This window comes from Plecotus auritus (genome assembly GCF_963455305.1).
Source record: "Plecotus auritus genome assembly, chromosome: 7".
NCBI lineage: Eukaryota > Metazoa > Chordata > Mammalia > Chiroptera > Vespertilionidae > Plecotus > Plecotus auritus.
The window spans coordinates 8,361,965-8,425,253 of NC_137774.1; the positions used below are offsets into that span (position 1 = coordinate 8,361,965).

At 43.9% G+C, this 63,289-nt stretch overlaps 5 protein-coding genes across 7 annotated transcripts; 4 read left to right on the plus strand and 1 right to left on the minus strand.

The window, feature by feature from the left end:
- Positions 1 to 8,183: 8,183 nt before the first annotated feature.
- Positions 8,184 to 8,525, plus strand: KRTAP17-1 (keratin associated protein 17-1; the record flags this gene model as incomplete). The annotated part of the gene is made up of 1 exon (XM_080680272.1): positions 8,184 to 8,525. One exon carries the CDS (start codon positions 8,184 to 8,186, stop codon positions 8,523 to 8,525), a length of 342 nt encoding a protein of 113 aa, XP_080536398.1.
- Positions 8,526 to 14,506: 5,981 nt separating this feature from the next.
- KRTAP16-1 (keratin associated protein 16-1) lies at positions 14,507 to 16,012 on the plus strand (the record flags this gene model as incomplete). The annotated part of the gene is made up of 1 exon (XM_080680237.1): positions 14,507 to 16,012. The coding sequence occupies one exon, from the start codon at positions 14,507 to 14,509 to the stop codon at positions 16,010 to 16,012; it is 1,506 nt and encodes a 501-aa protein (XP_080536363.1).
- A 10,869-nt stretch (positions 16,013 to 26,881) lies between these two features.
- Positions 26,882 to 27,961, plus strand: KRTAP29-1 (keratin associated like protein 29-1; the record flags this gene model as incomplete). The annotated part of the gene is made up of 1 exon (XM_080681143.1): positions 26,882 to 27,961. One exon carries the CDS (start codon positions 26,882 to 26,884, stop codon positions 27,959 to 27,961), a length of 1,080 nt encoding a protein of 359 aa, XP_080537269.1.
- A 5,973-nt stretch (positions 27,962 to 33,934) lies between these two features.
- Positions 33,935 to 40,166, minus strand: LOC308254305 (uncharacterized protein; the record flags this gene model as incomplete). Of its 3 annotated transcripts, none has more annotated exons than XM_080680265.1 (2): positions 33,935 to 34,051; positions 39,588 to 40,166. In XM_080680265.1, 2 exons carry the CDS (start codon positions 40,164 to 40,166, stop codon positions 33,935 to 33,937), a joined length of 696 nt encoding a protein of 231 aa, XP_080536391.1. The 3 variants fall into 3 exon arrangements, with proteins under 3 accessions (XP_080536391.1, XP_080536390.1, XP_080536392.1); XM_080680264.1 differs by having other exon boundaries at positions 33,935 to 34,285; XM_080680266.1 differs by lacking the exon at positions 33,935 to 34,051 and having other exon boundaries at positions 39,561 to 40,166.
- A 3,149-nt stretch (positions 40,167 to 43,315) lies between these two features.
- On the plus strand, positions 43,316 to 44,350 carry LOC308254754 (uncharacterized protein; the record flags this gene model as incomplete). The annotated part of the gene is made up of 1 exon (XM_080681147.1): positions 43,316 to 44,350. One exon carries the CDS (start codon positions 43,316 to 43,318, stop codon positions 44,348 to 44,350), a length of 1,035 nt encoding a protein of 344 aa, XP_080537273.1.
- Between the last annotated feature and the right edge of the window lie 18,939 nt (positions 44,351 to 63,289).

Below are 63,289 nucleotides of genomic sequence, written 5' to 3' on the forward strand. Positions count from 1 at the left end.
CACCCCTGCAGATATACTCCAGTTTGTCATTTATTACTTTAAAGCAGCGGTCGCCAACCTTTCGGACCTCACGGACCACCAGTGGTCCAAGATAGAAACATATTATAATATGTGTTTGATAATTCCAGTATCTGAAGTCTCTGTGGTTTGTTTATGCTCTGTTATTTCTACTGGCTCTCACTCACGGTGCCTTGTTTCCTTGTGTGCTTAGTCATGAGTGACTGTGAGTTGTTCATTGCATCAGTCAGGACAGGCAAAGTTACAGTTACCACAGTAACAACTCCCAGGTTTCCCAAATCTTATCACAGCAAGAGTTTATGTCTTGTGCATGCTCCAATTCCACCACTGGCCATGAGGAGGCGCCAATCGTCATACTTACTCAAGAAGCCAGGTTGACAGTACCTCCGATTCTAGCTACACTTTCACAGATCTGCTTGGGAGGGCGGTCCATTCTGCAATGACTCATAAGCTTTGGTTTTCAGTGAATAACATTCACATGTTATTAACCAAAGGAAGTCACTTAGTCATGCCAACTTCAAAGGAGGTAGGAAGAGCATTCCTGCCATATTTGTGAAAGGCAGAGAGAGAAACATTTGGTGAACAACACTGGTGAGTACCACCTTCATTTTCCTTGGAATATTTGTGAGACTTCATTGAGGTAGGATGATGGTGTGTCCCTCCAGAAAGGACTGGCATTTGTTCCTGCCACTGCACTCCGGCACTACCAGTAAGAGGCCTCTTTAAATTCATGGCCTGAATATTTTGGAATCATGCAGGTGATGTGCAAGACCAGTGCCCTGTGGTAGGTGTGAGTGGGCTGAGATTATATATGGTTCACCATTACCCCAAGGGTGTGGCCCTTTGGGGTCCCAGCTTTACGGAGGGGTGGATCTCCTAGGGGGTCTCTACAGTGGGTGGGACCTGGACTTTATTTTCTGTTTCTGTAATTCAAGTTTGTCAAATTCAGCAAATGCCTTTGAGGGAGAAGCAATTACAGTGCTCAGTCCATCTCTCTGAGCACCTACCAATTACTTAGTTCTTTGATAATTTCTTGGCAATTTGTACTATCTTCTCAGTTCTTTGATGCCTTAAAGGGGCTCAAATTTTAAAAAAGAAAGGAAAAACAGGATATTTAGTTATTTTCATGATGCAGGTTAATTCCAACAACTGAGCCTGCCACGTCATCTGAAACAGAATCTCGAGCTGTACTGTCCAACTCAGAAGCCACTGGCTACATGTGGCTATTCAATGAAAATATGTAAACATTAAATACAGTTAAAAACACGGCTTCTCCATCACATCGGCCACATTGCCAGTGCTCAGTGGTCCTGTGTGTCAGTGGACCCCATGTTGGTGGAGCAGATGTGGACATTTCCATTATGGCAGCAGGTCCTACAGAACAGTGCTGATTCCAGACCTGACTGAGCAAAGCAGAGACTGAGAGCCATGAGGGGTGAGTGAGGAACAGCAGCAAGGACTCCATTCTCTTCCAGTTGACACTTTTGGACTGCAGTGCTGACGAGGGGTCCTCTCACATTCCGTTACGATTTTATTTAGCCGTTCATTTGGTAACTATGTATGAGTGCCTACCATCCGGTAACCATGGATGCAAACTGGTGAATAAATTAGCTATGGCCTCTGTGGTTTGAAACTCGCAATCACTTGACTATATTCTTACTCTAACAGGAGTCCTCAAACTACAGCCCGCGGGATCACATGCGGCCCGCCGAGGACATTTATCCGGCCCGCCGGGTGCCGCTGCCTGTCCTGATTAGCAGCCGACTCGTCCGGGCCTGCAGTGCGCATAGGAATTTGTTCATAGTTTTTTTTTTTAAACTATAGTCCGGCCCTCCAGCAGTCTGAGGGACAGTGAACTGGCCCCCTGTTTAAAAAGTTTGAGGACCCCTGCAAGACTTACCTTAAGACAAGAGGCAGTTTCCTCTGGTTCCCTCAAGAAACACAGGCAGAGAGGAAGGGCTGGGTTTCAGAAGCAGACATAGCTGGGTTCAGATCCAAGCCCTGCATCTCCTAGTTAAATAGTTGACCTCCATGAGCCTTGGTTTCCTCAAGATGAGGATAATACTTATTGTATATAGTTGTCCTGGATATTAACCAAGAAAACACATAGAAAATGCTTAGTGCATAGCTGGCACCATTGGCGGTGCCGATAATGTGCCCCCTTTGCCAACAGATGGTTGATTGGACACATGATTTCAATCAGTGCCATCTGTAATAATAAAAGCGTAAAATGCAAATCGACCAAATGGCCGAACAGCAGTACGACTGTCCGGATGTCCTTCCAGACGACCTCCCAGGCAAAGCCGGGGCTGCGAGGGCCATAGTGGCTGGGGCTGCGAAGACCTACCCTTGCACAAATTTTGTGCATCGGGCCTCTAGAATAAGCTTCTCACATCCAACCAAGTTTTTGTTACGTTGCTTCTGGTGAAGCCAGAATCAGGGCTTATTTTGTGACTGCCTCTAAAAGAACCACAGGAAACTGCATGTGAAATGTCACAGGTGGACACTAGAGGCCGCCAGAACAGATGCCAGGCCGAGGTTTCTAATGACTCCTGCGGTACCTCCCCATCTTGTTCTTTATTACATACCAGTCATTAATTTAATAGGCACTTGAGTCCCCCAATTAGGAATACCAGGACATTTTTGTAAGGGAGTATCTGCCACACCTCAAAATAAATTCCTCATGGAGAACAGCATTACTAATATGTATAAAAAAATGCAACTATAAAAACTAAAAGTTCATCATTGTCTCATTTGAAGATAATGAAGTTTCAAAGTATAAAAGCAGCAGGAAAAAAATACAGTAGATTTTCCTATATAAAAAGCCCTAGCCGGGTTGGCTCAGTGGATAGAGTGTTGGCCTGCAGACTGAAGGGTCCCGGGTTCGATTCCAGTCAAGGGCACATGTCTGGGTTGTGGGGGGTGTGCAGGAGGCAGCCAATCAATGATTCTCTGTCATCATTGATGTTTCTATCTCTCTCCCTCTCCCTTCCTCCCTGAAATCAATAAAAAATATGTTAAAAAAGAAGAAAATTCTATGCATAAAAATATCATAGACACAATTAGAAAGAAATGCTACCCTGGCACAAACTTTGCAACATGTGTAAGTGTCACAAAGGAAAGTTAGTATGTGTAGCATGAAATAAGCACTTATAAATAAATCAGGAAAGATGAATAATCTAAGAGAAAAATTGGCATGAATAGATAATTCCCAAAAGAAGAAATAAAAATGGACTATGAAATAAATGCACTAATAATGAAATAAGTACAAATAAATACTACAAAGAGATTTCATGATTGGACTATGAATCTTGACAAATCTCTTGAGAAAGAAACAAGTCAGACAGAAAAAGTTAAGAACCACCTGATTTTACTCCTATGTGGGATATAAAGCTGAAAGGTAATGAATGAATAAGCAAGAAAAGCAAACAGAAACTCATAGACACAGATAACGTATGGTGGCTACTGGAGGGAAGGAGGTGGGTATTAAAGGGCAAAGAGGGTCAAATATGGTGATGGAAGATGAAAGAAGAGTCTACTTTGGGTGACAGGTACACTATGCATACACAGATCCCGTAACATAGAAATGTACACTTGAAACCTATATAGGGTGTCCCAAAAAACTGTATACACACACTTTGAATAATTATAAAGGCAGTTTATTAAAATACATTTCATTTTCAAAATTGAGCTATTAAAAAAAAGAAAATCGAGCTATCACCTGTTAACGTGTGTATACATTTTTGGTGGACACCTGACATAATCTTATTAACCAATATCACTCCAATAAAATTAATTAAAGAGAAAAACACTGGTATTGGTGAAGGCACTGGGAAATGGGTGCAAATGGGGAGAATTTTTCTGGAGGATAATTTTAAAATATTTATTCATAGATTTAAAATTATTAACACACTGAAGATTCAGTAATCACATTTCTAGGAATTTATTTTAGGGAGATAAGAAAGATGCATAAAAGTTTGCATTTAAGGAAGTTCACCTCAGTGTATTGCTTTTAATATTGGGAAACTGGAAACAACTTAGATATCCAACAAGGGGGCAGGTTTATATCAACATAAAAATATAAATGCCCAAATGTTTATAATATTTAATAATCAACACATTTATGAGCGTTTTCTCAGGGTAAGTACAATATTCAGTGCATAAATCAATTTACACAGCATGATTCCAATTTTGTAAAACTATGTGTCAGAATGAGACCTTAAAATAGTCACTGCTCTTACCTTTCTTTTGCCAGTTCTTTCACTGCTGCTCGTTCCTCATGACTTGGGCATCAGTGGGGTCTTTGTAATAGTCACCGCCGCCAGGGTAGGGTAATTCCTGTGGAAATGCAGAGAGAATGATTCAAGTCAATGCTTAGCTTATGCAATTCCAATTAGGCTTTTGTGGTGGAGGAAACTGACAGAGGAGACCTTGGGCCTCCTAGATGGGGTGGCGGAAGGATGCAGCATCTGTGGAGAGCAGGGAGAACTCAGATATCCCAGCTGGTGCCATCAGAGGGAGGATGGTGGTCGGGAATGAGACAGGACCATGCACATTTTAGTGGATGCCCACCATGAACCAGTGGCCACTCTCTTTTATGCTATGATACTATCCAAGCCCCCCAAACTCAGATACCATGCATATTCATATCAATATTTTATGCAAATATTTTGGAAAAACACTAAAAAGGAAACAAGAAAATTAGGAGTAAACATCATTTTTGTGGGGTTATAGATGATTTTTATTTTCTCATATTTAATCATTTTGTTTTTTTCAGAAATTCCACAGTAAACAGATAATGAAATTTATAATGTAAATATTATAATAATAATTAGCATTAAAATACAGCATCAAAGGCTAATGTCATCCTGAAAACTATATATTTTTATTGATTTCAGAGATGAAGGGAGAGGGAGAGAGAGAAACATCAATGATGAGAGAGAATCATTGATCGGCTGCCTCCTGCACACCCCACAACCTGGGCATGTGCCCTGACTGGGAATCAAACCGTGACACCCTGGTTCATAGGTCGACGCTCAACCACTGAGCCACGTCAACTGGGCCTGAAAACAATATTTTTAACTCATAATACAGGCAAATACTTTTCCTTCTATTTCATAAAGGATTCCTATCCATCAAAGAAAAAGATCAACAACCCAATAGAAAAATGGACAATAGAAAAGATGATCCACAGAAAAGGGAGCATAAATAGCATTTAAGCATATGAAATATTGTTTAATTTTATTCGAAATAACAGAAATGCAAATTAAAACTATTGCAAGATCCTATCTTTTTCCTATCAGATTGTCAAGGTCCAACTCTGATAACACTGCAGGTAAAGCATGAAGAGACAGTACTCTCGCACTTGCCGAGGGGTCCGTAAACTGGTACAACCTTTATGAAGGGTGACCTGGCAACGTCCATAAAAATTACAAATACAAAAACTCATTGACTCAGCAATTTCTATCCCAAGAGTTGATGGGAGGGATATATAAAGACACGCTAAGTTATATAATAGTAAATATTTAAAATAACAAAGTTTATAATAGCACAATATTGGAAATTAGAAACAAATGTCTTTCAATAGAGAATTGGTTAAATAAATGATTGGCACAATAGAATACTATAAAAAACTTTATGTATGCATATGGAATGATTAAGATAATCTTGTTAAGAGGGAAAAAAGAGTTAAGAACAGGGTGTATATTATGCTACCATTTGTGTAATGAACTATGTATAAAAATATGTCTTATATGTACAACTATCTCTTTTTGTATATAAATAATAGCTAATATTTATCAAGCAATATGTGGCCAATCACTGTTCTAAGGTTCGAAGTGCTGTATTTGCATATACAATAACCCATCTCACCTTCACAGCAGCTCTATGAGATTGGTGCTATTATTATCACAATTTCCACATTCTAGATGAGTGAGTTGAGGTGCAGGAGTTAGTGAGGGAGGGTGGGTGAGAGGCAGGCCTGGCAGGACACAGGAAGAGAAGGACGACCGTTCAATGCATTCCTTTTGCACGTTGACCATGTGACTGCATCGCCTATTATTAAAAAAGAATGAAAAGAATGCATCTGCTGTGACTGTCGCTGTGTTACTTACCCAGAGGTGTGCATCTGTGGGAGTGGAGTGGGGGAGGAACACTGGACAGAGAAACAGCCTTCGTGGTCAAGTCTATCACAAATGTGTCCTGCCTGGGCCCTGCTATCATCTTTTGTATAGAAAAGTGCTTGCGGGTGATGGTCATGGCGGCATTAAGTTATATCAGTGTTTCCTCACCTGTCGATAATCTGAAACTTTCAAATATATAGCTTCGCAAGCTCCCATAAGCACATGTTCTGATTTAACAGAACTGGGTGCAGGTTGACATCTGTATTTTTCAGAAGTCCCCACCCTTGCCTAGGCAATTCTGATTGTAAAACCTGGTTTAGAAACCCTGGAACACGTGATCTTTTGGGGTTCCTCCCAGTCCTAACACTCCACATCCCATGAAGTACTGAGGGTCGCATCAGATCCAAGTAGCCCATCCTTTCTCGCTGTCTCCATTCCCCTCACCTCCTGGTTTTCAGTACTTCTAGCCCTTTCTAGGAGCTGCCTTACCTCCAGGCTCATCTTTAAAAAGGAAAGGAAATTGAAAAGGGGGGACTGTGTCCCTTGGTTCAGATCTCCACACCCACCACCGCACTCCATCCCCACCTTCCACTCCAGGTGCTGCCTTCCATTGATTCCAGAGTTGCTATTATCATTCCAAGAGGATGACAAGGTACCGAAGCCCAAACAGAGACAGGAAATTTGACCCATCGCAGAGTTTACACAGGGACCTGCCTCTCCTATGGATTCTAGTCTTCCTATGGCATTTTAGTCACCCATGGCACTCTGGGTATTTGGTATGCTTATCTCTCATTCTGACAGATGGTCTTTAAAAAGGGCACAACATTCCCATTTTAATGTGGTGTTTTGGATGTTCAATGATCTCCTCTTTTCCTCCCTTCCTCCCTCCTTCCCTTCCTTCCGTGCTCCCTTCCTTCCTTCCCTCCCTCCTTCCCTTTCTCCCTCCCTTCCTTCTCCTCCATCTCCTCTTCCTTCATCTCCTTCTCCTCCTCCATCTCCTTCTTTTCCATCTCTTCCTCCTCCTCATCTCCTTTTTTCCAGTTCTCCCTTCTCCTCCTCCATCTTCTCCAGCTCCTTCTTCTGCGTCTCTTCTTCCTCCTTTTCCTCCTCCTCTTTTTCCTCTTCCTCCACCTCCTCCTTCCTCTTCCTCCATCTCCTCCTCCTTTTCCTCCTTCATCTCTTCCTCCACCTCCTCCTCTTCCTTTTTCGCCTCCTCCCTCCCTCCCTCTCCTCCTCCTCCCCGCTCTCCTCCTCCTCTTCCTACCAAGGGAAGGCCCAGGCCGGGGGTTGCAGGTTCTGCCCACTGCTCTTTCAGCCCATTTAGACAGAAGGGTGAGTGTTGAGTTCATCGCACAGCCCAGAGAAACATGGTTCCCCTGCCTGTGCAGTTTTATGATGAGTCTCTCTCCGTTTCACAGGGCAGTTATTACTCATGATTGATGGTCACTGATGAGGCCCAAACAAACGTGCGGCACACTCCACATACCACACACACACACACACACACACAAATATTTGCCTTGCTCGCACAGGATGAAGATGCCATTTCCAGCAGGGACGAGCCACATGGCCAGACCTCCTCAGCGGCCTCTGAGCTGCTTTTACGATTTTCTTCTTCCGGGATTAGCATCCATGGCAAAGAGGTTGGCTGCCCACTTGCCATAGAAGGCATGGAAGAGGAACCTTCTGCCAAAGCCAGATCGGGGGGGCTTCCCCTTCCTGCCTCCAGCCTGGCTAATGATGGCTGGTCCCAGTTTGGCCATGATGACAGGTCTTTCCGAAGGTGTATTTTTACCCTCTGGACAAATAGCAGTTGGGAGGAGTGGGGCCTTTTTATGAGTTGAGGTACTCCGGGCTGGAAAATAAACAGGCAGCTAATGAGACCTTCTTCTGGACACGGGCATAAATAATAACAAAGAAAACATCTGGCCCGTGGGCCAACACCCTGGCGGAGGGGATATAAAAGCTGCTGTCCAGCTGGTGACGGTCAGAGCTGGGGAACTCTGGCTGCGGTCCTGACCTGCGCCCTGACCAGCGGGGATCATGGGGTGCTGCCCGGGGGACTGCTTCACCTGCTGCGGTGAGGAGCAGGACTGCTGCGAGATGTGCTGCTGCCAGCCCGGCTGCTGCGGCTGCTGCGGGTCCTGCTGCGGCTGCGGGGGCTCGGGCTGCGGAGGCGGCTGCTGCGGGTCCTCCTGCTGCGGTGGATCTGGCTGCTGCGGGGGCGGCGGATCTGGCTGCGGTGGATCTGGCTGCGGGGGCGGATCTGGCTGCGGGGGCGGCTGCTGCGGGTCCAGCTGCTGCGGGTCCAGCTGCTGCGGCTCCTCGGGGGGCTGCTGCGGCCCTGTTTGCTGCCAGCCCACGCCCGTCTGCGACACGAAATGAAGAGCTCCCCGTGCCCCCTCCATGGAGACAGCCCCACGGAACGTGTCCACCCATCTGCTCCGGCTGAGACCCCTCGTCTCCAGGACCTTCCAGGACAGTGTCCTGCCTCCCGTGGCATTGATAGAGGAGGCTTGTTGATCTGGCGCCCGCCCTGGGGTTTCAAGGCCCTGAAAACTAGTGCCACGTGCTGATGAGGAATTGAAACTGGTTGCCACGCAACGTGATCCCCGAAGCTGAAAGGGGGCATCCCCACGGCTGGCTTGACTCTCACGAAGTTACATGGTCACGAGGAGGCATCCTCTCATTCAAGGTGTCTCTGGGACTGACCCCTCCTCGTCAGCATTCGGAGGCTTTTGAGACGCACAGATTCCTCTCTGTCAACTTCTTAATAAATTCGAGCACGCTGGCGTAACCACATTAGTTCTGCCGCCTCTTCCTTCGCCCCCTCTTGGGCACTGGGCCAGAGAAATGTACTCTGGCGTCCCCAACAGGCCTTCTGACAAGCAGTTTGTGGCTCACCTACATCAGAACCCCCAGGGGTAGTTAAGGGGAGATTCTGGAGCCCTCCCTGAGCCAGGCAGAATCAGCATTCGGAGGCGGGTGGCCTGGAACCCTGTGTTTCTAACAAGGACCCCAGGTATTCTTAGGGACTGAGGTCTGGAAACCACACATGGAGGTTGAAGTTCTACGAGCTACATGAGATTCACTTGGGGAGGCTTTTAAACCTACAGATCCTTGGGCTTTGCTGCTAGAGGCTTTATCCATTAGCCCTAGGGTGGAGGCCCTTGGAGCTGCATTTTTATTTTTAAAAATATATTTTTATTGATTTCAGAGAGGAAGGGAAAGGGAGAGAGAGATAGAAACATCAATGATGAGAGAGAATTGATTGGCTGCCTCCTGCACCCCCCTACCGGGGACTGAGCCCGCAACCCAGGTATGTGTCCTGACCTGACATTGAGCTGTGACCTCCTGATGCACTGAGCCACGCCAGCTGGCTGGGGCCTGCATGTTTAAAAACTCCCAGGTAAATGCTGATGCTGGCCAAGTTTAATCTTGAGCGAGGTGCCTGGCTGCCTCCTGCATTGTAGTTCTCCCAGAATGGTTCTGCCGGAGGCTTCAGGTTTGGTTAGAACTTTCTAGCAAAGTCGGGGGAGAAGGCTTGATAAGACAAGCTTGGTTCTAAATGGAAGGGATTCCTGTAGCCAAATTTTGACAACACACAGTTTCTAAGCATGTTCTGGAAGTTCAGGTCCTTCCTCCAGCCTCATGCTTTGGCAAAGTCTCCCTTTTCTGGATTAGGTTTTCGTGTCCAGCTGTGTGTGGGTTCGGCTGGAAGGTTAAAATTCAAGAAGGAGTTGATTCAACCTCTTGCTGAATACGACCTTGAGTTGCTACATGTGGGATAAAATTGACTCTGCTCTTGCCTTGGGAGAACAGTATTTATTTTTATTCCTCCAAAGCAATGCTTTATTCAATAAACAAAAATATTTTTCTGATTATAAGTATAGCAATAATTCCTAAAAATATGAAAAAATATAGAAAAATATAAAGAAGACATACTAGCCACTCAAATTCTCACCACTCAGGCTTTATTACTAATATGTATCTTTCCAGGCTCCTTCCTAAGCATTTTTACAAATAAAACTAGGATTATGCTGCTTTTGCTTTTTTGCCTTTAAATTTTTTTGTTTCATTTTTTATAAGCTAACTCGGAGATATAATTTACATGTAATAAATCACTCCCATTTTAGTGTAGTTTGATGAGATTTTGTCAATCCTATATAATAAAGAGGTAATATGCAAATTGACTCTCACTCCATCACGCTGTCACAAGATGGCTGCGCACACAGCAGAGGCGGGGTTCCCGTAATGAGCTGTAAGGAGTGGTCAGCAGGGACCTGAGGCTGCGTGGCGCCAGGTCGGGGCGGGGGACCTGAGGCTGTGCCCCCCACCTGGTGGGGCTTGATGGGGGACCTGAGGCCGCGCTCCCACCCCGAGCCAGGGGACCCAAGGCCACGCCCCTAGCCCAGGCACCAGGCTGGGGGACCTGAGGCTGCGCCCCCCACCTAGTGGGGCTTGATGGGGGCCCCAAGGCTGTGCCCCACACCTGGCAGGCTTGACAGGGGACCTGAGGTTGTGTCCCCCGCCCGGCAGGGCTTGATGGAGGTGGAGCTGGCTGGGTCTGGATCTCTCCCAATGGGGGTGGGGCCAGCTGGGTCTGGGTCTCACACGATTTTGAGGTGCACACGGGTGGGCAGGGACTTGACTCTGGGTCCCACAGCATGCCCCAGACTCTGACAGGAGGAAGATTTTCATATATATTTTACTAATTTTCTTTCATCTCTGACACTTCTATTATAGAGAAAGGGCAAATAGCAATATTAAAATATTTCCTCTAATTAATTCCCTTTTAATGTGCACAAATTTCATGCACCGGGCCACTAGTTGTATATATTTAACCATTACTGCACTCAAGATCTAGAATTTTCTATCACCTCTCAAATTCCCCAGTGTCTTTTTGCAGGTAGTGTCCCCTCGACCTGACCCCAATCTCAAACAACCATTGATCTGCTTTATGTCACTATAAATTTCACCATTTCTAGAATTTCATATAAATAAAATCATATATTGTGAACTTTTACACTTAGAATATCATTTTTAAATATTCATTCATGTTGCTGTAGCTATCAATAGTTCATTCCTTTTTATTGAGTAAACTACATTGTATGAATAAACTACATTAAAATATTCATCTACTGATGGACATTTGGGTTGTCTACAGTTCTTTGCTATTATGAATAAAGCTATTATGAATATTCATGTACAAATTTTTGTGTGGACATATATTTTCATTTATTTAGGATAAATTCCTAGGTGTTGGATTGCTGGACAAATGGTAAGTGAATGTTTTACGTTATAAAAACCTACCCACCTGTGTTGCAAAGTGGTTGTACCATTTTGTATATCTGGGAGTTCCAGTTGCTCCATGTTCTTGCTAACACTTAATACTGTCAGTCTTTTAATGTTCTAGCAAGTATCTAATGATAGTTCCTTGTGTTTTCATTTTTTGGGGTTTGCATTAAAAATCCCAGTAGTATTTGCAGTATCTTGCTTTGGGAGAGAATTTGAGATATGACTCTGCCCTGATTCAGTTTTAGACTCTACTATTTAGCTCATTGTTTGCTCTGCCTGAAATTGGCCTCTTAAATACTGGCTCTCTAACTCCTAGGACAAAGCCACAGTCAGAGCAGAAGCATGCGAAAGGGACATAGTTGCCAAGGGGTCAACTGGTCTACATTGAGCAATTGTGATTAAGAGCAGCTCATTCTTTCATTGCTCATGACCATGGCCTCATGGAAGCATGAGTGGAAGGTAGTAATTTATTTGAATTATTGACAGAGAATTGCTCCTCTTAGTTGTCCAGGGAGGTCCTCATTCATTCATTCAACAAATATTAATAGTGAACTGCCTATGTATCAAACACTGCTCTGGGTGCTGGGTTTACATCAGGGAATAAACAAAATTCTTATCCTCCTAGTGCTTATATGGCATCAAGGGAGCCAAGAGCTACAAAAGAAAATAAAGTAGAAATGGGCTAGATAGTTAAAAGAGCAGCTTATTCCACTTAGCAGGGAAGGATTCTTGGAGGAGATGACGTTATAGCATAATGAATGATGCTATGCAAGTTTTTCAGCTGAGAGCCTTTACGAGGGATTTTTGGGGGAGGGGCATCTCCATCTGGAATTTTATTGCTGGTTTAGTGAGGAAGAGAAGGTGGATGGAGAGAAGAACTGGAAATGTGGAAATCAGGGTCTTGGGGTCTTCTCCTTGCCTTATCCACTGCAAAGCTTTCTAAAATTTTTTTCCTCTATTGCTGAGATCCACATCTCAAAGAATGGCACTCCCTATTCCTAATCTTTCATTTTCAACCAGTAAGTCCTGTAGATTCTGCTTCTTTAAAAAATCTTATATCACTCCAGTCCCAAGGCACTGGCTAGTTCACCATGAAGCTTTTGGGTAATTGCCCCAGACCCCTAATGGTCGGTCCACTTGCAGACTCACCCTTCTTCTTCAATCCCTTCTCCACAGCCAGAGAGATATTTCCAAAGGGCAGACCTGGCCAAGTGACTCCCCTGCTTAAAACCTACCGGTGTCAGTATAAAATCCAACTTATTACCATGGTTCATAGGTTTTTCATGATTGAGTGGCTAGTAACCCCTCTAGACCCATCACTACCCTTTCCTGTCCCCTTGCACTTTTCATCTCAGCTATGGAACCATTTGCTGCTCCCCAAATGTATCATGCTCTCTTAGGAAGCCTTCCCTAACTTCCTCAAAACCACACTGCTGTTTCTCCTGAGTGCCCACAGAGCACCCGTGCATCCAGGTGTTGTAGCACTTGTACATATACTGTACCATAATTGCTTATGGAAGTATCTGTTTTTCTTCTAAACTTGAGCTCCTTATGGAATTGCAACTCATTCATTCTGTATCATCACACAAAACCCAATGATGGCTGGGTTGGTTGGATGAATAAAATTGAAACTGGGCAAATGATTGCATAAATTAATGAAGAGAAGAATGGTGAATGAATGAAAAAATGGTTCAGCTTTACCAAAGCTGCCTTTTATATTGATGTTGAAAGCACATGGTGGAGGCAAGATGGGGCCTCAGGGAGCAGGGATATCAGTCCTTAGTATTTAGAAATTTAGGGTTTGTTTCCCACATCATGTCTCTCTCAAGTAGTAGTATTGACACAATGCTTTGAGAGAGCATTTGTGTTCTTGCTTTTGTTCATAATGTTTTTGTAAAAACAACAACAACAACAAAAACAAAAAACAAACACCTGTCCTTCTTCTTTACCCTTTGGGTCTTGGATGTATCTTTCTTTAAGGAGCTGTTAAAATCACCAAAGGACAGTAGAGTATACAGATGTCTTATTAGAAAGTTGTGCACCTGAAATTTATGTTATTAACCAATGTTATTACAATACATTTAATTTAAAAAAATCACCAAATGCAAGAAGAACTCTGGAGGTCTACTGGACGCTTGAGGTGGGGGTGAAGGAAGGAAAAAAGGAAACAGAAGCAGAATGGCTAGGCCAAGTGCCTTCCAGGGACAGGTAGAGCCAGCAGTCTGGGGCACAGAACAGGATGAAGGACAGCATGTGGGCAAAGCCTGTGACATGTAGCTTTGACAAAGTCTCCTGAGAAAGGTCTGTCCAGACAGGATGGTGAAGGGAAAGAAGAGCAGCTCTAGATTAGGAGGCAAACCGTGTGGGATCTTTAGCAAGTGACATACTTTTGGATTCCAATTCCCCCTTCCTGTTCCTCATCTGCAATGGAAGAAGAAGTTTCCATATCTCATTGGATTGCTGATGGTTTTAAATAAGATCACTGCTATAAAGTTCAGTCATTTGAGATCCATCCCCGATATCCCCTCTTCCACAGAGTTCGTCACTGGTCCTCTCACTAATCCCCATATGTCTGTTGTTAAGTTTATCATTGCATTGCAATGAGTTTGCCTGTACACTTGTCTGCCCACCAGAGAGTGATATCTATGAGAATGAGTGAGTAGGTCTTATGCATGGGCAACCCCTGTATCCAGCTCAGGGCCCAGTACAGAGGATAGAAGATGGATAAATGATAAATTCTTTTCTTCCCCTGTTCATGATGCTCAGAGATACCGATCATTGAAGGTGATGATGCTTATTCCAAGATGGCCTATAACTCCCAGGACTCCACATTTAGCAAGTCAATAAACAAACAGCTTCTTTATGGGTAGATAAACAACCTCAGGTCAACAAACCTTGGCCTAATAAGATGTTCTTCTGAAAAGTGGCCCAAACAGCAACGAGGAAAAGACGCAGGGGCTCAAAACATCATATGCTGGTGAAGGGGTATAAAAGAGAGGGCCCCAGGGAGCTGTGTCAGTCAGGCAGCCACCTCGCAGCACTCACCAGGGAACAGAGGCACCTCCATCATGTCTGGAAACTGCTGTTCTAGGAAATGCCCCTCTGTGCCAGCCATCTCTCTCTGCTCCACGGAGGTGAGCTGCAGAGGGCCCGTCTGCTTGCCCAGCTCCTGCCAGAGCCAGACGTGGCAACTGATGACCTGTCAAGATGGCTGTGGAGCATCCAGCTGTGGCCCACAATGCTGTCAGCCCTGCTGTTCCATGAGTAGCTGTGCCCAACCTGTGTGCTGTGAGGCCACCATGTGTGATCCTTCCTGTTCCGTGAGCAGCTGTGCCCAACCCGTGTGCTGCGAGGCCACCATGTGTGATCCCTGTTGTTCTGTGAGCAGCTGTGCCCAACCCGTGTGCTGCGAGGCCACCACATGTGAGCCCTGCTGTTCCGTGAGCAGCTGTGCCCAACCCGTGTGCTGCGAGGCCACCACATGTGAGCCCTCTTGCTCCGTAAGCAGTTGCTGCCAACCTGTGTGCTGCGAGGCTGCTTCCTGCCAAGCAGTCCTCTGTATGCCCACCCCCTGCCAGCCCATCGTCTGCAAGCCCAGCTGCTGCCAGCCAGTCGTTTGTGAGCCCAGCTGCTGTCCAGCTGTCTGCACTGTGCCTAGCTCTTGCCAACCAGTGGTCTGCGAACCTGCTTGCTGTCAGCCAGTGTGCCCCACGCCCAGCTGCTGCCCATCCGTCTGCTCTGTGGGCAATAGCTGCCAGGCTGCTTGCTGTGAGCCCAGTCCCTGTGAGCCATCCTGCTCCGGGCCCAGCATCTGCCAGCCAGCTCCCTGTGTGGCTCTGGTCTGTGAGCCTGTCTGCCTTCGCCCTGCCTGCTGTGTTCCGAGCCCTTGGGAACCGCCTTGTGTCTCTAGCACTTGCCAAGAGCCCTCGTGTTGTGTCTCCAGCATCTGCCAACCCATCTGCTCAGAGCCCAATCCCTGCTCACCCAGTGTCTGTGTGCCCCGTCCATGCCAACCTACTTGCTACATAGTCCAGCGCCGTCAGTCCATCTGCTGTGAGCCTATTTCCTGCCCATCTACTTCCTGCCAGCCTCCCTGCTGCCGCCCGGGGTCTTCTGCATCTGCCATCTGCCAACCAACTTGTCCTCGGACTTTCTACATACCCAGCTCCTGCAAACCATCTTGCACGACTTCGGTCCCCTACCGCCCCATCTACCGCTCACTCTACTCTGGACCCTTCACCTACAGGCAGCCGTATGTGACATCCATCTCCTACCGCCCTGCCTGCTACCGCCCTGCCTGCTACCGTCCTTGTTACTCCATCCTGCGCCGCCCGGCCTATATCACTTCAATCTCCTACCGCCCGGTGAGCTCCTGCCTGCCTTGTGCTACCTCCTGCACACGAGATTGCAAAAAGTCCACTTCCAGCCAACAGGATTGTGCTGACTCCACTCCCTGCAAGGCGGAAGTCTCAGAGGACAATCCCTGCCAGCCCACGGAGGCCAAAGCCACCAGCCCAACCACCCGTGAGGCCACAGCCAGCCAGCCTGCCGCCACCAAGCCTGCCAACCGCTGAACGGACCTCAGCCCACCAATTCCTGCAAAGCAAACCTCCGACTAGAGAGGAAGCTTAACTGCCCTCCCCGAAGCGCAGCACGACGTAGCTAGAATCTTTTTCTTTCTGCAGCATCACCCACTATCTGCTTATGTTTCAAGTAACTCTTCAGAAATGACAGTCCCCGAATGGCCCACATGAAGGCCTCCTGGGCACTGAGACAGGCACATTCTGCGTGCCTGTCTGCTGCTGTCATCGAGCTGTGCCACATCGTCCCAAGTCTCTTTCCTGGCTACGTTTCTTCCAGTCCTCCTGCCTGTGCTCCCCTGCTGTCTGTGCTCAGGCTCCTTGGGGGCCTCCCCAGTGAGAGAAGGGTATTTAACTGTCCAATAAACATGGCTAAGTTGAAGCAACATGCTGTTTTCACCTCTCTCTCGTTAATGCCATCACCTCATCAGCTGACTTGCCTCAGCTTTGAGAGCAGCTTCATTCATCCATTCATCCATCCGACAAGGTTTATTAGAGACTGTGAGGTGCCAGGGACTAGGTTAGGCTCTAGGAATGAGACGACAAAAGTCTCAGTCCCTGCTCTCAGAGGAGCTCACTCCAGAGGGGAGACAGATGGACAGAGAGACAATGAACTATACTTCACTGTGCTAAATGCTGGGATAGAGGCAAGCACGGGCACTGTGAACTCAGCAGGGTGTTAGGGGGAGCCAGGGGAGGATTCTCGGGGACTATGATACTGAAGCCTTGTCTTTCAGCACAAGTAGGAGCTGAGCAGTTAGAAACCAGGAAGGAAGGGTTTTCTAGGCAGAGGAAGCACACTCATGAATATGCCTGTGAGCACACTATTCACTAGGCGAGGCCTGGGCAAAGGTGTGCTGAGAGGAGTGGTGAGCTCTGAGGTCAGGTAAGCAGACCAGGAGCTGCTCCTATCAGGCCTTGTATGCTGGACAGAGGGACTTGGATACGGTGCCGGGCTGACATGAAGGCATCAAGAAGCTATATGCAGGGCAGTGACGTGAAGAGCATTGTTTTGGAATGTCCCTTTGGCCTTGGTGTTGAGAACTGCAATGAGGGGTACGCTCTTGGATATAGGGAGACTAGGGAGGAAGCCAGTGGCTTTGGGATCCCCAGTGGGATGAAAACAACTGTGTGTGTGTGTGTGTGTGTGTGGTGGCAGGGGTGTCATAATTACAATAGGAAAGGGTGTTTTGTGTAAGAGCTTTACTTATGTTCTCCTAGTCCTGTAAGACACATTCTTTGTAAAAACTCCATACATAACCTCTTATAATCTCTAAGGATGGAGTCTCTTCAAAGTGATCATCCATTACACATAATACACAGAACAAAGGGCTATCCCTTGTCCTCAAAATGCAGCATTGGCACTATTGACATTTTGGGCTGGGTCATTCTTTATTGCAGTGCTGTCCTATGCATTGTATGATACTAAGCGGCATCCCTGACCTTTACCAACTAGATGCCAGTAGTGTCAGAAGATTGTAATAACCAAAAATGTCTCCAGACACTGCCAAACACCCCCTGGGGAGTGTGTGTGCAAAAATTGCCCCTGTTTGAGAACTACTGGATTAGACAATGGCAGAGTGAAAAGTGAAACTTATCCTGCCACTGGTATTGGCGTTGCTGTCTCATCTATTGGGATTTAGCTCTGTCTCCTTCCAGAGTCAAGAGAGGAGTTAGTCAGATTTTAAATCTCTGTGCCAAACATGGACTCGGAGTTTCATGTAAACCACAGTCATTCTGTGAGAAGATTTCTTCTCCCCTATTTTATAGGTGAGGAATATAAAGGACAAACAATACAAGTGCCCATCAACAGAGACAAGAAAATTGTGGTACAGTCATGTAATAGATTATTCTGCGGCAGGGAAAAATGACTGGACAATGGCTAAATGCAACATAAGTGAACCTTATCAATGAAATGTGGATTGATATAAACAAGCCTCAGAGAGCACACATGTATCTAAAGTTCAAAACAATACACATACATTGTAGAGGTGTTCTCTCTTTTCTGTGTCCAACACAGAAAAGGAACAGGTCTGGTTCCTGAGTGGAGGAGCTGGGGATTAAGAAATAAAAGAAAGAGACAAGAGGCAGAAATAGAAGCAAAGCTGGGAGCCAGGTGGGACGCCATCCTCTCTGATGGAGAGGCAGGGACCCCGGAGCCCACACAGCACATTTATTTTATACGCCCAAATACCAGGAAGTATCACCAAAACTTAGGATCAAAGGAGCTTATTTGCATTCTTGAGTAGGCCCTAGTATTCCTGGTGCTTGCCTGGATTTACATATCAAAGCCCACTCCCTGGCACCTGGACAAAGGTAAAAAGTCAGTACTGATAACACCCCCCCCCCCCCCCCCCCCGCCTTCTTGGGGAGGGTGTAACCAAGAGGCTCTGCCAGTCGCCTCAGGCTCAGCTGACAACAATTTATTTATTTATTTATTTATTTTTTCAAATTTTTATTAAGGTATTATATGTGTACATATCTTACCATTGCTCCCCCCACCCCACTCCCATACATGCCCTCACCCCCCAATGTTTTGCATCCATTGGTTACTCTTATATGCATGCATACAAGTCCTTCAGTTGATCTCTTATTTCCCCCACCTCTCCCTAACCTTCCCGCTGTAATTAGACAGTCTGTTCGATGCTTTACTGCCTCTGTAACTATCTTTTGGTTCATCAGTTTATAATGTTTTTCATTATCCCCAAATGAGTGAGATCATGTGGTATTTTTCTTTCATTGACTGGCTTATTTCACTTAGCATAATGTTCTCTAATTCCATCCAGGTGCCTACAAATGGTAGTAATTCCTTCTTTTTTATGGCAGCATAGTATTCCATTGTGTAGATGTACCATAGTTTTCTGATCCAGTCATCTGCTGACGAGCACCTAGGCTGTTTCCAAATCTTAGCTATTGTAAATTGTGCTGCTATGAACATAGGGGTGCATATATCCTTTCTGATTGGTGTTTCTGGTTTCTTAGGATATATTCCTAGGAGTGGGATTACTGGGTCAAATGGGAGTTCCATTTTCAGTTTTTTGAGGAAACTCCATACTGTTCTCCACAGTGGCTGCACCAGTCTGCATTCCCACCAGCAGTGCACGAGGGTTCCTTTTTCTCCGCATCCTCGCCAACACTTGTCGTTTGTTGATTTGTTGAAGATAGCCATTCTGATAGGTGTGAGATGGTATCGCATTGTTGTTTTGATTTGCATCTCTCGGATAATTAGTGACTTTGAGCATGTTTTCATGTGTCTCTTGGCCTTCCTTCTGTCTTCTTTCGAAAAGATTCTATTTAGGTCCGTTGCCCATTTTTTTATTGGATCATTTATCTTCCTTTTATTAAGTTGTATAAGCTGCCTGTAGATGTTGGAAATTAAACCTTTATCAGTGATACCATTTGCAAATATGTTCTCCCATACAGTGGGGTTTCTTGTTGTTTTGTTGATGGTTTCTTTTGCTGTGCAAAAGCTTTTTATTTTGATGTAGTCCCATTTGTTTATTTTCTCTTTGGCTTCCATTGCCCTAGGGGCAGTATCACTGAAAAAGTTCTTTTGGCATATGTCTGAGATTTTGCTGCCTGTGGATTCCTCTAGTATTTTTATGGTTTCCCGTCTTATATTTAAGTCCTGTATCCATTTTGAGTTTATTTTTGTGTATGGTGTAAGTTGGTGATCTAGTTTCATTTTTTTGCATGTATCTGTCCAATTTTCCCAACACCATTTATTGAAGAGACTGTCTTGACTCCATTGTATGCTCATGCCTCCTTTGTCAAATATTAATTGCGCATATTGGTTTGGGTCGATATCTGGATTCTCTATTCTATTCCATTGATCTATATGTCTGTTCTTGTGCCAGTACCAGGCTGTTTTGAGGACAGTGGCTTTGTAATACAGCTTGAAATCTGGTATTGAGATCCCTCCTACTTTATTCTTCTTTCTCAGGATTGCTGTGGCTATTCGGGGTCTTTTTTTATTCCAGATGAATTTTTGGAGAGTTCTTTCTAGGTCTGTGAAATATGCTGTTGGTATTTTAATGGGGAGTGCATTGAATCTATAGATTGCTTTGGGTAGTATGGACATTTTGATGATGTTGATTCTACCAATCCATGAACATGGTATGTTCTTCCATCTGTTTACATCTTCCTCTATCTCTTTTTTCAGTGTCCTGTAGTTTTCCGCATATAGGTCTTTTACCTCCTTGGTTAGGTTTATTCCTAAGTATCTTAATTTTTTTGGTGCGATGGAAAATGGGATTGCTTTTTTAGTCTCTCTTTCTGTAAGTTCACTGTTGGTGTATAGAAATGCCATAGATTTCTTGGCATTAATTTTTTATCCTGCTACATTGCCGAATTCATTTATTAAGTCTGTTAGTTTTTTGATGGAGTCTTTTGGGTTTTTTATGTACAATATCATGTCATCTGCAAATAAGGACAGCTTTACTTCTTCTTTTCCAATTTGGATGCCTTTTATTTCTTCTTCTTGTCTAATTGCAGTGGCTAATACTTCCAGTACTATGTCAAACAGGAGTGGTGAGAGTGGGCATCCTTGTCTTGTTCCTGTTCTTAGGGGAAATGGTTTTAGTTTTTGCCCATTGAGTATGATGTTAGCTGTGGGTTTATCATATATTGCTTTTATTATGTTGACGTATGATCCTTCTATTCCCATCTTGTTGAGAGTTTTTATTGGATTTTGAAAGGGTGTTGGACTTTTTCAAATGCTTTTTCTGCATCAATTGATATGACTATGTGATTTTTATCTTTCAATTTGTTTATGTGATGTATCACATTTATTGATTTTCGGATATTGTACCATCCTTGCATTCCTGGGATAAACCCTACTTGGTCATGGTGTATGATCTTTCTGATGTACTGCTGGATCCGATTTGCTAGAATTTTGTTGAGGATTTTGGCATCTACATTCATGAGGGATATTGGCCTATAATTCTCCTTCATTGTGTTGTCTTTATCTGGTTTTAGTATTAGGGTGATGCTGGCTTCATAGAAGGAGCTTGGAAGTGTTCCTTCCTCTTGAATTTTTTGGAATAGTCTGAGGAGGATAGGTTTTAGTTCTTCCTTGAATGTTTGGTAAAACTCTCCTGTGAAGCCGTCTGGCCCCGGGCTTTTGTTTGCCGGAAGCTCTTTGATGACTGCTTCAATTTCTTCCAGAGTTACTGGCATATTGAGCTGTTTAGATTCTTCTTGATTGAGTTTTGGAAGGTTATATTTTTCTAGGAATATGTCCATTTCCTCCAGGTTGTCCAGTTTGTTGGAATAGAGTTGTTCGTAGTATTTTTTAACAATCCTTTGTATTTCGGTGGGATCTGTTGTTATTTCACCTCTTTCATTTCTGATTTTGTTTATTTGGGTCCTCTCTCTTTGCTTCTTGGTGAGCCTGGCTAGAGGTTCATCAATCTTGTTTATCCTTTCAAAGAACCAGCTCTTGGTTTTGTTGATCTTTTGTATTGTTTCTTTGGTCTCTATGTCGTTTATCTCTGCTCTGATCTTTATTATTTCCTTCCTTCTGCTTACACTGGGCTTTTCTTGTTGCTCTTTTTCTAACTCTTTGAGTTGTTGGGTTAGGTAATTTATTACCATTGTTTCTTGTTTTTTGCAGTAGGCTTGTAGAGCTATGAACTTCCCTCTCAAGACTGCTTTTGCTGTGTCCCATAGATTTTGGATTGTAGTGTTTTCATTGTCATTTGTTGCCATGATGTTTTTTATTTCTTCTTTGATCTCTCTGGTAACCCAGTCATGGTTTAATAGCATGCTGTTTAGCCTCCATGTGTTTGATTTCTTTGGGTTGTTTTTATTGTAGTTGATTTCCAGTTTTATGCCACTGTGGTCTGAGAAGATGCTTGATATGATTTCTATCTTCTTGAATTTGAAGAGACTTTGCCTATGTCCCAACATATGGTCTATCTTTGAAAATGACCCATGTGCACTTGAGAAGAATGTATATTCTGTGGCTTTGGGGTGAAATGTTCTGAGGATGTCAATTAATTCCATCTGGTCTAGTGAGTCATTTAGGATTGATGTTTCTTTGCTGATTTTTTGTTTAGAGGATTTGTCCAATGGTGATAGTGGGGTATTAAAGTCTCCTACTATGATTATATTGCTGTCAATCTCTCCCTTGATATCCTCCAGGAGTTTTTTTATGTATTTGGGTGCTCCTGTATTGGGTGCATATATGTTTACCAGAGTTATTTCTTCTTGTTGGATTGCTCCCTTTAGTATTATGAAGTGGCCTTCCTTATCTCTTGATATGTCCTTCAGTTTGAGATCTAATTTGTCAGATATAAGTATTGCTACCCCAGGTTTTTTTTCAGTTCTATTTGCCTGGAAAACCTTTTTCCATCCCTTCACCCTCAGTCTGTGTGCGTCTTTTTTTCTGAGGTGGGTTTCTTGTAGACAGCAGATATATGGCTCATGTTTTCTTATCCAATCCATTACCCTATGTCTTTTGATTGGGGCATTTAATCCGTTTATATTTAAAGTTATTATTGATAGGTACTTATTTGTCGCCATTCCTATTCTTTACAACTGCGTTCCTTCTTCGCTTCCTATTTCTTTTTTTTTTTTACAGCAGACCCTTTAGCATTTCTTGCATTGCTGGTTTGGTGGTAATAAATTCCCTTAGTCCTTTTTTGTCTGTGAAGCTCCTGATTTCACCTTCAATTTTGATTGATAGGCTTGCTGGGTACAGTATTCTTGGATTCAGACCCTTCCTTTGCATGACTTTGTATATTTCATTCCATTCCCTTCTGGCCTGATGAGTTTCTGTTGAGAAATCAGTTGCTAGTCTGATGGGGGTTCCTTTGTATGTAACTTTCTGTCTCTCTCTTGCCGCTTTTAAGATTCTTACTTTGTCATTGGTGTTTGCCAATTTAATTATGATGTGCCTTGGCGTTGGTCTTTTGGGGTTCATTTTGCTTGGGACTCTGTGAGCTTCTTGGATTTGTGTGGGGTTTTTCTTCTCTATATCAGGGAAATTTTCTGTCATTATTTCTTCAAAGAGGTTTTCTATTCCTTGCTCAGCTTCCTTTCCTTCTGGAACCCCTATTATGCGGATGTTGTTTTGTTTCGTGTTGTCCCAAAGTTCCCTTAGGCTCTCCTCCTGCCTTTTAATTTTTTTTTCTAGGAGTTGCTCTACTTGGGTATTTTTTTCCATCTTGTCTTCTAGCTCACTGATGCGGTCCTCTGCTTCTTCTAGTCTACTCTTGATGCTTTCTATTGAGTTCTTTACAGCAGCGATGTCATTTTTCATTTCTTCTTGGTTCTTCTTCATTTCCTCTTGGTTCTTGCTCATATTGTCGAATTTGTCTTCCATTCTTTTCAGCCACCTTATGACCATTTCTCTGAATTCTTTTTCTGGAAGGTTGCTTGTCTCCATTTCGTTTACTTCCTTTTCTGGTGATGCCTGCTTTTCTTTCATATGCGGGCTGTGTCTTTGTCTCCCCATGGTCTCTCTTCTCTGGGTGTCTGGTTATGTAGTTCTCTCTCTCCTTTCCGTGGTGGAGTGTAGAGCTCCTCTGAACCTGTGTGTTTGCGCCAATTGGGGAGCATTGTTCTGGGGCTCCCAGCTGTTCCGTGGGTGCCACAGTTGTGGATTCTCAGGCTTCCGATAAGCTCCACTTTCCGGTTCCAGATGGCGCAGACTCCGCATCCAAGCCCGCAGCTCCGTGAGGGGACCCAGCCGCAGTGGGAGCTGCCAGGTCAGGGGAACCCCATCTAGCAGTCTCCCACCTTCTTCTGGAGTTCAGCTGTCCCCCAACTTGCCAACAAACACTCCTAGTGCGACCCTCAGCTGTTCTTTCTTTCTGCTCCGGGACAAGGCTCAGAACACGTCTGTCTATTCTGCCGCCATTTTTCTCTCCTCTCAGCTGAAAACAATTTAAAGAAATGTCCATGTGCCTTCCCAGGCGGCCCTCTACAATACATGATTTTACATGTATGAGTACATATGCATGTACATATATATGCACATACATACATTATGTTATATATACTATCCTATATTATAAATAGCTAATATACTAATTAGACCAAATAGCAGAACGATCATCTGGACGACCTTCTGGATGAAGCCGGGGCTGCGAGAGCCGAGGCAGTCGGGGCTGTGAGGGCCGAGCCCCTTGCATGAATTTCATGCATCGGGCCTCTAGTATATTTTATATCTATATTCACAAGGGGATGATAAACACAAAATTCAGGATAGTCATAGCTGGTAACATATAAACGATTAAAACCCAGTTCTGTCCAAAGCCTGTATTGCCATATTTCCTGAAGTGATCTCAACAGCCCTTTGTGCCTTGAACCAAAATGAAAGTTGTCTTTATTAAGAGGTTTCTTTTTTCCAGCTTTACTGAGGTATAATTGATAAATAAAGTTTTAAGATATTAAAAGTGTACAGTATGATGATTTGATATACATATATAGTGAAAGGATTTCTCCCATCTAATTAATGAACACATTCATCTCCTCACATATTTATAATTTTTATGAGAACATATAAGTTTTCTTAGCAAATTTTAATTATGCAATGCAGTATTATCAACCATGTTATAGCCATTAGATCTTCAGAACTTCTTCTAATAGCTGAAAGTTTGTACACTTTTACCAACCTCTTAAGAGGTTTCTTTAAGAAGAAGGGAGGAAAGAGAAGAATTAGAGAACAAATGGATGTAAAAATGAATTTCTTTGAAACAGTAACAGTGGTATATATGGGTAAAGGATATCGGCATCTTTTCAGATTGAAGTTAACTGGTTTCTCAAATATATTTAAGTTCCATTTTGATTGACTTACTTGGTTTTATTCCTAAATATCTACATCCCAAACCTCTCATCTCTGAAGTATTTCCTTTTGGGAGATGAGAGGTTTGGGATATAGACATTTAGGAATAAAACATCCTTTAGGGACCCTTGTAGTTTACGAGATGTTAAAATGAATAGCAATGAAATGAGGGCAAAAGAAGTGATTGATGCTGTGACATAAAAAGCAATGGTAGATTTCATTTCATCCCCCCTTTCCTCTGTCAGTCCATTTAAAGAACACATATGCATATATGATAGCCCATGGACACAGACAATAGCATGGTGAAGGCCTTGGGGGGTCGGAGGGTGCAGGTACAGGGTGGGTACAGAGTCAATGGAGGGGAAAGGGAACATCTATAATACTTTCAACAATAAAGATAAATTTTAAAAAAGAAAGCAGAGAACACACACAAAAACAAAAATAAAAAGATATGTATCCCTACCAAAAAAAAAAAAAAAAAAGCAGTGGTAGAGGAAAGGCATTTTAACCGCTAGGGGGAGAGTTTTCTAGGCATCATTCAATCAGAAAATTGTCTCTTTTTAAAATGAGGGGGTGGTGGGTATAAGGCGATGGCATTTTGTATCTGGTACTTTGAAAAGTATCTTCCAGGATGCCCAGCACTCTAAATAATTGTGAGCCAGATAGTAAGAACAAAAGTAACCTGAGTAATAGCAATGCAGTTGATGAACTCCTGGTACTTTGAACACAGGGTCATGAGCTAAGAGGTCCAACAGAGTGAGTTAGTAGCAGATCCAGAAATCCAGACCAGCCCTGTCTGGCTCTCAAAAGCCATGGTCTTTCCATTCCATGCTGCATCTCCATTGTGAACCAGGCCAAGGCACGGACCCGTGTGGGATGCTGGAGTTGGATGGTGAAGCAGAGCCTGGACCAGCTCAGAGGAAGAGAGGAAGGATCAGAAAAGCACCTTGCAAATCCCTCTTGGAAGAGGTTCATTTAACACTAACACAACTTCGCAGTCATGGCTTCATGTCACATCTGGTTGTCGCGTTTTTATATTTATAGAATATACTAGTATATGCTTTGACTTTATGTGTGAGTTTAACCTTTCCTGATGAAGCATATGGCAGTTTTAAATTTCCAAATTCAATGATTGTCCTTGGATGTATTGATGAGCAGAGGTAAGTACTCATACCCATTTGATCTAGCTGATGATTACAGTCACCGGAGAGGGCAGATGACCCCTAGCATGGGGTCTGGGCCACCAGCCCGTAGCAGGTGTATTGCTGCAAGAATGTCAGCCTTCAGTCACTATGTTAAAATCATTCCATGTCCCCTCCAAAGTTGGGAGGTCCAATAGGTGGTCAGTTTCTGAGGAATTTGGGTCAGCCTAACTTAGGTTTGAATCTTATTTCTATCCTTCATTACTTGCATAATTTGTGGAACATGATTTAAATTCAGAGTTGGTTTTGCTACCTCCAAAATGGTGCTGACAATTGCACCTAGTAACTAGTGTCATTGCAAAGATTCCATGGAAAATGCAGCCAAGGACTTGCTACATAGCAGGTATGCGATAAATGGAAGCCATTACTATTGTCAATGGTCCTAGCAGAGTTGAGTTTCAGGAAAGCCAAATGGGAAAGGTCTAGAAAGAATGTCCTTGACTGATTTTCTGTTCTCCTTCTCTGGCATCATCCCCCCTTAACTGGGTCAGGGCTTCGTTTCCGGATTAAATGGCGCAGAGCTGCATTCCTGGTGGGAGAGCGGGCTGCGGCCTCCTGATGAGAGGTTGTGCTGGAAAGGCCTGCTTCAGGGAGGCCGGAGCACAACCTGTAAAAGCGACAGCTCATCCCAGGGCGGGAGCAGCATCCAGGAATCCAAACGTAGCAAAGAAAACTCCCCACTCAACAGACAAGTTGTAAAAGCGGGGCCAGCATCTCCCCGGCTCCTGAAGCCTGCTAATCAGATGTCTGCCTGCAACCCGGTGGAGACAACAACAAGGAAAGATGCTCTCTCTCGCGCCAACACCCCAAGCGAAGGCCTATAAAAGCCCCGTGTAGCAGGTGTCTTCCTGGCAAAGGAGCTCCAGCGCCATGGTGGACGGCTGTTGTCCTGGGAACGCCACGGCCATTCCAGCGGTGCCCACCATCTCCATGTGCCCAAAGGGTGGCAGCTTCCGAAATGGCATCCTTTTGCCTAGCTTCTGCCGGAGCAGAACCTGGCAACTGGTCACATGCCAAGGACACTGTCAGCCATCCGGCAGGGTCCCAGGAGGCTGTGAACCTGCTCCCGGCCACCATACCTGCCTTCCAGCAACTTCCTGTGTGGGCTCTGTTTGCCAGCCCATTTGCTCCTGCACAGCCTGCTACGAATCCAGCACCGGTCAGGCTCCTCGTCTGGTTAGCTCCTGCCAGCCCTCCTGCTCAGAACCCACCGGCGGCCGGGAAAAGCGCTGCGAAGCCAGCCCCAGTCGGCAAAGCTCCTGCCAGGGACCTGTCTTCGTGTCCGGATCGCGCCAGGCAGCTTGTGACCAATCAGTCTGCCGTGACCCTAGGTCCTGCCAGCCCTCCTGCTCTGAGGTGACTCCCTGTCCTGAAACATCGTGCCCACCAACTGCCTGTGCAGCGACTCCATGCCAGCCAACTTGCTGCCAAGCAGGTTCATGCCACCCCATGAGTGGCGAAGGTCAGCCCTGCAGGTCAACTTATTACCAGCCCGTCTGCTACGTTTTCAAGACTTGCCAGTCAGTTCCCTGCATGCCTGCTCCCTGCCAGCCATCGCCTTGCGTGTTCTGTTCTTGCAATCCTGCTTGCTGTGTGACCTCCCCTTGCCAGCCACTGCCCTGCCAAGCAGCTCCTTCCATACCCTTCATCTGCCAGCCGGCGGCTACCTGCCAGCCCCCTTGCACTGTGAACTCCTGCACACCAGTGTCCCGTGGCACCGGGCCTTCTGGCCAACCAACTCGTGGTGGACCCACTTCCTGCAGCCAAGGTGGTTTCAAATCCGCTTCCCGACAACCTGTCTGCTGTGTGACAGGTTTAGGCAAATTGTCCAGTGGTGACTCCAATTGCTTCCAGCCAACTCCTCCATGCCCCTGCAAAGCCAGCCCCTGCTTGCCGACTTCCTGTCAACCCGGCCTCGGGTCCAGCTCCTGTAAGGCAACACTTGGTTGACGGAGCCCTCTTCACGCCTCCTCTGAGCTCTGCGGCTGTCTGCAAGGGTACAGCCATCCCGGGGCACCCGCCCCCGGCCAAGCACAAATGCTGCCTGCTGGCTGATGCATCCCCATTCCAGCCCCACCCTCTCTCCAGATCCTGGCGTGGGAACTTGTCCAGCCACAAAGATCCTTCTTAGCTGAGGAGAAGCTGTCAGTGAGCACGGTCCCCACGATAGCTTGCCTTTCCTGATGTCAGTTCACTTCACTTCAGCAAAGCCTGCTTTCCACTTTTTTTTCCTTTGGATGCTGCCCAGTCTGTCAAAAGACTCCTTGGCCGCCAGCTGCTAATTAAAGTGGGACTTGTCAAGCACGATGAGCAAGACTCTCAGAGCGCTTTCTTTCCTTCAATGCACCACTTTGTGGCTCTCCTTGAGGTCACCTTGGGCCACGATGATGCCGGGCCCTCTCAGTCAGGGGTCTGTCTGCCTTTGGTGTTCGGTGCTTGCAACCCTACTTGCTGATAAAGTTGATGTGCCTTTTGCACACTCTCAGAGCCATTTATCTTCTTCCCTTGTCAGGCACACCCTTGTATGCCCTTCTAGTCACTGTTCCATTATATAAAAACACAAACAATACATACATACTATTTATAAAGTAGTCAAACTACATATATATATATATATATATATATATATATAGTACCAGGGTTTAGAAATTTAAGCATTATATATATATATATATATATATATATATATATATATATAATGTAAAATTATGAAATTTACTTTTTTCCTTTATTATTGCTTTTAAGAATACTTCAGGTATATGGCTCTTTACTTTGAGTTCAGGTTAGCCAGTGTTTCTCCCCTAGCAATCTCCCGATGCCTTGAGAACCTGCAGAAAAGACTATTACATAGCTCTGCCCCAAGATGTCTGCCTAATTGTCCCTCTAGTACATCTCTTATCCAGGGTCTCAGCTTGAATTGGGAGTCAAGTGCTTATTGTTATTGGGTAAAGTGAGAAGTTGCCATTGGAAATGAGACATGTTTTGGCAATTGTCACTGAATTCAGTCTATATTTCTGCACTCTCTTTATAAGGTATTATGAGAGTCTTTTTCAAATTGCCCTGTGGAAATCCAGATTCATTTTCTACTAAGTTTCTTGGATCAACTAATCTAGCAAAAATAAAAAGTTAAAGCATTTGCCATGACTTGGTCTAAGTGGTCCCATGTTCTCTTTCTAGGAAATCGCAAAGGGTCTTTTGAGCAATCATTTCTAGAATATTTTTCTGACGTGAGGTCCAACTTACAGGTGTATGATTTGCAGAAACTTGAACATGGAATGGCATTTGCTTGTCTGGACACATTCGGCATCTCACGTTCTCTAAGATTCCTCACTGTCGATGTGTGCTTCACTTCTATTCTCTGAGTGCTCTGGGACATAATGTGCAAGAATCTGAATGAGGCTCAAGAGCTTGGTTTTTATCATGCCTTATCTTGGGTAAGGAATGTTTTTGTCTAGAATAAGGGTCTGAAGGCTTTCTGGCCAGGGACAGGCTATAAACCTGAACCAGGGACAGTAAAGGAGACGTGACAATAAAGGAGACATGATGAATGCATGCTTTCCTTATCTGCTTTACACTCTCTACTTAACGTAGGCTTCCTTGATTTATGTTTTGGGCATGAGGAAGAGTCTGACAAGGGTCCACTCTGGTGTTGTTAGTCAAGGTTCCTGAGAGGAGAAGGCCTGGGAGAGCCAACACAGGATTCAACCTCTCGTAGAGAAGGCCTCTAACGGAGAGGTTTCCATGGGGTCAGAAAGGGCTGGGATTGGGGAGAGACTGCTGTGCCTGTCTCAGCAGTGAGCAGGGCCTTCCCTCTAGGACCCAGTTTTCATTAATATTTGTAAACGGACCCAGTGCTGCTACACTCTTTCTGAGCTTCCCATCAATTCTTGGCCATATGGCAGCTGGAGAAAAATGATGAGAGTGACCTGACTTGTGGGTTTGATTCAAGAGTCTGGAGCAATGGAGCCTTCCTGGGCAGCTGAGACAGGGACTGGAGGTTTTGAGGCACTAAAGGAAAAGTGGAAGAAGTGGAAGAAATGAAGATGGAGGCTGATTAAAAGTGGAAGGAGTGGATAAAACGAAGATGGAGGCTGATTCCCTGAAATTAACCTCTATTCTTTCCCTAACAGTCTCACATTGCACAGGAGTGCCTAATCTAGAGGTTGACCTTCATGTTTGACCCATATCATAACAAGTGTGTAACTCATGGGAGGGAGGAAAGGAATATGATGGGTGTGAACAAAGACACACAAAAAATGAGTAATATAATATCCTGATGGTAACTCCACATCACTGATAAAATTTTTTTTGGAAGAGAACAATAACAAGTCCAGCCATCCAAAAATACAATTAGAAATATCATAAATAACCAAAAGATATTATGGTAGGAATGAACCAAAACATAGATTTCATGATAGATGCTAAGGAGGCAATAGTATGAGTGAGGACGCATAAGTGGGGCCTACAGCGAGATGCCACCCAACACTTGGAATCTACACGAAAAAGGACCAAAACCGAATTATGTAAAGTCACCTTGGAGGAATTGATTCAGATCTGGTTGAAGATATAGGCAATGTGAAACTTAACCGAGGGTGTTGGCGTCACGGAAACTCGGCGTGAAGACATTGCTGAGGCCAACGTTGGCCATGCCCCTGCAAAGCACTGCAAAGGGGAGATGGAGAGTTAGCCGCAGGACTGTGAGTTTTCAAGTTCCATTGGTGAGGACTATGGTGAAAGAAATGTGCCCAATGCCATCTGACATTAGTTCCTTTAACTTCCGGTGCCGATTCCGTGCTCCTGTGGTAGCTCAGGAGTTCCTCTTACAGTCAATTCTCCTGTAAGTTCCTAAGTAGGCGTCCTTGCTTTATGGGCTTGGCTAACGTGAGTCTGCTCCAAGAGGTGGCTTCCTCCTTGATGTGTAAACAAAAATCAGGTCCAGGGTCATGATCAAGGCCGTGAGTTCTGCCCTGAATGCCTTTCGGAAGATAGCTTCCCTCACTCTCCCCCTCTTCAAGGAATGCCTATTCCCATGACAGCGTGTACGTTTTCTTTAAAGCAGAGGCTACGTGAATGCTTATGGACTTCGGAGAATGATAACATGCCAGTAAGCAATCAACTAAGTAATGATGGGGTAAGGCAGAGTGCTCAGGGCGCTCAGAGAATCTCAGGCATGGCAGGAATCCTGATAAAAACCTCTGAGTGGCTGTCAGTTCCGATGCTCCAATGCCTACTAATAAAAAAAAATGCATACACCCAGGGTGGTCCAGCCCATCCTTGGAGACCTCTTTTGAAGAGTTTCTCCACACTTCAGGTCATACTCATCCTCGGCCTGCTGGACTTTTCCTCCATCAGAAGCATCTATGCTACAGTCAGAATGGCATTTCCAGGTACTTCCGGACTCGTATTAGCCCCGCCCTCTATTTCAGTGCCCTTTGCTAAGAAGCCCCATTCCTTTTCCTCTGAACATGGCCATTACCCTCCGGCTCTGTAGGACGCAGCACTTCCCTGACTGGTTGTCACAGATTTTAAGATGGTGGCGGAGACTGAAGAGAAGAGTCCTACTAAGAATTGGCTTTTTAAGATTCTTAGAGGGGATGGGGAAGGGCTGGCCACTTTTCCAAGGCTGAGTTCATGAGTTTATGTCAGGATAGATGAGGCAGACCAGCAGCTGGCACACGGAGCTACAGGAAAAAGGAAGAACCAAATCAAAGTGAAGCAGGCTCCACTCCACTCAGCAGCCTCGCATTTTAACAAGATAATGAACAGAATGTTTGGTTGGCAGCAAACCTGGGGGAGTGAGATTATTGGCACGTTTGACTGACAGGTCTATCATTAAGGAGAAAATGCCAATTTGTTTCCTAAAGGGGCTGTACACATTTATACCACCCTCCACCCCACCCCAACATGCAAGAGCTTCAATAGTTTCACATCCTCCCTAAATTGTTGATATGGTCAGACTTTTACATTGGTTTTCAATATAGTGGTGTAAATTGGAATTTTGAGTTTTTTAAAAATATATATTTTTATTGATTTCAGGGAGGAAGTGAGAGAGAGAAATATCAATAATGAAAGAGAATCATGATCGGCTGACTCCTGCATGCCACACAATGGGGACGGAGCCCACAACTGGGGCATGTGCCCTGACCAGAAATTGAACTGTGACCTCCTGGTTCATAGGTAGATGCTCAACCACTGAGTTGTGCTGGCCAGGCAGAGTCTTGAGGTTTTGAATTGTATTTTTCTCAGTTACTTACGATTCTGAGTATTATTTTTTAACATTTATTGGCTACATATGTTTCCTCTAAATAAAATTCCTAGCTACATCTTTTACCCACTTCTCTATTGAGTGGTTCCTGGGTACTGGTTGTGGGAGCTATGTTGTTGAGACCAGTCCTTTGCCTCTGTGTGTCCCAGTCAATATCATGTGAGACTAAAGAACTGGCCACACAGCATGGCGGCAGCAAGGCTGGCAGCAGCTGGACACTCATGAACTCATGAGAAATGGTAAACAATTGTTGTTTTTAGTGATAAATAGTTTGTAACAAAGCAACAGATAATTAAAATAATATAAAACTGTTTTATTCATATCCTAAGGCCCAAGTTTTCTTTCATAATATTATTAAACTTTGGTATCATTTTTAGCTGATCAATCTTCCCAGAGTTGTATCTATTTTGTTCAATTCTGAAAAGGCCAAACCTTTGGTTTTGTTGAGTTCACTATATATATTTTTTACTGTTTTATTAATTTCTACTCTTTTTTAAGTATTCGTTTTCTTCTGTGTAGTTTGGGAGCAATGCTATTGCTTTTCTCTTAACTTCCTAAGATGGGCCATTTAACTCATTAATTCTGAGGTTTTCTTCTCTTCTTATATAAATACTTAAACATATAATCACCCTCAAAGCATTGTATTTTTGTTGCATCCCATGAGTTTTGATGTCATGCTTATTATTATCCAATTCTACACATTTAGATAACTCCTCTGTACTAGAGATTTTACTCCTGTGTTTTGTACATTTATCCACTTCACCCATCTTAGCTCTGTATGGCCCAACCAGAAAGGGGTGCTACTGGCATCTAGTGGGTAGAAGCCAGGATGCTGCCAAACACTCCTCCATGGTCACAACAGGGCACCTTCACCCAGTCAACAAAGATTTATCTGGCCCAAATTAATATCTTGCTGGTGCTCAGTCCCACAACATTTTCTAATTTGTTCTGAGATTAAAACTTAAGTGTCATTGAGCAGAAGCAAAAGATGCAGTCTTGGGTCTGAGTCTGTCCAAATCAGCTGTCTAACATGACCCCGTGAAATGTTCTCAAATGAAGAATAGAGATAATTATTTTGGGGGGACTACATGAAGCTCAGAATGGATCATGCATAGGATGTGCAACATGTGTGTAAATCCTTCCATCAGGATGTTGTACAATAAAACCAAACGCAATATGGAATGCACAGAATTTATTAAGAAATGGAGGTTAAACTACCTGTATGTAGGGAGCCAACTCAGAATGACCAGGAAAGAAGAAAGCAGGATTACAGGAACCAGGAGTGCACGGGAAAAGAAAACAGGATTGAGATTTTCAGCAGTTGCAAAAAACCTATGTAACAGTTACAGGAATTCATTTTGCTAAGTTACACAGAGGGAGAGGGTGAAGACATTGACTACGGAGTCAAAGCAGAGACCAGAGCTCTGTATCGAGGATGCTCGAAGCTGACACATGTTCCACACACACGGGAGAAAGAGGATTGGGGACGTCCTCTGCTCTCCGTCCAGCTGATTCGGAAGCTTGTATCAGGCACATGAGTCACAGAAATCAAGGTAGAGCATGCGGGTTGCCAGCCAAGGTGAGGAAGTGAATTTGTTTCCAAAATGATGAGTCAGTTAACAGGTGTTGTGTGAACATGGTGGTTCTTGGTGAGGTGATCAGCAGCAGGAAGGTTGGCAGCAGCTGGACACACAGCAAGGGCGGCAGCAGCAGCTGGGCCGGCAGCAGGTGGTTCTACAGCAGGTGGTCTGACACCAGGTTGGGCGGCAGCAAGGCTGGCAGCAGCTGGACCCACAGCATGGGCGGCAGCAAGGCTGGCAGCAGCTGGACACACAGCATGGGCGGCAGCAAGGCTGGCAGCAGCTGGACACACAGCATGGGCGGCAGCAAGGCTGGCAGCAGCTGGACCCACAGCATGGGCGGCAGCAAGGCTGGCAGCAGCTGGACCCACAGCATGGGCGGCAGCAAGGCTGGCAGCAGCTGGACACACAGCATGGGCGGCAGCAAGGCTGGCAGCAGCAGGACCCACAGCTGGACCCACAGCAGGTGGGCCTGCAGCAGCTGGGCTGGCAGCAAGGGGAGCAGCACATGGTGTCAGGTGTGGAGGGTGGGTTCCTGTTCAGAGGTGAGTTTCTCAGATGCTGAGGACCCCCCTTCTATTCTGGGGCTTTTATACGCTCTCCCACCCAATTTGGACCAATGAGCAGAACTTTCCTTGTTGTTGTTCATATTGTTTTCCACAGTCACTGGTGAATTATAAAAAAGGAAGTTATTCTCTAAATGTTTTAATGAGTAGCAGATATGTTTCTTAATATGTTTCTTAATTGAGAATTACTCAGACTTTTCAGATAAGAGGATGTCAGCATTGTTCCTGCTTTGTTCATAATCTAGTCATAAGATACAGTTCCTGGTCACCTCATTAGGTTCAGTACACTTTCCCTCCTCAGTTATTTTTAAATTGAATTTATTGGGATGATATTGGTTTGCAAAACCCTACAGGTTAGAAGTGCCCAACTCAACAAAACATCTGCACATTGCCTCGTGCACCCTCCGCCCCAAACAAGTCTCTTCCGGTCTCCATTTTCCCTCTCTTTGCCCACCTCCACCTATCCCCACCCCCCTTTCCCTCTGGCTGTCACCACACTGTTGTCTGTGTCTATGTGTTATGTATATGTTTTTTGACTAATCCCCTCACCTTCTTTCATCCAGCCCCCCTCCCCTCTGACAGATGTCAGTCTGTTCCATGCATCCATGCCTCTGTTTCTCTTCTGTTCATTGTCTCTTCAGCTGACTCTGACTGGGACTTATTTCTGGGGTGATGGGTGTGATGCTGACATGTTTACAGTGACAAACTGAATCCAAGTCCAACTCTGTGTCGGGGAGGAAAAATTTCTCCTTTACCCTTCTAGGTTCTGCTTGCTGGTCTAAGAGTTAAGTGGACAAAATCTGATTAACAGGGAGAAAACAAAAAACCGTCTAACAACATGTATACCTCCTGTATACATGGGAGAGACTCGGGAACTAAGTCACTCCCCTGAGATGGCATCTGCCTTCACCTTAATGCCATCTTCAATAAGGATAGCAGCAGACCTGGGCAGAGGGGACTTAGTTATGAGAGGTTGCCAGGGAAAGCATAGCAAACAAGGGTCAAGTTGTTCAGAGTGAAGTCCCTGCCTTCTCCATTGGTAAGAGTTTCTAGAGACTGAGTCATTCCCTCCTCCTTAAAAGTGTAGAGGGAGAAAACATAATTTCCCCCTGTACATCCACCCCCATTTTAACCAAAGGTAATTATAATAAAACTAATTTGTTTCATAACAAGTCGAGTCTTATTAAATTTGGCCTGCTTATTTACCTAAGAGTGGCAAGAATGGTGATGGGTCATATAGGCTCTTATGTTTATGTTTACAGTTTATTAAAATTTTCAGGGTGACTTTGGTTAATAAAATCATATAGGTTTCAAGTGTACAATTCTATAATACATTGTGTGTTCACTAACCAAAGTCAAGTCTCTTTCTATCATCATATATCTGACCCCCTTTACCCTTTTTACCTCCCCTATCCACTCTGGTAACCACCACACTGTTGTGTCTATGAGTTTTTGTTTGTCTTATATGTTCAGTTTTGTATCCCACATGAGTGAAATTATATGGTTCTTGACTTTTTTTGTCTGACTTATTTTGCTTAGTATTATATTCTCAAGACCCACCCATATTGTTGCAAATGGCAGTATTTAATCTTTTCTTATGGCTGAGTAGTATTCCATTGTTTATATGTATCATATCTTCTTTATCCAATCATCTATTGAAGGACACTTAGGTTGTTTCCATGTCTTGACCACTGTGAATAATGCTGCAATTAAATAAGGGTACATACATCTTTATAAATGTTTTCAAATTTGGGGGTAGATATCCAGAAGATGGATTGCTGGGTCAAATGGTCACTCTATCCTTAGGTTTTTGGGTTTTTTTTTGTTTGTTTGTTTGTTTTTGAGAAAGCTCCATTCTGTTTTCCTAGTGGCTGTACCAGTTTATATTCCCACTAGCTGTGTATGAGGGTTCCTTTTCCTCTACATCCTATCAACACTTGCTATTACTTCTCTTGTTGATAACAGCCATTCCAACAGGTGTGAGGTGGTACCTCATTGTGGTTTTGATTACATTCTTTTAAATCTGCTTTGCTGGTACTTTTCATGTGGAATCTTCAGACTGAACTTTTAACAGCCTCTCGAGGCTAAGAAGCCAAGCCAGAAGATGCTTGCAATCAGTTTTGCCTGCAATACCTATAGATTTAGGTAAATTTCTCTCCTTGAGCTCTCCAAAATATCCTGTGATTCTTCCCACAGAAAATTAGCACTGGTTTCGTTTTCCTTCTTCACCCTTTCATGAATAGAAGATCTATTTTACTGTAGATCTTAGCAACCTCAGCCTATGTTTGTTTGTTTTTTCCTATTAGGTCAAGAACTTCCACTTTTTCACTTACAGGAAGCACTTTACAGTTTCTCTTTAGCATATCTGGGTCGCCAGCATCACTCTCTTACACTTTGGGGCCATTATTAAGTGAACAAGAGTTACTTGAACACAGGCACTGCAATACCAAGGCAGTTGGATCTAATAACTGAGACAGCTACTAAGTGACTTACAGTGAGTAGGGTATACAATATGGATTTACTTGACAAAGGGAGGATTCACTACCCAGGTGGAATGGAGCAGGGCAGTGTGAGATTTCACCATGCTACTCAGAATGGCATGCAACTTAAAACTTATGAATTATTTCTGGAATTTTCCATTTACTATTTTCAGACCATGGGTGACTGTGGGTAACTAAAACTACAGAAAGCAAAACCTCAGATTCAAGGGGGGACTGCTGTATACTGAAAAGTGTATAAAATATACATGTATAATGTAATAAATAATTATGAAGCAAGCATCTATCCCAACACCCAAGTCAAAAAAATAGGACATTGCTGTCACGAAGACGGTCCTGGATGTATCTCCTCTTGACCACATCGCTCTCCTTCCCCCCTGATTCTTACTGTCCTGATTCTTAAAGTAATCTTTTCTCTGATGTGCTTTACAGTTTTACCACCTAGGTATGCATCCTAATCATTATAGTTTAGTTTTACTTGTTTTTGAATTTTATATAAGTGGGATCTTCATCTATGTATTGTGTGTTTTTATTCTCTTACTCAATATTATGTAAGAGCTGTGGTAGGCAGCCCCTTAGGTGGCCCAGTGATTTCTACCTCTTCATGTTCATGGTCTTATGTAATTCCCTCCCTGTGAGTAACATGCTTCTAACCAACTGCCTCTGGCAACATCGAGCGATTAAGTTAAACGAGACTGTGACTTTCATCTTGTAGCCGACTTTCTCTCGCCCTCACAGGCTTTGAGGAAGTGAGAGGCCCTGTGGGAGAGAAGTATGTGGCAAGGCACTGAGGACAGTCTCCATTCGACAACCAGCAGGGAACTGAGGCTCTCACTCCAATGGCCCTCGAGGACTGGAATCCTGTCAACAACGACATCCGTGAACTTGGAAGTGGATTCTTCTCCAGCTAAGACTTGAGATGAGATGCCAGTGCCAGCTAACACCTTGACTGCAGCCTTATGAATCATTAAGGAATAGAGAGCCCAGCTGAGCCGTACTGAGATTCCTGATGCACAAAAACTATGGGACAGTAAATGAGTCTCATTTTTAGCTGCTAAAATTTGAGGTAATATTAGCTAACAATAGATAACTAGTACAGATTTATCTAGTACCACACTACACAGAGATGAGGATGAAGGGATCAAAGGGTGCAGAGAAGTTAATAGGCTAGAATAGATCTAGTCACAAGGCCAGGAACCCAACCAGCTGAATAAGCTCCCTAGGAGGACTCAGGGGTGCCCTCTGTAATAAGGTAATAAGGAATGAACAGGTAGAGAGGTCTATTCTCTAAGGTTGGAGCTCGTGATGGGGAATATCATCACAGAACTTAGTTCCCAAGGAGCAATGAGAATGATAAGGTCCTTAAAGTAGCAGAGGCCAGCTGGCAGCATTTAATGGTAAGAGTAACATGGGTATAAATATATGATGGGCAGCACATTTGGGCCGACAACTGGGGTGAAGTGCTGTGTGACCCACAGGCTGAGGTCAGTGATCCCAATGGGAAATTATGACCCCTTACCCAGTTTCCAGGCTGAGCCAGTTCTCAGATCTACAACCCACTGACTCATTGAAAGTGAGGCTAGTCCTCCAAGACCAAGGACCACAGCAAGTATATGTAGCATTGATCACTCCAGTCCTTTCCCAAAGGAATCCACAGCCATTTACTCAGGGGACACTGGAATACCCCTATTGGACGTTGTTGGTTACTGGATCTGAGTTGACACTGACAGTTGGCAACCATTCATAATACATGTTTAAAATGTGTTAAAGGACACTAGTAATTACATTTGGAATACTGGTGCCTTAGATTGGTTGCCCTCAGGAACAGATGCCCAAACAGGGGTTTGAGATCCAGTAGTTTATTTGGGACATCATCCTAAAAGGCACTGCAGGGAACCTGGGAAGTGATCTGGGGAAGGGACGGAGGCCAGTGTGGGATGACGGAATGAGCAGCTTACTCCTGAGGGCAGCTGGGTGCCATTCCACCAAGGACCTCTAGAGACTGGTGCTCCCTGCCCCCACCTGAGCGGAAAGAGCTAGAGTATGTATCCACCCATCACTGGCCCAGCACTGCTTCTACACACTTGGACCCCCGGCCTGCCTAGAGCTGGCTCCTTCATCCAGAGAAAGTCCACAGGCCGACAGATCAAAGTGTTTGCTGTATGAAACCATCTTCCTATATTAAAACAAGGATGCTGACGGCATGGAGGGGGGCATCCTGAAATCACCTGCTGTCCTCTGCTCTCTGCAGAGAAGGACAACAGAACAATTGACAGCTAAGGATGGCAAGTCAAGAGGAACAATGATCAGACACGATACTCTTGTATTTGTATGCCTGGGAAATTCAGATTTATTTAAGATTTAGGGACATCTCCATATGAGAAAAGATGGCTGGGAGGAAATATATCAATTGGGATGACATGTTGGTTGAAAGTTTCAGAGAAAATTCAACCTTTGTGTTCATTTGGGAGACAGGTAATAACATGCTCTGGGGGTGGGGGGAAGCAATATATTTGGAGGCCAAAGTCAGTTTAAGAATCAGTTGAAACAGGTTTTACAATTGGCCTCTCATGACTCAGATCAGTTAAACTGCATCAAGAAGACGGGCTGACGAAAACCAGTGGGCACAGGTCAGGGCAGTCAGCAGCAGGAACCACTAGAGCAGACTGGGCGGCAGCAGGGGGTCTGGCAGCAGGTGGGGCGGCAGCAGGGGGTCTGGCAGCAGGTGGGGCGGCAGCAGGTGGTCTGGCAGCAGGGGGTCTGGCAGCAAGTAGGCCTGCAGCAGCTAGAACCACAGCAGGAGGGGCGGCAGCAGCTGGAACCACAGCAGGAGGGGCGGCAGCAGCTGGACACACAGCAGCTGGGGCGGCAGCAGCTGGACACACAGCAAGAGGGGCGGCAGCAGCTGGACACACAGCAGCTGGGGCGGCAGCAGCTGGAACCACAGCAGGGGCGGCAGCAGCTAGAACCACAGCAGGAGGGGCGGCAGCAGCTGGACACACAGCAGGGGCGGCAACAGCTGGAGCCACAGCAGGGGCGGCAGCAGCTGGAGCCACAGCAGGAGCCGCAGCAGCTGGGGCGGCAGCAGGTGGTCTGGCAGCAGCTGGGGCGGCAGCAGCTAGAGATGCAGCAGGTGGGGCGGCAGCAGGTGGTCTGGCAGCAGCTGGGGCGGCAGCAGGTCTCCTGGCAGCAGCCTTGGCCACAGCCCTGGTCAGAGCAGACGGATCCACAGCAGGAGTTGACCATGGTGTCAGAGGGTGGAGGTTCTGAGTGAGTTTCCAGGAAGGTGGGTTGGAAGGTTTGGAAGTCCGCTTGCCCCAGGTCCCCTTTTATACCCTGCTAAGGGCTGCTGTCATCAGAAACTGTGCTCTTTCCTTGTCCTGTTGTCCTAATTAACAGTGATTATGAAATGAGCCAGGTTTGTTTTCCTGGCTAACCTTTTCAAGATGGATGGAAAACCTTGTTTCCTTTTCCTGATGGCTTAGGATTCCTCACTTCAGCTCTTCCTGGATCATCTCTTCTGTGTCTTTCTTGCTTCCTCTTCCTTAAAGAAAGCTGTCACGTGATTTATGCATTTAGACCATGTATGTGTGTCTCATGTTGCACAGCCCAGCATGTCTCCCTTTGGGTGATAATAAGCCACATTCCTTTTGGTGACCGGGGGGGATACAGCTGCATTTTAGTTTGATGTCTCATTCGTTGTGGGTCAGGTGGGCAGAGAAGTGTTGAATGTGAATCAGGGCATTACTGGCATGAGAATAAGACTTAGGGTATTTCCTCTCCCCACTGTGAATCATGGACCACTTTCTAGACTTTTAGATGGGAAATAAGTAACTGGTGTTGGAGGAAAAAATAAGTCATGAAATTTTGATGTTTCTTCCTCTCCCTCAGCTTTATTGAGGAGTACGTAATATACAAAATATTACACGTCTAATGTATATATTTTGATGAATTTGGACTTATGCATGTACCATAATACCATTTCCATAATTAAGGTACTAAATATATCCAGCACCTCAAAACTATTTTTTTCTGTCCCCTTCATATTTTTGTGTGTGTGGTAAGAACATTAACCTAAGATTTACCTTCTCAACAAGATTTTAAGTCAACAATACTATATTGTCAACTATAGCCACAACATTGTACAGCAGACTTATAGATGTTATTTGCCTTGTATAACTGTAGTTTTATACCCACTGAACAACAGCTAACCATTTCCTACTACACCAGCCTCTGCAAACCAAAATTTTATACTATGCTCCTTTTGTGTATTTAATGTTTCAAATAAGTGGATTCATGCAGTATTTGTCCTTCTGTGACTGATTTATTTCACTTAGTATAATATCTTCCAGGTCCATCCATGTTATCACAACTGGCAGGATTTCCTTTCTTTTCTTAAAACCATTTCCATTCTCAATAATATTCATGTTCATTAATGTATCAGAGCTAGCATTCAGTGTGCAATTCAGGGTGTCATGGCAGAAAGTGGCTGGCAATGAGTGTGAACTTATACTGAGGTTACTATCATGTGGAAAAACCTTTTGTGTTTTTCGTTCTAAACTGCTTTAATTTCTGCTGAGAGATGTGTAGGGGTTATTTGTAGACCAGCAGTTCTCAATCTTTTTTTTTTCCTGATACCAGCAGTAACATTTTTGATGCAGTTATACCTGGGGTAGAGGTGCTGAGGGTGAATACAACATTAGGGTGTATGGCTAGTTAATAAATACTCCCAAGAAGTTTAGGTATACTTACTGCTCCCCAAATCAGGTGCCATATATTGGATTAGTAACGACTCTTTCAGATCTAAGACAGGCTGTGACTTTCATCTTAGATTTAGTCTCCTGTGCAAGGATGTCTAAAGCTTTTTGAACTTGAAACCGTTGAGGGGCCCTTGATAGGTGAATGATGGAACACACAAACTGTGATACACCACGGAAAAAGCTACTGATACAAAGAACAACATGCATGATCTCAAGGGAAGGATGCTGAGTGTGAAAAACCAATCACCAGAGGTTACACACTGTAAGATTCCATAGAACATGCTTGAAATAAAATTATAGAGATGGAGAACAGAGTAGTGGTAGGCAGGGGTGTCGGATGATGAGTGGGAGGGAGTGGATGTGGCTACAAAGATAGAGCCTTATGGAGAAGGGCAGTTCTGTGTCTTAATTGTGATGGTGGTTACACAAATCCATACAGTACATATGATAATCTGCATAGAAACACACACACACACACACACACACACACACTCACGAGTGCATGTAATACAGGTAAAATCTGAGCCATTTCTGGGGATTGTACTGTGTCAGTTAGTTTTTGAGTTTTGAGATGTTCTATAATTACTTAAGATGTGACCTTTTTTTTTTTTTTTTTTTTTTTTTTGCTATTTACTTATATAAGTTCTTCATATATTTTGGAAGTTAGCCCAGCATCAACTATACAATTTGCAAATATTCGCTCCCATTCAGCAGGTTGCCTTTTTATTTTGTTGATGCTTTCCTTTCCTATATAGAAGCTTTTTAGTTTGCTGTAGTTTCCCTTTTTTAGTTTTTTGCCACTGTGTTGGTGTCAACTCCAAAAAATTATTGCCAAGATCTATGTGAATGAGCCTACTGCCTATGTTTTCTTCTAGGGATTTTATAGTTTCAGAGCTTATATTCAAGTATTTGAGTCATTTTTGAGTTAATTTTGCATGTGGTGTAAGATAGTGGCCCAGTTTTATTCTTCCGCATGTGGCTTCACTGTTTTGCCAGTACCATTTAGTGAAAAGACTGACCTTTCCCCATCGTGTATTCTTGGCTCCTTTGTCGTAAATTAGTTGACCATATATATTTGGGTTTAATTCTGGGCTCTCTGTTCCGTTCCTTTGATCTATGTGTCTGTTTTTATGCCAAATGCCAGACTGTTTTTATTACTATAGCTTTGTAATATAGTTTGAAATCACAGAGCATGGTGCCTCCAGATTTGCTCTTCTGTCTCAAGATGGCTTTTGCTATCCTGGGTCTCTTGTCATCCCATATAATTTTAGGATTTTTTTTTCTATTTCTGACATGGGAAATTTCATGGGGATTGCACTGAATTTATGGATTGCTTTCAGTAGTATGCTGATGCTGTGACTACCTTCCTTTTATCTATAAAAGTTTCTATGAGTTATTCTCAATTAAGGAACACATTAAACACTTATTTCCTAAAGATTCATATCACTTAGGGAACAACTTCCTCCTTGACAATTTCCCTGTGTTTACCAAAACGACATAAACAAAAACAAGGGAAGTCTTACTGATTGGTCCCAACATTGGGGTCCCAGTGTATAAAAACCCCGCAACAGAAGAAGTCCTCAGAATCTGAGAAACTCACCTCTGAACACAAACTCACCTTCTACACCTGACACCATGTGCTGCTCCCCTTGCTGCCAGCCCACCTGCTGTGGATCCAGCTGTTGTGGGTCTAGCTGTTGCCGGCCCAGCTGCTGCTGCCGCCCATGCTGTGTGTCCAGCTGCTGCCAGCCTTGCTGCCGCCCATGCTGTGGGTCTAGCTGCTGCCAGCCTTGCTGCCGCCCATGCTGTGTGTCCAGCTGCTGCCAGCCTTGCTGCCAGCCTTGCTGCCGCCCATGCTGTGTGTCCAGCTGCTGCCAGCCTTGCTGCCGCCCATGCTGTGTGTCCAGCTGCTGCCAGCCTTGCTGCCGCCCATGCTGTGTGTCCAGCTGCTGCCAGCCTTGCTGTCGCCCATGCTGTGGGTCCAGCTGCTGCCAGCCTTGCTGCCGCCCATGCTGTGTGTCCAGCTGCTGCCAGCCTTGCTGTCGCCCATGCTGTGGGTCTAGCTGCTGCCAGCCTTGCTGCCGCCCATGCTGTGTGTCCAGCTGCTGCCAGCCTTGCTGCCGCCCATGCTGTGTGTCCAGCTGCTGCCAGCCTTGCTGCCGCCCATGCTGTGGGTCCAGCTGCTGCCAGCCTTGCTGCCGCCCATGCTGTGTGTCCAGCTGCTGCCAGCCTTGCTGCCGCCCATGCTGTGGGTCCAGCTGCTGCCAGCCTTGCTGCCGCCCATGCTGTGTGTCCAGCTGCTGCCAGCCTTGCTGTCGCCCATGCTGTGGGTCCAGCTGCTGCCAGCCTTGCTGCCGCCCATGCTGTGTGTCCAGCTGCTGCCAGCCTTGCTGCCGCCCATGCTGTGGGTCCAGCTGCTGCCAGCCTTGCTGCCGCCCATGCTGTGGGTCCAGCTGCTGCCAGCCTTGCTGCCGCCCATGCTGTGTGTCCAGCTGTTGTAGGCCATGTTGCCAGCCATGCTGCCGCCCATGCTGTGGATCCAGCTGTTGCCAGCCTTGCTGCCGTCCAACCTGCTGTCAGACCACCTGCTGTAGGACCACCTGCTGCCAACCCAGCTGCTGCTGCCGCCCTTCCTGTGTGTCCAGCTGCTGCCAGCCTTCCTGCTGCTGATCATCTTGTCAGAAAACCACCATCTGAGCATAGCATCTTTAGCTAACTGACTTGCCATTTTGGAGACTTGTTCACTTCCTAGGCTTAGCAACCAGCATGCTTAACCATAATTTTCTGTGACTAATTTGCCTGATACAAGCTTCTGAATCAGCCCGATGGGGTGCACAGGATGTCCCTGATCCTCTCCCTCCTGGGTTGGTGGACCATGTGCCAGCTTCCTGCATCCTCGATATGGAGCTCTGGTCTCTGCTTTGAGTCTGTAGTCAAGGTCTTCACCCTCTCCCTCTGTGTAACTCAGAAAAACAAATTCTTATAATTTTTAAAAGGTTTTGCAACTGATAAATAATCCTCATAATTGTACGTTCTTTATCAATGTAGTCATGCTTCTTGTAACAGGCTTTCTTTTTTTATGATCACTTTGAACTATATTCCTAAATGCAGGAGTCTTACCTTTGTTTCTTAATAAATTCTATAGCATAATTCATCCATATTGTGTTTTATTTATTGCACTGAATTCCTGACATCGAAATTTAAATACATACTGCATACTATATGCATTATCCCTTCTGAGCATCAGAACAGCCCCACAAGAAGTATCTCTGCTTTTAGGAGGGGGCGGGGAAAACCCTGTTAATTGATTAAGGTCATGTAGCTAAGACTGGACTGACTCAGATCCAGGAGAGTCTTCTGTTTCTGCCCAAAGGCACTTACATTTATATCCAAGGAAGCCTCCGGTTAATGACACTGAGCATGCACACACTCAGTAAATCCCCACATTCCAGATGTACTTCTCCCTGCTCTCTACCTTTCATGCTAAGTGTCCCTCTCCAACTAGGAACTGCATTCTCATCCTGCTACTCTACTCACATGAAATTCTAAACTGACCAGATGATCGTTCTGACCTAGACTATGTCCCTGACAAAAATGTGCTCTCACAGGAGTGGAAGCTTTAGTCCAGGAGGGCCTGCAGCCGTGATGGGACAGGAAGCACAGATTCCCACATGTGTCACTGGTGGTTAACATGAGAAGATTCACTCTGACTTCCGCCCAACCCGTGTGGACTCCCATTCGAGGACATATGCAGTCCTACGCTAATGATATAATAATGGCCATTGGGTTAAGGTACAGTCCACATCCAGAAGACAATATATCAATCCTGTATGTTGTCACCTCTATGGTGGTATCTTTGCTGCATATCTAAGAGACCACTCCATTTTTTTTTTTTACCAGGCCAGCAATTTCTCTGTCACGTGATGTATGGTAGGACAAGTAGATCCATGGTTGTGTGCCTATTGTTGACCTTGTTCATCACAAAGTGGGTCCCTTGGTCCAAAGTGATGCTACTCAGGATCCTATGACAATAATACTGTAAGCTGGTGGATAGCACTGAGACAGGGAAGACCATTCTTTTTGCCAAACGTGCAGTCATAGTAAGGAAGGATTGCCTTTTCAGTGTTGAAGTGATCCGAGGTGGAATACTTGGGGTGGTTAGTTTTCATAAATGATGCTACTGATACTGACTCACCTCTTGTCTCGACTTCTGACAACAGCACATCCGGCAGAGGCAGCTGTGGGGAGCGGGAACCTGTGCTGTGGATCCACACCTGCCTCAATCCCTGCCACCATGGCTGTTCATGCCCCTGTGCAAGGACTGGTGCACCTGAGGACCTGGACGAAGTGAATTATACCAACTTGTACTTGTCCAGAGCTTCCTAAGTGGTGGATGCTCTCTGGGGAGCATTGATGTGGCACACAAAGAGGAAGCACCTTCTGCTGACACACCATCTCCATGGACACGATTCTTCTCCAAATGTCTTTATCTTCCAATCATGCTTCTTTCAGGGATGAGATAAATCAATCAGGCCTTTCACCCTTTGAAAATAGCCAATAAACATCCTTTTCTGAGGCTATCGACCACCTCCCATACAAAATTACACACACATAAACACATACATAAACACACACACACGCACACACACACACAACCATTGTACTAATCACAGTTCTTTTCATTGGGAATATTTCCTCTTTCCACTGACTTTGCAGACCAAAAGTTTTTCATCTGTTGCAGTAAAAATTCTCCATCTGGCATAAAAGCGGCCATTGGGGCCATCAATCACTGAAGTTTAGGTAGTTCATGTTCATACATTATAATCAAGTAGGGTTTGAAGGAGTCCAATGGAATTGTGCTGAAAATTACCACCCATGTATTTTTTAGTCATTGAGATGAGCACTAAACTCTGCATGGATGTGCCATGATTTCTCATTAATACCTTGGTTTTAATGTTTATAATTTGTAAACTGAGGTTAGTTTGCATTAACTCAGGGGTTCAAAGATTACCAAAAGAGACACTATCTTAGATTATTGAGGAAGAGAAGAAAAACTTCTCTAATAAGGGTGATGAATATATTTTTTTCTGTAACATCCCTTGAAAATATAAGAATTTGGGTCTCTTAAAAAGGTATCTGACTACAGACAGACTGAACCAGTAATATAGGGGGGAAAAGAGAAAGAAAACACTTCTAGATTAATCCATCGGCAGACTTATATGTAAGATGGTAGCTAAAAAATGAAGACATATTTGTAAGAGATCACACAGTATATTGAGAAACAATTCATGAGTTGGTTTAAGTGTATTCTGTCTTTACCCACAAGACATACAGCTAGTGAGTGCCAGAACAGGAATTGGGGACTCTTCCATATGAGTTTAATCCCCTTAATCAAAATATGTTGCATTCTACTTTCACAATAGAAAGCTTATGGCTGAGGATAAAACAAGAAGTAAATAGATGCACAATTTGGTGGCAATTTAGTATAGAAACTGGATAAGGCAAACTAGAAGCACCTTACAAAACAGCATAGTCACAAGTAATAAGAATGATAAGATATGGCCATATACTGTACAGGATGAGGATATCTCATTCCACTAAACCAGAATCCGATAACATCTAGAAGTGGTCGGCAAACTCATTAGTCAACCGAGCCAAATATCAACAGTACAATGATTGAAATTTCTTTTTTTTTTTTTAATATATTTTATTGATTTTTTACAGAGAGAAAGGGAGAGGGATAGAGAGTTAGAAACATCGATAAGAGAGAAACATCGATCAGCTGCCTCCTGCACACCTCCCACTGGGGATGTGCCCGCAACCAAGGTACGTGCTCTTGACTGGAATCGAACCTGGGACCTTTCAGACCGCAGGCTGACGCTCTATCCACTGAGCCAAACCGGTTTTGGCGAAATTTCTTTTGAGAGCCAAATTTTTTAAACTTAAACTTCTTCTAATGCCACTTCTTCAAAATAGACTCGCCCAGGCCGTGGTTATTTTGTGGAAGAGCCACACTCAAGGGGCCAAAGAGCCGCACGTGGCTCGCGAGCCGCAGTTTGCCGACCGCGGATCTAGAATATTTTGAGAAACAATTCTGAACTTCATCTTACAAATCAATATCCATTTTCAAAGTTAGTGACAAGGGCCTTGGGGAGAAAATGCACATCATAAAATTCATGTAATCAACAGGGAAATGCTGTCCTTTGTCAGAAAGCATCCCACGAGGCGGGGAAACGCATGCCAGAGATCGGAGTGAAGGGAATGCGATGCTGCGGCAGGCCTATCAGGGGACAAGGTGTCTAATGAGAGGGGGAGCTACTCTGCAAGGCCGTCTGACTGTCTGGTCACAAGGGATCCCAATGAGCAAAAGATGCAGGAGGCCCAGAAGGGTGGACGCTCACATAAGGAAGCTGAGTCTCACAATCATCACAGAAAGAGAAAGTAGCCAATTCTATATTATTTCACTCATATAAAGTTTAAGAACAGCCTAAACTCATGACCTTTGGGGGTGAGTGAGCGCTCTAATTTGAAGGGGAGGGGGATGAGATTCTATCTCTCAACCCGGGTGACATGGCTGTGTTCACTTTGAGATCTTTTATCACGTTGAAAATTAACAACAATTTACCAAGTTGGAAATTGTAAATTTGATCACTTTTTAAGATGAATGTTAAGCCATAAAAACTTTTGAACATGTTCATACTCAAAGATACTTCAGGTATCATCTTTCCTGATCTAATTGCTATGTTAATGACAAAAAGAAAGACAGTGTGCAGTCTGTCACCTAAATGACTCTGGAGTAAACAGACTGGGCATAAACTCACCAACCACTGCCCAGGCAGCAGGCACTCTATGGGTCAGAGGACCTACCCGATTATGAAGCAGGAACATGCTGATAATGTGACCATTTCTTATTTACCCATAAAAAGGTTCCTATGAGTTATTCTCAGTTAAAAAATAGATTACGGACTTATTTGGAAGAGATTAATTACATTTAGGGAACAACTTCCTCTTCAAAATTTCCCAAGTGACAACACTAAAAGTGTAAATAAGAACAAGGAAAACCCTGGCCATTGGTGCCAACATTTTGGGCCTCGGGTAGAAAAGCTCCTTTGGGTGGAGAATATGTTTGTATATTTTCAGAAAACAACTCCAAGACCATGTGGATTCCTGCAACAGAGAGGAATTGCTCCAGCCATGAAGACAGAAGAGAAACAGTCCAGAGATGGAAGACGCTGATGACGCCTTGCCATACTAGCAGTCAGCAGCTGTGCATCGCTGCAGGTTGCCCAGGACCAAACCAGAGAGGGTCGGACCTGCATTACCACCATTTGTCCACCATCCAGAACTGAAATATCATCGCTGACATGTACACATAAGGAACTGTTTGACATTGAAACAGGGACTCAAAAGAACTGTTGGCCCAGAAAGAAACTACAGACTGATTCATTTGCCTCTCAGAATAACCATTATTGCTTGTCCCATTTTCGGTTCTTATAAGTGTATTTCTAGTATCACATGATCTCACTCATCTAGGGGAAATAATGAACAACATAAAATGATGAACAAAAACAGACCCGGAGACAGGGAAGCATCGATGAGACTGTCAAACCTCAGAGGGAAGGTAGGGGAGGGTGGGGGTAAGGGGGGGAGATCAACCAAAGTTCTTGTATGCATGCATATAAGCCTAACCAGTGGTCACGGACAACAGGGGGGTGGGGGCATGTGTGGGGAAGGGTTTGGGAGGGGAATGGGGGGATGAGCACAAATATGTGATACCTTAATCAATAAAGAAATTTTTTTAAAAAGCTCCAGAAAGGAAGGAGTCATCCGAGTCTGAAAAACTCACCTCTGAACAGGAACTCACCCTCCACACCTGACACCATGTGCTGCTCCCCTTGCTGCCAGCCCACCTGCTGCAGGCCCACCTGCTGTGGGTCCAGTTGTGGGTCCTGCTGCTGCCAGTCTTGCTGCCGCCCAACCTGCTGTCAGACCACCTGCTGCCGCCCCTGCTGTGTGTCCAGCTGATGCCAGCCTTCATGTTGCTGATTGTCTTCCCCAAGAACCACCAACTGGAAATAACACCCTCTGTGAACTGATTTGCCATGTGGACAATTTCACTTCCTGGACTTTGAAGACAACCAGCATACCACCACCACCATTTCTGTTATGCATCAGCCTACTCAGAGGCTTGTGATGCAGTATAGAGGACTTCGCTCGGTTCTCTCTCTCCCATGCTATGGATCATTTGTCAGCTTCCTGCATCCTCGATATGGAGTCATGTTCTTGCTTTGACTCTTAAGTCAGAATCTCTTGCTTCTTCTAAGTCTTCATAACTTTTTAATAGGTTTCTGCAATTGATCAATATCTTCATAATCATATATGCATAGTTTCTATCCTATTTCTTCTTTTCACAATCACTTTGTAACCTCTCCCTGGATGCAGGGAATCTTACACATTCCTTAATAAAATCGGTACCTCTTAAATCCCATATTGTGTTTTACTGTACAGTATTCCTGACATAGGAAGTCATATACCTATTGCATACCATGTGCAGCATCCAACTAGAGCTGCAAAACAGACCTCCATGAATTATTATCAACAGTTTTAGATGAGAAAACCTCATTGCGTGATGTTCTGTAGCTAATAATGGACAGACTGAGATCCAGGATGGGGTCATCTGTTCCTGCTCAAGGGCACCTGCGCTCATAGGTCAATACAAGTAGCAATGACACTGAGTGCGGAGGTCTAGCAAGAGTGCAATTACTTTTCTACCTCAACAGCGGCAGAAGTAATCCCTCGTACGTACAGATGACATTGTTCACAACATTCCTCCATGTCAGGTCCCTGCAGCCACATGCTAGGGCAGCAGGGACAGCATCTGCAGCTCTCGTGAGTGCAGGGTGCCTTTCCCGTCTCAGGCGCTGTGCAGCCACTCATGCAATCCCTCTGGCCACTCACCACTTTATTTAATATATTATGGAAAGTCCTAGCCAGAGCAATTAGTAAAAATAGGTTTTTTTTTAAACAAAGGCATCCAAATTGGGCATGAGGAAGTAAAGCTGACTCTATTTGCAGTTGAAGTAGTACTATATATATATATATATATATATATATATATATATATATATATATATATTAAAACCTAAAGATGACTCAGAAAACTTTTAGAACTAATCAATAAATTCAGGAAAGTTACAGGTTACAAATCAATATATAAAAAATAGGTTGTGTTTTGAATTACTATTACTAGTAATGAATTATCAGAAAGAGGAATTAAGATAATTTCATTTATATTTGCATAAAATAAATAAAATAACTAGGAATAAATATAACCAAGAATGTGAAAGACCTTTACCCTGAAAACTAAAGATATATATGAAAGAAACTGAAGGCCACACAGACAATTGAAAATATATTCTATGCTCGTGGGTTGGAAGAATTAATATTGTTAAGTGTCCAAACTACTCAAAAGAATATTCAGATCCAGTACTATCTCTATTAAAATTCCAATGGCATTTTTCACAGAAATAAAAAAAAATATTAAAATGTATATGGAACCCCAAATAGCTCTGACTAGCCAAAGCATTCTTGAGAAACAAAAGGTGGAGGCATCTTGCTCCCTGATTTCAAACTATATTACAAACCTATAGTAATCAAAACAGTATGGTACTAGCATAAAAATAGTCACATATCCATGGAACAAAATACAGAGCCTAGAAATAAACCCTCGTGTGATGGTCAATATATTTATGACAAAGGAGCCAAGAACACAAAATGGGAAAGGGACAGTCTTTTCAATAAATGGTGTTGAAATAAAGCTAGGCACTCACATTGTTACTGAATTACTATCTTATAGCATACACAAAAATTAACTCAAAATGGAAGAAAGACTGGAATGTAAGACTGGAAACCACAGAATTCCTGTGTAAATGCATAGGTGATAAGTTCCTTGACATGGGTCTTGTCAATGTTTTTTTTGGATATGACACCAAAAAGCAAAAACAGCAAAATAAACAAATGGAACTACACCAAACTAAAAAGCATCTGCATAGCAAAGGAAACCATCAACAAAATGAAAAGACAAACCTCTGAAAGAGAGAAAATATTTCAAATCATACATTTCATAAGGGTTAATAACCAAAATACATAGAGAACTCATAAAACTCCATAGCAAAATGAAGACAAAACTCCCAAACCCATAAAACATTAAATTAAAAAATAGACAGAGGATCTGAGTAAATATTTTGCCAAAGAAGACATACAGATGGCCAAGAGGTACATGAAAAGGTGCCCCACATCACTAATATCAGGGAAATGCAAATCCAAACCACAGTGAGATATCACTTCATACTCGTTACAAGGATAATAACCAAAAAGACAAGACCTCACAAGTGCTGGTGAGAATGTGGAAATCTCTTGTGCACTGTTGGTGGAAAGTTAAATTGGCACAGCCACTGTGGAAAACAGTGTGGATGTTCCTCAAAAATTACAAATAGAACTGCCTAATGACTCAGCAATGCCACTTCTGTATATTTATCTGAAAAAAAGCCCCACTAACTTGAAAAGATATGTGCACTAACAATGTTCATTGCAGCATTATTTATAACTAGGGGCCCAGTGCACAAATTTGTGCACCTTGAAAGGAACTGTGGGCCGTTAGGGTGCAGTGGACACATGGGCAGGTCTCTGCCCATCCTCCATGCCCCTGCCTGGCCCCTCCCACTGCAGCCCCTGGTGCCCTGTCTGTTGGCAGCCCCACTCCCATGCGTTGACAGCGCCAGTTCCACTCGCACCCGCTGACAGCATGGAGCAATTGGGGCCTGCACCAGCAGCAGGTGTGAGCAGCAGCTGCTGTCCCAATCACCTCTCAGAAGTAGGGGAGGTGGATAAGCCCTGAGGAGCGATTGGGGCCAGCAGCGGCCACTTGCACCCGCTGACAGTGCTGAGCGATCGGGGCTGGTGCTAGGCGTTGGCAGCAGGTACAAGCGGTGGCTCTGGTGCTGGCAGCAGGTGTGAGTGCCCAGCGGGACCACAGCACATGGGAGCAAAGAATTTTCAGTAACCACCAGAGGCTCGCCCCGATGACAGCGACCGGTGCCCTGCCTTGGTCTGGCACCCCTGCTCACCTGCTCCACCATCCCACCATAGCAATGCCCGCCATCTCCCGCACTCTGCCGCCTGCTGCCGATGCCCACCATGTTCCGCGTGCACCCCCTGGTGATCAGTGCACGTAATAGCGACCAGTTGTTTGGTTGTTCTGCCGTTTGGTCTATTTGCATATTAGGGTTTTATATATATAGATACCCAAGATATGAACACAACCTGTATATCCATCACACACACCCTCCCCCCCGAATATTATCCAGCCATAAAAAAGAAGTACATCTTTTCATCTATCACAACATAGACCTAGAAGGCATTATGCTAAATGAGATGAGTCAGACAAAGGCAAATACCATATGACCTCTCTTATATCTGGAATCTAGGAAAAAAACACATTAGCCAGTGGTGGGGAGGGCAAGATGGGGGTTAAAAGATACAAACTTCCAGTTATGAAAGAAATGAGTCATGGGAATGTAATGTACAGAATGATAACTACAGTTAAAAATACTGTATCACAGCCAAAACCGGTTTGGCTCAGTGGATAGAGCGTTGGCCTGCGGACTGAGGGGTCCCGGGTTCGATTCCGGTCAAGGGCATGTACCTTGGTTGCGGGCACATCGATGTTTCTCTCTCATCGATGTTTCTAGCTCTCTATCCCTCTCCCTTACTCTCTGTAAAATATCAATAAAATATATTTAAAAAAATACTGTATCACATATTTGAAAGATGCTAAGAGAGTGTTACTGAATCACTATTTTATATGTGTTTTTTTTTTATTTCAGAGATGAAGGAAGAGGGAGAGAGAGATAGAAACATCCATTATGAGAGAGAATCATCAATTGGCTGCCTCCTGTACCTCCCCACCCACTGGGGATTGAGCTTGCAACCGGGATATGTGCTCTGACCAGGAATTGAACTGTGGCTTCCTGGTTCATGTGTCCACACACAACCTCTGAGCCACACTGGCTTGGCAAGAGAGTAGATTTTAAACATTTTTATCACAAGAAAATTAATAACTATGAATGCTGGAAAATGTTAACTAGACTGATTGTGCTTATCATTTCGCAAATATCAATTCATAATGTTGTACACCTGAAAGTAATATCATTTAATATGTCAAGTATACCTCAATAAAAAATAAGCTGAGATACATACAAGTAGAACTCAGAAGGCTCAAAATATCAGAAAGAACAGGAGACAGTGTTGGTAATGAAATTTAGAAACACTGTCCTAGCCTTCCTATCCTGTTGACTCTGTGCTTTCCCTATGACATGGAAATTCCACTCTGGCATATGTACCTAGAAGAGAGAATATGGGGCAGAAACACATTCTAAAACGTAGGTGGTAACTTTCTACATTTGTTGAAAAGTATAAATGTATGTACTCAGATTCCCCTTGGCCATCATTTTATCTCACTTTTCGCCTGAATTTATGAAAGAAAGTATGTGCAACTTGAGAGGTATCACCCGAGATCCTGATTCAGCCAGAAAACAAAGATGCAGCATGAATGGCTTGATGCTCTGAAAACCAGTGGACTGCTTCTGCCGCTATTCTCCTGTTTGGGTGCTGATTTACATATGAAAAACAGTCAGCCAGGGACCCAAGAGTCTCGGGCAGTACTGGGAAACACATTTCTAGTAGGAGGCCTCAGACACATACAGGCTGGAGCCTTGAGTCCACTTTTCTGGGAGATCAGACTTAGACTCAAAAGGGCTTCATTAATCACAAAACCCATCAACTCCTGACCACTCAGGGCACCTCCCAATCTAAATATGGACAAAGGAACAACACTGAGAAGAGACCACTATCCTGACCTTCTTCAAACCAGCAGGAAGTAATACAAGACCAGATGATGTCACATGACCAGAAATGTTGCTGGAGATGATTCCTGATTGTCCCATTTCTGGAAAAGATTCTTAAGTAATATTCCCAATTAAGAAGATCAAACGGTAATTTACAGAACCCTCAAACGCAAGGGGAACAACTTCCTCCTTGACAATTTCCTTGTGACTATAAACACGGAAACAACAGCAGGAAAGTCCTGCTTATTGGTCCCAACATTGGGGGTCCAGAGTATAAAAGCCCCCAAAGAGAAGACACCATCAGAATCTGAGAAACTCACCTCTGAACAGAAACCCACCCTCCACACCTGACACCATGTGCTGCTCTCCTTGCTGCCAGCCCACCTGCTACAGGACCACCTGCAGAACCAACTGCTTGAGGCCCAGCTGCTGTGGGTCCAGCTGTTGTGGGTCCTGCTGCTGCCAGCCTTGCTGCCAGCCTTGCTGCCGCCCTTGCTGTGTGAGCAGCTGCTGCCAGCCTTGCTGCTGTAGCACTCCCTGCTGCCAGCCTTGCTGCCGCCCTTGCTGTGTGAGCAGCTGCTGCCAGCCCAGCTGCTGTGGGTCCAGCTGTGGCGGGTCCTGCTGCTGCTCACCCTGCTGCCAGCAAGTTTGCTGCTGTCCCGTGAATGTCTGCAGAACCTGCTACCACCCCACCTGCTGCTGCGTGCCTGGGTGCATAAGGTATGGCTGTGGATCCAGCTGCTGCCAACCTTGCTGCTGCTGAGCACCTTGCCAGACAACCACCATCTGCACACATAACTTCTGTGAACTGACTTGCCATTATGGAAACAAAATGAACCTTCTGGATTTGTTGACAACCAGCATGCGGAACCATAATTTCTGTGACTCATCTGCCTGTTTAAAGAGTCAGCTGGATGGAGTGCAGAGGACTTCCCTCAGTTATCTTCTTCCCGTGTATGTGGATCTTGCCCCCACTTTGAGCATCCTCGATATGCAGTCATGGTCTTGGCTTTGACACTGAAGTCAGGACCAATGGCTCCCTCTAAATAACTTAGTCAACAAACCTTCATATCTTACTTACAGGTTTCTGTAACTGAATAATGATCCTTATAATCACAATTCCTTACAATGTACTGATGATTCTTATATGAGACTTTCTTCCTTCAGGATCACATTGAATTGTCTTACTAGATGCAGGACTCTTCTCTATGTGTTTTTTAATAAAGTCTACACCATAAGCCATCCATATTGTGTGTGATTTATTGTACAGCATTCCTGATTTAAATACATATTGCATACTATATGCATCATTCATTTTGAGCATCATAACAGCCTCCACAATTATTATCTACAATTTCAGAAGAAGATCAAATTCATTGCGTAATGTCACAAGCTAATAATAATGACCAGATTCAGATCCAGGACTAGGACTTCTGTTCCTGCTCAAGAAACTGACATTTACATGTCAAAGATGTAGAGGTCGGAGCCTTGGGTTACAATACCCTTGGTAAGCTGTGGTGTTGTCATTGCTCAGATAAGGTTGTCATGGGCACGTACACACCATGAGACACCCCAGTAAATTCCCACATTCCAGACATACTTCTCCCTGCTCTCTATATGTTTGTGGTAATTATCACTCACCAAATAGTAACTGCTTTCTCTGCCTGCTACCCTACTGTTATGAAGAGTCTAAACTGACTAGATGATAGCTGTAACATTATATTATGCTCCTGACAAAATGTGCTTGCATAGGAGTAAAGTTAGCAATCCAGGAAAGCCAAAGGCATGATGCGATAGGAAGCCCAGATTACGAAGTATATCACAGGGGGTTAAAGTGAGAAGGTCGCTTTTACTTGCACCCGTTGCTTCTGAATCCATGGATACTAACCTTTATGGATACATATAGTACTACATATATGTCAACCTAACAATGGTTATTGGGTCAAAATATATACCACATTTAGAAGGCAATACATCAATCCTACAGGTTGTCACTCTATGGTGGTATCTTTGCTGCACACCTAGAACACTATTACAATTTTTTAATCAGGCCAGTAATTTCTCTGTCATGTGATGTATGGTAGGACAACTACTAGTAGATCATGGTTATTTGCCTATTGTTGACCTTGTTCTTTATAAAGTGGGTACTGAATCAAAAATGTGGCTGTCCAGCATCCTATAACAATATAGTGTAATCTGCTAGATAGGATTGCCAAACATGCAATCATAGAAAGGAAGAACTGCTGTCTTTTCAATGTGGAAGTGGTACAATGTAGAACATTGGCTCTGTGTGGGTGATTACTTTTCAAGATGGTATTACAGGTAAGGATTCAACACCATTCTCTGCTTATGACAACAGCACATAGAGGAGAGGAGCCATGGGGAGAGGAAGTCCTTGCTGTTGGTCCACACAGAGCCTCTGTCCCTTCCTCCATGGCTACTTTGCTCATGTTCCCTGTGCAAATGTTGGTGCACCTGAGAAGGGACATAGGCTGAGCTGTATCAAACTCATAGCTGTCTACTGTCTCCTAAATGGTGGATACTGTCTGGGGGGTTGGGCATTGAGGTGGAACAGAATGTGGAAACACTTTCTGTCCACAGACCATCTCCCTCTACATGATTCTTCTCCAAATGCCTATAGTCTAACCTTGCTCCTCCAGGATTCAGACAATCAGTCAAGCCTTTCACCACTTGCAAATAGCCATTTACATTGTTCCATCAGGTTGGTTTTTTTGTTTGTTTGTTTTTGCAAAAAAATCATATGTATATAAATAATACTCAATGTACTATTCAAAGTTCTTTTCATTGGAAATATTTCCTCTGTCCACTGACTTTGAAACCAGAAGTCATTGATCTCTTGCCATAAAAACTCCATTGGACATAAATTCTGCTATTTTACAGAGGTAAATGAAAGCCATAGTTTGCATTCTCAAAGAAAAAAATATCCTGAGAAAATATTCAAGTGACCATAGTTTATTTGGGATGCGCAGATCACATTGGCAGAGAGTTGAGAAAACGATGAGGCAGAAATGTGTATAAAGCCAGTATCAAGTTTACAACAGAAGTGCAAACCTGAGGGAAAAGTCTCCAAAATGATGGAAAACACACACTTTGCAATTGTTCTACTTGATAAATGAAGGAGCCAGAGTCTTTATAAAAAGATCTCCAGAATTACTGGGTGAATGTTTTTGTTAGATGACATGCACTGATGTCATGACTTTCTGCTTTAGCATGAATAGAACCCTAAGACATAAAAGTGAACATCTGGTGGGAGGAAATTGGTCTGATCACACTAAGACCCAAAATATGTACAAGTCAATTTGGAGAGCCATATATAACAAATGACTAATTAGTGGGTTGCTCAAACAATAACATATATTTCTCACAGTTCTGCAGGTTGGGATATCCAAGATCAAGGTGCTGGCAGGGAAGTGTCCACTCAGGTGGACCTACCTCCTGGTTTGCCAATGGCTGCTTTATTTCTATATCTTCCAATGACACACACACACACACACACACACAGAGAGAGAGAGAGAGAGAGAGAGAGAGAGAGAGAGAGAGAGAGAGAGAGAGAGTGAGAGAGAGCGAGCAGGGGGGGACTCTGGTCTCTTTTTGTTAATATCAGAGCACTAATCCTCTCATGGGGGACTTGCCCTCATATCTTCAGCCAAATCTAATTACCTCTCATAGATACCTCCTCCAAATGCCATTATATTGGATACTAGGGCTTCAACACGTGAATTTTGAGAGGAAACAAACATTCAGGCTGTAAAAGTGAGGTAGTTAGAAACATCATCTGCAATCTCCCCTTGATACTCTCAACCTTCCTCTGTTTTTTCAAATTGTGAACATCCACAATTTCTAGATTGAAAAGAATAATTAGAAAAAGAAAAGGATAAAGAGGAAGAGAATTTTATATCCCACAAAACTAGAAAAAGAAGAAATAAGGAAGATCAAAGTTAGTAGAGAAAGAAAATAACAAAGACAAGAGCTGAAAAAAATAATAGACTAAGAAGACAATAAAAAGAATCGATGAAACCAAGAGCTGGTATTTTGTAAAGAAGGAAAATTGACAAACCTTTAGTTAGACTCGCTAAGAAAAATAACACTCAAATAAACAAAACACTCAAATAAACAAAATCAGAAATGAAAGAAACAATGCTAGGATTGATATCACAGAAAACCTACCAAGAATAATTTGCAAAGAAATTGAAAATCCGAACAGTCATCCTACATAATAAAGAGCTTAGACCGAACAGCAGAATGATCATCTGGACATCCTTCTGGATGACCTTCCGGACAAAGCCGGGGCTGTGAGGGCCAAACCCCTTGCATGAATTCTGTGCATCGGGCCTCTAGTATTAGTAATAAATGACTCCATAATATAAAACCTTCCACAAACAAAAGTCTACAAGCAGATGGCTTCACTAGTGAATTCCACCAATCATTTAAAGTAGAATTAATACCAATGTTTCTCAAACACTTCCAAATAACAGAAGAGGAAGGAACAACTTCCAATCCCATTTATAAGGCCAGCATTACCCTGATACTAAAACCAGACAAGGACAACGAAGAAAAAAATTACATGTCAATATCCCCAATGAGCATAGATGGAAAATCCTGAACAAAATATTAGCAAAAATAATCCAATGAAAGATTGAAAGACTCATACACCATGATCAAGTGGAACTGATTTCAGGGATGCAAGGGTGGTATGACATCTGCAAATCAATGTGACACACCACATTAACAAAGTGAAGGATAAAAATCATATGATTGTCTCAAAAGAGGCAGAAAAAGCATTAGCCAAAATTCAATACCTATTTATTATAATAAAACTATCAACAAAGAGGGCAAATAGAGAACATACCTCAACATAATAGAGGCCATATATGACAAGTCCATAGCTAACTTCAAACTCAATTGTGGAAAGCTGAAAGCTTTTTATATAATATTAGAAGCCCAGTGCATGAATTCGTGCATGGGTGGGGTCCCTCAGCCTGGCAGGCGATTGGGGCCGATCAGGGACACGGGAGGTTGGCTGGGAGGAGGGGCCACAGGAGGTTGGCTGGCTGCGGGAGGTTGGCTGTGGGAGCACACTGATCACCAGGGGCAGCTCCTGCATTGAGAGTCTGCCCCATGGTGGTCAGTGCGCATCATAGCAACCGATCAACTGGTCATTCAGTCGCTTAGGCTTTTATATATATAGATCAGGCACAAGACAAGAATGCCCACTCTTATTTAACATAGTATTTTATTCAACATAATATTGAACCCTTATTCAACATAGTATTATTGCAAGTCCTAGCCAAAGCAATTAGCAAGAAAAAAAAGGTATCCAAATCAGTAAAGAAGAGGTAAAACTGACTCTATTTGTAGATGAGGTAATATAAAATGAGAGAAAAACATAAAGACTCCACCAAAAAACTGTTAGAACTAATCAATAAATTCAAAAAAACTGCAGTCTATATAGTCAATATACAAAATGCTGAATTTCCACACATTAAAAAACTATCAGAAAGAGAAACTCAGATGATAATTCCATTTACAATGGCATCAAAACAAAAATATATAGAAATAAATTTAACCAAAGGAGTAAAAGACCTGTGCCTGTCACTAAAAGACATAAATGAAAGAAATTGGAGAAGACGCAAATAATGAAAGAATATCCGTGCTCATGGAATGGAAAACTTAATATTAATGTCCACAGTGCTCAAAACAATCTAAAATTCAGTGCAATTAATATTAAAATTTTAATGGCATTTTTTTTCACAGAAATGGAAAAAAATCCTAAAATTTATATGGAACTAAAAAAATTTCTGAATAGCCAAAACAACCTTGAGAAAGAAGAACAAAGCTACAGGTATCATGCTTCCTGGTTTCAAACTATATCACAAACCTATAGTAATCAAAATAGTAAGTTATTAGCATAAAAACACTCCCACATATCAATGGAGCAAAATACAGAGCCGAGAAATAAATCCACATATGTATGGTCAATATCTTTATGACAAAGGAGCCAAGAATATAAATTGGGGAATGCACAGTCTTCTCAATAAATGGTGTTGGGAAAACTGACAAATATTAACTAGATTTATTGTGGTGATCATTTGCAATATATACAAACATGAATCATCATGTCCTACACCTGAAGTTAATGTTTTATGTCAATTGTACCTCAATAAAAAGGGCAAGTATAGATATATGCCACTAGAATTCACAAGGCTCATAATATCAGAAAAAGCAGGTGACCCTACTGTAGTGAAATATTGAGACTCTGCTCTGTTCCCTCACATTATTGACTATGTGCTTTCCCTATGACATGGCTATTTCACTCCTACAAATTTACCTAGAAAGAGAGAATGGAGCACAAAAACACTGAAAAATGTATGGCTGACCATTTTCCACATCTGTTGGAATATATCAATTACACAACAAATCCACTTCTACCATCATATATCTCACCTGTTTGCCTCAATTTATAGAAGAAAGTATGTGTAAGTTAGGATGTCTCACCCGAGATACTGACCAGTAAGAAAACAGATGGAATATGAATGCATTGATGCTCTGAAACCCAGTGGGCGGCTTCTGCCTCTACTCTCCTTTTTTGATGCTGATTTGCATTAGAAAAAAAATAAGCGATATATTCTCTACCCAAGTGTGTCTGATGGAACGGGAGAATAATTTCTAGTAGGTGGCCACAGGCAAATAATGCTAAAGTTCTCAATCCAGATTCTGGGAGATCAGACTTAGGCACAAGCAGGGCTCCATTCATACAGAACTCACTGGCTCCTCACTGGCTCCTGGCATCTCAGGACACTTCCCCATATTAACAAGGCCAACGGTGTAAAGATGAGAAGAGACAACTGTTCTGACCTTCACCAAGCCAGCAGGAAAGACCACAGACCACATGATGTCACATGACTAGAGATGTTCCTGAGGATGATTCCTGTTTCATTTCTGGAAAGGGCTGTAAATTAGGATTCACAATTAAGGAAAAGATCAAACAGTTATTTACATAAGCCTCAAAACACACAGGGAACAACTTCCTCCTTGACAATTCCACAGTAATTACCAAAACAACAAAGAGGAAAGTCCTGCTTATTGGTCCCAACATTGGGGGTCCAGAGTATAAAAGTCTCAGAACAGAAGGAATCAACAGAATCTAAGAAACTCACCTCTGAACAGAAACCCACCCTCCACACCTGACACCATGTGCTGCTCTCCTTGCTGCCAGCCCACCTGCTACAGGACCACCTGCAGAACCAACTGCTTGAGGCCCAGCTGCTGTGGGTCCAGCTGTTGTGGGTCCTGCTGCTGCCAGCCTTGCTGCCAGCCTTGCTGCCGCCCTTGCTGTGTGAGCAGCTGCTGCCAGCCTTGCTGCTGTAGCACTCCCTGCTGCCAGCCTTGCTGCCGCCCTTGCTGTGTGAGCAGCTGCTGCCAGCCCAGCTGCTGTGGGTCCAGCTGTGGCGGGTCCTGCTGCTGCTCACCCTGCTGCCAGCAAGTTTGCTGCTGTCCCGTGAATGTCTGCAGAACCTGCTACCACCCCACCTGCTGCTGCGTGCCTGGGTGCATAAGGTATGGCTGTGGATCCAGCTGCTGCCAACCTTGCTGCTGCTGAGCACCTTGCCAGACAACCACCATCTGCACACATAACTTCTGTGAACTGACTTGCCATTATGGAAACAAAATGAACCTTCTGGACTTTGTTGACAACCAGCCTGTGGGAACATAATTTCTGTGACTCATCTGCCTGTTTAAAGAGTCAGCTGGATGGAGTGCAGAGGACTTTCCTCAGTTCTCTTCCTCTCGGGTATGTGGAAATTGTCCCCACATTGTGCATCCTCGATATGCAGTCATGATCTTGGCTTTGACTCTGAAGTCAGGACCAATGGCTCCCTCTAAATAACTTACTCAAACAAATCTTCATACCTTATTTACAGGTTTCTGTAACTGAATAATAACCCTCATCATCACAATTCCTTACAATGCAATCATGATTCTTGTATAAGACTTTCTCCCTTCAGGATCACATTGAATTGTCTTAAAGATGCAGGACTCTTCTCCATGTGTTTCTTAATAAAGTCTATACCATAAGCCATCCATATTGTGTGTGATTTATTGTACAGCATTCCTGATTTAAATACATATTGCATACTATATGCATCATTCATTCTGAGCACAATAGCTCCCACAATTATTATCTATAATTTCAGATAAACAAATTCATTGCATAATTTCACAAGCTAATAATAATGACCAGACTCAGTTCCAAGACTGGGTCTTCTGTTCCTGCTAAAGAAACTGACATTTACATGTCAAAGATGTAGAGGTCTGAGCCTCTGGTTACTGCACCCTTTGCAAGCTGTGGTGCTGTCATTGCTCAGATAAGGTTGTCAATGAGCCTGCACACACCATGAGACACCCCAGTAAATTCCCACATTCCAGATGTACTTCTCCCTGCTCTCTACTTTGTACATCTTTGTGGTAATTATCACTCACCAAATAGTAACTGCTTTCTCTGCTTGCTACCTCTACTCAAATGAAAATTCCAAACTCACCAGATGAGAGTTATAAAATTATATGATATTACTTAACAAAAAGTGCTTTCTTAGGAGTAAAACTACCAATCCAGAAGAAACTAGAGGCATGATGGGATAGGAAGCCCCAATTCCCACATGTAACAGGGTATTCACAGAAGAGG